We start from the raw sequence: 52500 nt of genomic DNA on the forward strand, positions 1-52500 counted from the left end.
TGTGTGTGTGTGTGTGTGTGTGTCTGTGGAGGGGGGGTCAGAGACAGAGGAAAGTTCATCATGGGAGTGCAAGAGTATTTAAAACACACCATCAGACGTGCTGTGCGTGTGTGTGTGAGTGTGACGACTCAAAAACAAGTGGAAAATTTGTTTCCACTGGTGGTTCACTCACAAGCTACTGAAGAAAAAAGCACACACACACACACACACACACACACACACACACACACACACACACACACATGCAAGAAATTCATTCCATTAGAGTCATTTGGCAGACGCTTTTATCTAAAGCGACTTACAAAAAATGCAATTCAGTCACCGAAGATCTGAAGTACCAGTGGTCGGAAGTCAGAAGTGACCAGTCTACCAAATAGCCGTCTCAGAACCGTCTCAGAACCGTCTCAGATCCATCTCAGATCCATCTCAGAACCATCTCAGAACCGTCTCAGATCCATCTCAGAACCAGAACCAGAAATTCAGTTTGTAACTTTGTAATTCTGCTCTAAACAAGCTCAGAGAGGTGGAGGGCAGGAGGGATGGGCCTCGGTGTGAGGGGGCATGATGTGCCAGAAAAGGGCTGAGGGGTTACATGAGTGTGTGTGTGTGTGTGTGTGTGTGTGTGTGCGTGTGTGTGTCTGTGTGTGTGTGTGTGTGTCGGAGCCACTGTTTAGTTGTTTCTGGCGGTGACCCCTGCTGGCAGCGCGTGCCCTCTGGGTCAGGCCAGGGCCTCGTTGGCCCAGGTAGCCACACCTGGGCCAACGAGGCCGGCTCTTATCCAGACAAAGAGCTGCCATCAGATGAGACTTGGAAATGTTTGGAGACGCCGGCGGGCAAATGGTTCTTTAATTGATTCATTGATGGATCCATTTATTTTTGAAAAGTTCACGTCAATAGTTTCATTTACTGTCTGTAAGTTTGTTGGATTTTCGGACTCTATGGAAAGACTTGAGCGTGTGGATGAAGAGACTTACTGGAAGGCACGACATGGTTTGCAAAACACACTCTGCTTTTTGAATGACGGACTTTGGATTTTGGAATTCTTGGAGCTCCTCACAGGATCGTGAAAGTGCATGTTTGAGGTCCTGGGTTCAACCCCTGTAAGTCACTTTGGAGAAAAGCGTCTGCCAAATGACCGTAATCGACTCTGGATTTACTGGCGTCGGTGGAACCGGACCGCAATTCTACGCCCAGTGAAGGACCCGCATCTTCACCCGTGGCGTGAGTAGAACCTTGACAAGCACGTGGGCCACCATGACTTTTGCGCCGCTGAGCTCAAACTTTAGTGAATGAACTTTATGTTTGTGCTGGTATTTTTTGATGTAAAAGACTTGAACTGAATATGCAAAGGAGTTTTGGGTGGAAAGATTTCAGTTAAAATTGAAAAATGACTCAGAGCCTGAAGTGCAGAATGATGAGGAAGGAAAGAAAGCATTTAAGTTAATAGCTGCTTGACGTTTTGACAGAAAAATGAAATGAACAGTCTAATAGAAGCAGGATAAGGAAACTGCTAAAACAAATGAAGTTGTTTGAAGGATTTTTACAGAATTTAAAGATTCACAAGAATCAGTTCTGAGCCTATTAGACGATGAGTTTGAGAAGGAGGCCGACAGCATCGATTGGCACCGGAAAAAATCAATTTTTCTGAGAAATTTTCTTGAAGGAGTGCATAAATGGGTCGAAGGCGAAGATGATGAACAGAGTGAAGATGATGAGGTCAAACCTGTGGATGGAAACAATCTGAGCAAAGATAAAGACCCAAGCGCTCGTAGTTCAAGCGGAAGCCGCGCAGCGTCACGAGAATCGGAGCATTTAAAGGCCGAGTCTCTAAAAAGCTCTGACCGACAAACTGGATTTGGATCAAGAGGAGGCAAAACTAAAAGCACGGAGAGCCAGAGCGGCCTTAGAATCTGAGCCGGCCGCTGCTGCAGGAGTTTACTGGGAGACAGAAGAAAAAAGCCTACCGAGCAGCTACCGATGTGACACTCGGTGGAATCTGGAATTCCTCCTGCAACTGAAAGGCCTGCAGAGCACAGAGAGAGTAGATCCACACTCTGCTCACTCTGCTGGCTCACCTGCTCGGCACTGACGGTTAAAAAGACAAAGTGCAATAACTGGATTGTTGTTCAAGCAGCAAACACTCCCTTCTTCCTGAAAGAGAAATCCCTGTTTTTGATGGCGATGCTCTACAGTGGAGAAGCTCCATGAAGGCCTTTGAGCAGCGCGTTGAAAGACACACCACTGCCATGGATGACCGTCTATATTACTTGCCACAGTGTCCAAAGGGCCGACCAGAAGCCCCCTCACTGCTCACATGGACCCGGCTGTGGGCGAGAAGGAAACTAAAAACCAACGTTTGGAAACCGCTTTAAAATAGCGTCTGCCTGCATGACAAAAGTCCTAAAGCGGCCCGTTCTAAAGTCTGAGGACGGCAGCGGCTTGAGGTCTTGCACCCTCTTTCCACGCAGCTGCGAGATGTCGATGGTCTCAAAGAGCTGGAGAACGTCACTAACCGACGACAGATTTCATCTAAACTTCTATAATGACTGTGTGACAAATGGCGTGTGAAAATGTGCGGAACACGCAAGACCAAGACAAGAGAGCGACATACGAAGATTCTGTCAAATCTATGGAGAGACGGGCCGGAGCGACGCTCGATCCGGTGTTTGGAGACCTGTGCGGTCGCAGCGCAGTTGGAGCCAGAGCTCCAACAGCAGGCAGCGAACCAGCTTTGCAACTCCGGTTGCTCATGCATCCGTGTGTGTTGGTTTCCTTCAAACCTGGATGTCCAGGCTTCTGTCCCGTCGGATGTGAACGTAACAATCTGAGAAGGGGAGTTGGTCAGCGGTGACGTCCTCCCCCGTGAGTTTGATGTGGGCGTCGATCGTGTCGAGGTGACCGGTGAACGCTTCTGCCTCGTTCCTCTTGATCTTGACCCGTGTGTCATTTACATACCTGAACCGGCGGCTCGGCGGTGTTCCCCTGGACGAAGCGAGAGCCTTGCGCTCAGCCTCCCCGTGTGTTCACCGGGTGCACGGTTATTAGGAGAGTGATTATTTTAACCTTATCACCATTTTATCAATCATATCCTGTATAAACTTTAGTGCTTATTGGATTTGATGCATACGAGGTGATGTGTATTTGTGTGACGAGGGAGATCATCACCCAACATCAAGGTGTGCATGATTGTAAGCCAGATTCTCCTCAGGATAAATGGGCCAAAAATGGATTTAAGTGACTCTGAAAAGTCAAAAATTAAAAAGCCTTTCAGAGGGGCGCAGCACTCTTGAACTATCTAAGCTATCGCGGCGTGATCGCTGAACCGTCGAACGTTTTGTTGCAAACGGTCGACGGGGTCGCGAGAGAAGTCTCGAGAAGAAAAGACGCAAATGAACCGCCAAAGATTTTAGAAGAATCTACCAGGAAGCCGTTCGCCTGCGGTGCTGCCGTGTTCCACCAACAGAACCTTCCCCGATGTCCAGAAGTGCCGGGTGTTCGGTTCTCGGTCACATGACGAGGGAAGAGAGGCCGAAAGCCGACCGCCACCGAACAACACGCAGAAGTTGAAACCTCAAGAATGGGCCAAGAAATATCTGAAGACAGATTATTTTTCAAAGGGTTTGTGTTTATATTGTGTACATATAGATATTCTCTTAAGAAAATTTTACTGCTAAAATATTTGGTTTTAGAGTTTAGCATTTTGGAATGACCAAGAGCACTGTAGTTGTACAACAGCAAAATGAACCCTCAAAAATACAACTTGCCTAATATTGTGCACGTGGTGTACCTTCACCACGATGGGGGATACAAGGGAGCCCCTGGCGCCTCCATGTCTTTGCTGCTAGAAGCCGCTTTTGGGAGCTGGAACCAGGTGTTCTGTAGACAAAGGTCAGGTAGGGTGCAGACGCCATCCGTGGAGAGTTTTGTTCTGCTTGTTACGGCGTCGTCCTTCACCAGGCGTTCGCTCACTGCCGTGATCGCATCCGATGCCGGGATCCATGTGGACAGTGAGGTGACGTCGCCGCTTTCGTCCGGCTCCGGCCTGATCTGCTTAACCTTACTGGCAAAGTCCTGCCAGTTCTGGATATGGCGCGCGGCGTTGCCGACCAAAGGTGACAGAATCTTTGCCGCTTGTTCGGCGATGTTGTACGCGACGGCGTCGATGGCGCCGACGATGGGTCGGTCTGACAGGAGCTCCCTCCTTGTGACTCTTGGGGAGTCTGTCGATGCAAGACATGGTATCTTCCAGGGACAGTGGATAATAACGTGGTTTGTCTACGGCCGCATCCTTTTCTAGATGCTGTAGACAGCTGACCACTTTCTTCTTGTATCATATTAATACCAACTTATCCTTTATTAATCCCTGTGGGGGAATTGGTTCTCTGCAATGAACCCGTCGTGGATGAACCATGAGTGGTGGGCGGCCGGGGGAGCGGTGAGGGCTTCAGTGTGCTGCTCAACAACACTTGGACACACCAGGAGGAGCCGGGAATCCGACTAGGAATATTCGCTTCCCGAGTCGACCGCTCGCCTCCTGCGTCGCCCAAATGTATGTGTTGGTCGGGTCCCGTTTCAGGGTTTGCATGCACTTTGGCTCATCGCCCATCACTAGTGAACTTGAATGACTTGTTGGTAAAACAATCAGCATGATTTCCCAGAGCTGAAAATTGAGGAAAAAACAGATGTCAATAGCAGACAAATGGTTGTTGTCAATCATGGAGGATTCTAAGGAATTGAGAAATGAGCATTATTATTTAGCGTTATATTTAGAGACAGTGATACTAAACTCAATACTAAACTGTGCATCTCGTGGGTTAAAGGCCAACGCACTTCTTCACTCCACCAATTGGCTCGATGATCCAGACTTTCTTAGACCTAAAGAATGTGAATGGCCCAAGTCTGACTTTGTCCTACAACAATGTGGTGATGATGAAGGGGAAGTGAAAGGGATCTTGTCGTCATGGCAGCAATAACAAAAAACAGGATGCTACTCGTGACTTCGTCCAGTATCATTCAAAATGGAGTAAGTTTCTCAGAGCAGTTACATGGATGCTGACGCTGGAAAACATGCCCTTGTACTGAAGTCAGACAAGAAAAGAAATGGTGCTGAACGTGGATGTGAACCATTCTGATGTCCAGTGAAAGAAGAAATGCGTTCAAGTACAGCCCATCTCTTTAAATGAGCTGATATCAGCAGAACATGCCGTTATACGATTTGCTCCAATTGAAAGCTACTCTGAAGAAAGAAAGCTTGCAAAAGGGTGACGCTCACGTCCGTCATCGGAGCACAAGTGGTCGGCCGGATCCTTTGCTACAGGATGGACGTCTCCACTCTGGAGGGAGATGAAGCAGAATGCTCTGCCAGAGGACCAAAAACACCCTGTGATTCTTCCCGAACATCGTCCCGTGTTAAAGCACCTTCATGAGCGGCCGGGTCGCTGCGGAAGAAACCAGGCGCTGTCCGAAGTGCGGCGGCGCGATGGGATCCCGGCAGCAAGCGCTCTAGCAAGAAAGATATGCTCATGGGAGCGAGTCCCACGCCAACGTTCTGACTTTGGAGAGCAAAAGATGTCAGATCTCCCTAAAGTAAGACGAACACCAGGCCGGCCACCATTCACGTTTGTTGGAGCGGATCGCTTTGGCACGATCGCGGTGAAGAAGGGTCGTCGTGAGGTCAAAGGGTACGACGTCATTTTTCCAGGTCTGACCAGGAGAGCGGAACATATAGAAACCGCTAATTCTCTGGATACAAATTCATGCATCACCGCAATTTGCAGCTTTATGAGCAGACGGTTCAAGTGAAACAAACAAGATCTGACAACGGCACAAATTTAACATCAGCTGTTGAGGAGCTGAAGAATGCCAATAAAGAATGGAACAGAAGCAGCCGCAAGTTGTGACAGAAAGGAATGAAATGAACTTACAACCCACCAGCTGCTTCACACTTTGGAGGAATACGGGAGAGGATTATAAAGCAGGTCCAACAAATCCTTGTGTCCAGAACCAGAGAACAGACGTCGGATACACTTTCACCTGTGAGGTAGAATCCATTCTCACGACACAACGGATCTCGAACCTCTTACCACAAACCGCCTTCTGCTGCTTAAAGGCCAGCCAGGATTTCCCCGGGTTGATTTCACACATCTGATCTTTACATGAGGAAAAGGCGGATGCGAGTGCAATACTTAGCAGATTTATTTTTGGAAAAGATGGCTCAGAGAATATCTGCCCACTTTGCAAGAAAGACAGAAATGGTTTAAAGAAAAGGGAAATGCTTGTCTGAGTCGCAGGCCGACTGCACCGAGGGGATCGGGGATGTTAGAAGAATGAATGACGCACACACAGATTCAAAGGGAATCGTTCGCGGTGTAACTTTTAAAAACAAAGATGAATGTTGTCGACCGTCCAATAACAAAATTTTGTTTAATGTTGGAAAATGACATGTAAATATGAATGTTTATGCAATTTGAATTGATGTACATGCACGCTAGCATCTTGTTGCATTCACATGGACTTTACACCGAACAAGGAACTGTTGTATGCAGCATACACACACGCACGCACAGACACACACACATGCACAAAATCGACTCTTGTATGAGCGGTGCCTCTGCTGGTGCGATGGACCGTCAAAGCCAACTTTATGGACTTTGGAATTAATCTTGAAAAAAAAGGGAACCTTGCACTGAATCACTGAATGTACTGTGATGTTTAACGTCTTCCTGATTTATGAATTCTGAGAGAAATCGTACGTCTCCGTGTTCTTGTGCCTCGCCGGCAGCAGTGAGGCGGGTGGAGCGTCGGAGCCATCGTTTAGATGTTTGTGGTTGTTGACGCCTGGCGGCGGCAGACTGGTGTCCCTTTGTGGCACAGCAGGGGTTCAATCAGGCGAGCCTTTCTTCAGACAAAGAGCTGGGATCAGCCAGAGCTGCAAGGGTTTGGAGATGCCAGCTGGCAAATGGGGTCTCTATTGATTGACTGATTGATCGATTTTTTTTTTTTTTTTTTTTTTTTTTTTTGTAAATACAGAGTTTTAATTTACGATCTTGTTTGGAAGAGTTTGATGAATATTTGCGTTAACTTTGAATGTACTTGAATAAAAGACCTTTCTTGGAATCTATTGAAGCCCCTGAGGCATCTCGATGAAGTGGCTTATTCGAAGGCACTGCTGTGTGTGTGTGTGTGTGTGTGTGTGTGTGTGTGTGTGTGTGTGTGTGTGTGTGTGTGTGTGTGTGTGTGTGTGTGTGTGTGTGTGTGTGTGTGTGTGTGTGTGTGTGTGTGTGTGTGTGTGTGTGTGTGTGTGTGTGTGTGTGTGTGTGTGCTGTCAATCCCAAGGAGGACTGCAGAAGACCAACATGTTTCACCGGTGCAGATGTCAAAGAAGAGAAGAAATGGAGCAGCGTGGAGAGGAAGCAAGACATGCAGGGGCTCATTCTGCACACATCAAAGATGGCTGACACAGAGACACACACACACAGTATTTGCTAATATCAATCTATGAATGGTGATGTCGTGACATGGGTTGCGCTGTCACAATATAATTCGAAGTGTCACTACATGACTCCTACACTCATGATGGGCTGAACTGTCCTCACATGGATCCGACTGTCCGACAGGGATCTGCCTGTCCTCACATGGACTGCACTGTCTCGACACGGATCCGGCTGTTTTGACATGGTTCTGGCATCTTTGACATGGATCCGGCTGTCGTGAAATGGTTACTACTGTCCTGACATGGATCCGACTGTCCTGACATGGATCCTACTGTCCTAAAAGGGACGGCACTGTCTGGACAGGGATCCTACTGTCGTGACAGGTCAGGACAGTAGTGACATGGACTGCAGTGTCCTGACATGAACCGCGCTGTCGTGTTGTGGATCAGAGGGTCGCGGTGGTTTGTCAAGCCGTGACCTGAGCGGTGATGTTGGGACATGAATTGCATGGTTGCAGCAAACACCCCAAAGTCCCATCATGGGGTGTCCTTCAGGGACCCGGCTGGTGCGGTCATGTCCTCCGTTCCACTTCATGACCTCCCAAAGGTCAGCTCCGGCCCAGGGATTCCAGGGTCAGGGAGTGACGGCTGCTAATGTGTTGGTAGCTTTGATGCAGAGCCTCCAGCGGGACCGTCGGGGCTGCATGAAGGTGCTTGGAGTAAACACAAAGTTGAGAAAGCTACTGCACATCCTGCAGACTGTCTCGCACACACACACACACACACACACACACACACACACACACACGCACGCTTCTCTGGAAGTGCGAGAACCTAATTACAGTTTGGTGAGTCATGAAAAAGCTTCCGCTCTGACATCAAATACAAAGTCACTGGAGTACAAAGACCCCCCCCCCTTTGTTTGAGATGCCAGCGCAGCTGACGGGGCAGATAACAACCACCCCATTAGAGAAGAAAGACAAAGACACCAGAGAACACATGGAAACATGAGCAGGAGGCGGGAGAGGGAGGAGGAAGATGGAGGACGTGGAAGAAGATGGAGGAGGGAAGAAGAAGAGGAGGAGGAGGAGGAGGAGGGATGGAGGGTCGGACGGAGGAGAACGATGAAGACGAGGCGATAAAAGAAACAATGACACGCAAAATCGTGAGTATGTTGTCCCAGTTTTGAAGTCCTGTGTGTGTGTGTGTGTGTGTGTGTGTGAAACCAAGGGACTTTTCCAAGTACTTTTCCTTTGTCTGTCACTTAAGGTTAACAATGGTCTATTCTGTGTTGGCCTGGACAGGACACACACACACACACACACACACACACCAAGTGTGTGTGTGTTGCAAGGACCTATTCTGATGACATGTATGACCATCGACAGTTTGTACATGCAGATCAGACAGTGACAGGGTCAGTGACATGGATCCGACTGTCCTGACATGGATTGCACTGTCCTGACCACCAGCCCCTCTGGTCTCCTGGAAAACTGATACAGATGCAAGGTCCATGCAGACCCCCCCGACACACACACACACACACACACACACACACACACACACAGTGTGTCCTCACACGGAGATCTCAGGCTGAGTTGTTGACACCAGACTCCCACCCGTCTCTTCCTCCTCCACAGCTCCATAATGACCTTCTGTGTGTGTCTGACCATCTGTGGGACTCTGGCGCCGGCTGGGACGCCGCCTCCTCCTCCTTCTTGTCTTCTTCCTCCTTTTTGTCCTCTTCCCCCCCACCTCGTCTCTGCACGCCGGTCCATCTCTGCCCGTCTTCTCCCCTCTGGTCTTCAGACGAACATATCGACCCCTTCTTCGGACATCCGCCGGCCAGCCTGAGAGAAGGTCTCCCTGAGATTCAGCCACCAGCAGAGGCAAAGTAGGACAGGAGTCTGGACTTCACTGCAGGCCCTGAACGCCTCACGCTGCAGATCCAGCTCCTCCTCCTCCTCCAAGCCGTTTCCTGCTAATTGAGCTAATGACCAATTATCAGCCGCCGGTTCAGACGCTGCTGAGCTCCGGGACGTTCCAGCTGGCGCCGCAGCTCAGGCCTTCATCTGGACCGGCACCGAGCAGGTGGACAGCGTCCTCCTGTGGCCAGGATGGGAACTCAAGTTAAAACCAACGGCAATCAGCAGATTTGAGCGCTCCACAATAATCCTCCGGGGACACCAACACCCAGGTCTGGAGACAGGTGGAACCCAGGGTGAGGAGGATTAGAGGTCGTCCAGGAGAACGTCAGATAGCTTCAACACCTGGTGTCGGTGGCAGGTTTTAGATGTTTTTATTGATTGTATCAGTTGGAACAAAATATCTAAAATTAAATTTGTGTCTGGATCCAGGAGAGGACAGGCCTGATGGAATTCCTCTGACTACACACACACACACACACACACACTGACTTTCACATCAGGGGAGAAGGAGTATGAAGAGCTTTCTGAACATCTCACAAATTCATGGCCTGTCGCCGTGAAACAGCACGACCTTGTGTCTTTGCAGGGAACAGACGTGGAAACATCCTTGGACTGTGTGTGTGTGTGTGTGTGTGTGTGTGTGTGTGTGTGTGTGTGTGTGTGTGTGTGTGTGTGTGTGTGTGTGTGTGTGTGTGTGTGTGTGTGTGTGTGTGTGTGTGTGTGTGTGTGTGTGTGTGTGTGTGTGAGAGAGTGAAAGCTGACTTCACAGCCAAAAAATTAAGATGAGGAGGGTGAAGGTGCCTGACAGAAGATGACACAGAGATGGATTATCGTCTTGAGATTCACTGTGCAGAAGACGACAAAGACAGAGGAGCAGATGTAAAGACACACACACACACACACACACACACACACACACACACACACACACACACACACACACACACACACACACACACACACACACACACAGGTCTCTGCTTGTGCCTCCTCGACATTTCCTCCATCAGCAGCAGAGGAAGAGCAGAGCTGTGGAGTAAGATGAGAAGATGTGAGGCAGAGGAGGCCAGCAGCAGGACCTCCTGGCAGGATAGTCTTTGTTTTCATGAAGAAATGATGATCACGAGTCAGTGCGGTGGGCAGAACCTGACGGAGCGGAGGAGCTCCGCCCTGAACTCTGATGAAGAGCACCGCCTCAACATCCACTGCTCCTTCATCACCGCCTTTGACCTCCAGACCTGCCTCTGGTAGGACCAGCAGCTTCGGGCGTTGGAGGGGCCCCGACCCCAAAAAGATAAATGGATCCGTTTCAGATGTAGTCGGACCTCCGGCCCGCCTTCAACGGCCGCCAGGAACGATCTTCATCTTGGGGCCGACCGTCCTCACTCTCTGCCGTGTCGTCCCAGGGCACGTCCTTCACCCGAGGGCAGGTGTTCCATCTTAAGGCAGGTGTTCCATCTTAAGGCAGGTGCTCCATCTGGCTGCTGAGGCCCTGCTGACTTTATAGAAGAAGAGAAAGCCTTAACGCGGACGACTCGTCACACTTTATTACTTCTTCAAATACAAAAGCTGAGGAAAAATGAAGATACAGAAGGTTGTGTCAGAGTCAGATGAAACATCTGGAGCTTCACTTTGAGTCCAGACACAAAGGAGGTTGTTAAGAGTTATTAAGAGTTGTTAAGAGTTCTGTATGGTTCAGAAAGACCAGAGGAACCGGGGCAACCGGGGCAGAGCTTCAGGTCCTGGAGCAGAAGAGACTGGAGGCTGATGGAGAGAGAGGGAGGCCTCTGGCTCCTCAGCAGAGGAACATACCTCACACAACCCAGAAGAAGGACCTTTCCTTCTGATGTGGAGCTGTGAGTGAGTGTGTGTGTGTGTGTTTAGGGGGGGTAGGAGGTCACATGGTGCTGCCTGAAGAGGCTTCGGCAGGTGAGAAGCTGTCAGTGTGTGTGTGTGTGTGTCAGTAACAGGTGTTTGATGGAGGTCCAACCAGAGCAGGAAGCTTCTTCTGCAGGGCAGAATGGTCCTGAAGGTGACTTCAGGTCGAGGCTCCGGATCCCAGAGAGCCAATGGGAAGAAAGAAACATCTCCAGGTTTTCATCCTGTTCAAATCCTCCTCCTCGTCTTCTTCTGACCTCGCATGTCTCGCGGCATGTTTTTCAGCAGCCACGAAGGTGGTCTCCAATTGAAGGTCGATCCTGGCTTCCCGTCTCCTCCCCCTCCAGCGTCGCCCCCTCACTGCTCCAGCAGCATCTTGGCCAGGGACTGGAGGACATCTCTCTTCTCGTACAGGTACATTTGAGTCTCCCACAGCATGTCCACCAGAACCGAGTCGCTGACTTCGTCCAGCATCACCTCCTGGGAGAGCTGGGGGCTCAGCCTGCTCAGGAGGAACCACAAAAGGCAACAAACACACACACACTCTGAGCACCACGGCAGGGTGAAGGTTCTGCTCCTGATCTAACACCTTCCCTGCAAGGTGACCCAGATGTGGTCGCTGCTAGTGCGACGCAGCAGCAGGAGAAGGTCCTGTGACAGACGCCTCTCACCTGTGGTAGATGGTGTGGACCATCTCGCACCAGGCCCTGGCTCGGTCCACGGCGCAGCCGTCCGAGTCGGTACACTGACGAGAAGGAGAGATGTTTAAGAGGCGAGCCTTCCACCTCATCGGCGGGAGCTTCTGCGAGGCCGAGGGCTGGAGGTCACTCACGCAGTCCACCAGCATCTTGCCCAGCTCCTTGGCTCCCACGAAGCTCTTGGCCAGCTCCAGGGGGTTGGAGGGCCGGAAGACGTCCACAGAGCTCACCACCACCTGGGGAGGTTTACCTGGTGGCACGCAGGAGAACCTCAAGGTGGCCTACAAGAACCACTGCTTACTCTGTCCACTTCTTGCTGTGTGTGTGTGTGTGTGTGTGTGTGTGTGTGTGTGTGTGTGTGTGTGTGTGTGTGTCAGGACTACAGTGATTGGATACGGTGCTGCAGGGAAGCCGCGTGCTGATTGGTTGCCTCTCTCCCGACTCACCTGTTCCCAGGGACACCACGATTCCCAGCCTCTTGGTCTCTGCCCCGCGGCCCTGAGGAGAAGCAGGTGGACTCCATTACCCCGCTGAGGGCCCCCCCGGCCCCCCCGGCCCCCCCGGCCCCCCCCGACCTCACCTGCGCCCCCAGGGCCTGGTTGTACTGGTGGATCTCAGACATGGCGTCCAGCGTGGGGTTGTTGGCCAGCAGCCCTCCGTCCAGGAAGCGCCCCATGGGTCTGAAGTAGGTGGGGGCGGCGCCGCTGGAGCGTGCGGCCCGCCACACCAGTTGTTCTGGTGCAAGAAGAGGGGATGAAGGTTCTAGCGGGTCCCCGAGACGCCACCCAGACGTGCCCACGAGCCCAAGCGCCCCCCCCGTGCCTCGTGGCCTCGACGTGCCAGAGGGTAGCCCTCAGAACAGTGACTCTACAGAGAAGCACCGGCCCGGTGAGCCAATCAGAGGAGCGGGAGGAGGTCCTCCTCCATGAAGACCTCAAACATCTCATTTCACCTTTGACATGCACTGTAGATCGGGTCATTTATTCTTATTGTATTCGAGCTCCTTTTGTGGACAGAGCCGGGTCTGCAGGCAGTCCTGAGGGTCTGGTGAGGGTGCCTTCAGTCCCAGGACCAATTTGACATTCATCACAAGTGGGCAAGGTTTACACACACACACACACACACCTTCTTCTGTCGCCCTTCTACGCTTACACGGTGGTTTCTCAGAGTATCCTACTATCAACACATCCTCATCCTCCCATCCTGCAACAACAACACGGCCGGCGCACACAGGTTACGTCGCAGGCGTCAGGAGAACCGTCTCCTGGGCCAAGATTACCTTGGGGGGTGGTGAGGGGCTTGAAGGTGGCGGTGGTGGCGTAGGGGGGCTCCCTGCGGGCGGAGGGAGGCTCGTAGTTCCTGAAGATGTGCAGCTCGCCGGGATGTCGGTCTGCCAGCACGCTGGTCACCATCACCCTGAGGACGCGGCCCAGAGCGGAGGTCAGCCGAAAACCGCGAGGAACCGTCCGACAAGGTCCGAACCCAGTCCCGTCTCCTGGCCTCGCCGGCTCGCTTGGAGGTCTTCTTCAGAAGGGGGCGGAAGAGGCGTGACAGCGACACTCACCTGGGGAACGTCACGTCAGCCATCTTGGTGTTCTCTCCAAACTCCTTCTTCAGGAAGTCCTCCAGCGGCGCCGACTCGTACGGCCGAGAGCCCTTGAACACATGCTCCTTCATGCGGAAGTAGAGGCAGCGGAGGTACTCCATGGACTTTCCTGCAGGCAGAAGAAGCCCGCTCAGCGCCTGCCGGCCCCGCCGGCGGCGTGAAGGACCGCGTACTGACCGTGGATGATGGCCAGGGCCAGGATGCCCCCCGTGCTGGTGCCGGCCACCCAGTCGAAGAGCTCCCGGGTGGGCCGGCCCGCCTCCCGCTCCAGGGCGATCAGCATCTGGATCAGGACCAGGCCTTTAATCCCCCCCCCGTCCAGACACAGCAGCCTGTCCGTCCTGCGGAGAAGAGAGAGGTCGGCTGACGGCCGGGGCCGAGAAGGTCGGGACATCCCTGGATGCGAGCGTGAAGAACATCAATGTATCGCATCATGTACCACGTTAACGGACCGGGTTCATGCACCGTATCGGCGTACGACCTTGATGACGTGCACGAACGCACAGCATCATTGCATGTAGGAGACCTTTCGGGTGAAACCCGAACCCCGAGCACGCGCATGTTTGTCTGAGGAGCTCAGCAGGAGCTGGAGGCTGGAGGAGCTCCCTCACCTGGGGGCCTCCTTCCCGGGGCCGTCCGCCTCGCACGGGCCTCGGCCCGCCGCCGCCGCCGCCGCCCCCACGAACATCAGCTCCTGGAAGCCTGCGGGCCAATCACACGGGTCAGGGGGCTCGCCACTGGACGGTGCCGATGGCATCGAGAGGTTCTCGCTATTGTGACGGCATCGAGGAGTTTTGAAGACCGTGGATACTGATCTGAACACACACAGTCCACGGGGGGGGGGGGTTACCTATGCCTGCAGGTTTGGCCTTGGTGGTGCTGGGGGGGGGGAGGCAGCGCTGGACCCCTACGCTACACAGCATGTCCAGCAGTATCCTTCTATTAGGACCTTCTCATGCACGGGGTTAGACACACACACACACACACACACACACACACACACACAGGACAAAGAGCGAGAGAGAGCCGGGGGGGGGGGGGGGGGGCAGTTTGTTAATGTTAGCTCGCATTTCCAAACCCAAGAAAATAACAGACTTTCACAAGGCATCGTTTTTGCGGGGGGGTCGTGGGTTGTCGTGTTCTCCGTCCGTGGACGAAGAACCCCTCCGACCCCCACGTGAAGCTCTGATGAACAGGAACCAGGAGGAACCCTGGGACCTTCAGGTGATCCCCATGCGTTGAGTTGGACATGCTTGGAGGCGATGAGGTGTTAAAGCACAACAAACTGGACAACAATCTGAGGAGACGAGCCTGGTGACTCTTCATCTCCGCCCCTGAATGACTCCCCGCCCAGCAGTCTCGGCCGCGCTGCCTGCTACCTTTGCTGGAGCGGGCAGCGATCAGCCCGGGGGTTTCTCCCAGGTCGTTGTGGATCTCCACGTCTGCCCCAAACACGATCAGCGCCTTGATCAGCTCCATGTGGTCCATCTAAGGGGGGGTGCGCACACACACACACACACACACACACACACACACACACACACACACACACACACACACACACACACACACGTGACCTTCAGGATGTTCACACAAGGCTTTTAGTGACTGACAGAACTCTGGGGTTGAGAAGATCGAGAGCAGCTCCAGGGAAACAAAAAGGGTGGCCATTTTGAAAGTCCCTCCATCATTTCACCCTCTCGCTAGCACCGTGCGACAGTCCTTGTGCCCCACCGACACACACACACACACACACACACACACACACACACACACACACACACACACACACTAACACCTGTCTCAGGAGTGGGAGTGGAAAGGCCTCACAGACCTTCATGGCGAGGTGCAGGGCCGTGTTGCCATCCTGCCCCTTCAGGTTGGCGTTTGCCCCGTGGGTGAGCAGCACCATGGCCGCCTCGAAACGCCCCCTCCTGGTCAGGATGTGCAGCGCGCTCTCGCCGGTCTTGCTGAGGTAGTTGATGGCGCAGCCCTGCTCCAGCAGCAGGCGGCACATCTGGAACAGAGGAGCATTCATCTTCACAGCCGGTCTTCCCCTCGGGGCCGACGGCCGCGGCCTCGCCGGGCGCTCCTCCGTTCTCCACCTCGGGGGTTTTGACCCAGTGCAGCGGCGTCCCTCCGTACAGCGAGTCCTCCGCCTGTAGCTGCTGGGGATCGGCCTTCAGGATCTCCTCGGCGCAGCTGGAGAAGGAGACGCAGAGGTTGACGAGCCCCGCGAAACCGACCCCCCGACCCCCCCGACCCCCCAGTCCCCCGCTCACCCCCTCTCGTTGTACTTCATGGCGCTGTGGATGGGGAAGCCTCTGCCTCCGACCACGTCGCACTTGGCGCCCCCGCCCAGCAGGGCCTTGACGGCCTCCACCCGACCCAGGCGGCAAGACACGTGGAGCGGCGTCTCGCCGTTCTTGTTGAGCTGGTTCACGCCCGCGCACAGCCGTGAGCACAGCACCTGGGGGCAAGGACGGGCGGACGCCAGAAAGCTCCAGAAAGCTCCAGAAAGCACCGAGTCCGGGGTCTCACCACCCTCCACCTTCATTCACAAGGCCAGGAAACGATGGTTTGGATGCCAGCCCCGTCCCTCACCTGAATGATGGCGGCGGAGTCCTGCTTGGCGGCCAGATGCATGGGCGTCTCTCCGTCGTGGTCCTTGATGTCGGTGCGGGCCTGGCTCTCCTCCAGAAGCTCCGTCACGCAGGCCGAGTCTCCGCGCTCACAGGCCAGGTGCAGCGGCGTCTGACCCGCGGCGTCGCGGGCGTTGATCTGACTGTGGGGGGGCGAGGGTCGGGCCGCGTCAGATCCAGAACATCTTGACGACCATCAACTACCTGCGCCCGGGCGGCGGACGCCCCTCACCTCTGGACATAGTTGTGCTTCAGACATTCCCTCAGGCCCGTGTCCACGGCGATGTGGGCGGCGCTCCAGTCCGGGTGGCTGCGGATGCAGTCCGCGATCAGCTGAGCGCTCTCCACTTTCAGCTGGAGCGTCTCGTAGAAGGGCTGCAGCTTGAGGGCGTACTGCGGGAACCAGTTCATGGCGTCCTCCTGCGACGCCACCTGAAACAGCCTTCGTCACCACAACGACGGAGCGGGCGTTAGCAAGCGCCAGAACCTCGGGACGTCCGCTCAGATGGTTTGGGATGTTCCTATACCGATCAGATTCCACCGGCCGGCCTCGTGTGCGCCGTGTGTGTGTGACATCGGTGTCCGGTGTGTGTGATGTTGGTGTCCGGTGTGTGAGAGACAGTGTCATGGCGGGTGCTTCTGCTCCGGTGGTCCCCGGATGCTTTGGAAAACGGGCAGCGCTTCTGGTGGAAACCACCTCTCCAGCCCCTAAAGACCTCAGGAGGGGACAGCGTGAAGGGTCGAAGGTGTGAAACGCAAATGACCCTCACTCTCCGGTGTGAACGAGATAATCTGGACTTTGGATCAGGGGTTAAGGAGGAGACTGAACTGAGGAGATGCCTTCTTATGTTTTACCCCTGAGGAAGTTCAAACTAGGTTTAACTTCCTCTGCTAGCTGCTCCCTCCATCCTGGTCCTGGGACAACCAACTTTTTGGACCTTTCACGATCACATCATTCCTTCTGTCTAATAGTCCACATCTCTCAACCCTTAAAGATCCCTCGATCTGGAGATGGGCCGGGTGGCTCTTCCCGAAAGGAACTGCAGACGGGGATCAGTGCGCTGCTCCACCTCAATCCCACTTCAGCTCCACCTCAATCCCACCTCAGCTCCACCGCAGCTCCATCCTGTCTGTCTGACCTGTGACAGAGCGCCTCCACAGGGATTCTTTCAGGGAACCAATAATCAGTCACAATGATCCTGGCCCGGCAGATAAAAGTTTCTCAATACCCATTAATCAGGGAACGGAAGGATCCGACGGCAGCCAGATGAGACGCGAACGGACCTTCGGGTCCATCCTGAAGGTCCCGTAGTCTTAACATGGCTGGTGGAGCGGTCCGCTCGGTGCGTCACGGCGTACATCTGCGGCTCGGGTCGAGGCGGACACTGACCTGAGGGCCACGGCCGTGGAGTCCGGAAACATCAGCAGGCAGTCCCAGGACGGGCAGGAGGTGTTGTGGTAGAGGACCATCCTGCCCTCGGTCTTCAGCGGGACTTTGCCGCCCCTGTAGTTGGCCAGGGGCACCTCCCTCACCCGGTAGGGGTTGGAGAACAGCGTGGACACCGACGACACCGTGTCCAGCAGCCGGCCCAGGAACTGCATGGTGGCCTGCGGGGGGGAGGAGCTGCTGTCACTCTTTCACAACAACATCACTTATTCATGGTGTTAAAATTCGCGCGGGAACGCATCACGTGATGGCAAAAGTACACCCAACTTTGTATTTTTCCACTAACACCCCCAATGCATTAGCGATGACGTATCCCGAAGGCCCAGTCTAAGACACAGCCTGGTAACTGGCTGCCATCTTCTAAAAATTATGAAAAACAACTCCATATTAGGAAGTAACCTTGACCATCGAGATAGTGGTATGAATCACTGCCACTCCCTAAGATCCGGGCCGAAACCTCCTCATCTGCACATCCGACTGGACGCGCCTCAGCGGACGTCTAGAGAGGGTGAACCATCCCCTCGGGGTGACATTCATTTCGGCCCGGGAATTCTCGTAAGTGTATTTCTTGACCTCTAATAAACCAGTCATTGCTTAAACAGTTCCTGACAGCTCTGATGTTTTTCTTGGATCACATCTGAACACACCGGGACAACAAAGTCCGGTCCCGTGGCGGAGGCCGCAAAAACGGACAAATCGGTGACCCCGACGTGATCATCAAACCACGTGATGGTCAACTAACGTGATCCTACTGACGTGATTCTCCAGGAGAAAAGCAGGCTTGAAGGTATTCGAGGGCGGGAAACCGTTGATTCCACACAGTGCGCATGACCAAAGGTAAGCAGTTTCCTTTTCTAAAAACTGCGATTGGATATTTCAAATCATTGGAATCAGCGGGTGACTGTAATCTGATACAGAGTAGAGCTTGAAATGAAAAAAATAAATAAATAAAAAATTAGAAAATTAATTAGACAAAGAAACGAAGAGAAGTTGGAACTGGTTGAGCAAAGTGGAGAGAGGGGAAAATTGTGTGGGATCCAGAGTTATCGAGAGAAAGAGAAGTCGAGGTTGAGAGAACCTCCGGAGGAGTCGAGGACTCCCGGAGAACGGTGATTAATCTGTAATCAGTCGAGGTTAGGGAAACCTCTGAGACACTGTGAAAGAAGACGATGGGAGTTGATAACTTCACCGAGCGGAGTATCGGACATAGTGAGACAAAGGTCCGTGCTCTCCGTTAGTGTTCAATAAACCCCCTCCGAAGAAAGGGAGGAGGTGATTTGATGTAAGATTAGTCGAGGTTAGGAGAACCTCTGAGACACTGTGAAAGAAGACGGTGGGAGTCGAGGACTCCACCTAGTGGATCAGCGGAACTGATCGCACCGTGTGGATCGCTAGTGTTCAAAATACCGTTCCCATTTTATAGTAAATGTTTGATTTTGTGTTGGTGTGAATGCTGTGCTGAATCGCTGAAGCAGCAGTGTCAGTGGAAACCTAACGGTGCAAGCGTAAACTGGCAGCCTGTTGAAGTAGGCGTGAAAGTGCAGATTGCTGTGTGAGTGAGAAAAGAAAAAGAAAAAAAAGAAAAGGAAGGTCATAAGATGGCTTCGGCGGAGGAGGGTAAAGGTGGCCCCCCCCACCTTCGCCGAGAGATGGAAGTTGATTGTTGAAACGCTCACATCCGGGGCGTATACAACCACCCCCCAGATGATGGCTCGGAGAGTCAAAACATTTGAAAAAAAGGAGAAACAACGGACCTATTGGCCAAAGCCAGATTGCGTAGGATCGCTCACAAGCGTGTTTAAATCACAGTTGTCGAGCGGGAAGGCAGAAGTGTCCTATTACAAGGCCAAGTGGGAGGGAGAATTCAGTCTGCCTAAGTGGAGACGCAGCACGCGGAAATGCGCCAAGGAAGGTGATATCGCCTCTGAGCGAGTGCGCATGTTATCGCACATCACAAATCTAGTGATGAAGACATGGGCAACGACAGAATGCAAAACCACAAATACAGAGATGCGCCGAAGCTGCAGCCCTTACAACCACCCCAGTTGTACTTTCTACAAAAAAACATACAAAAAAAAGGAAACTCCGATGAGACGCGACTCTACCCTTTCCTGCCCCCTCCTTACTCGACCCCTAGCGACTCCCCCGCAACTCCTCCAACCAGCCTCCTCCCATTGTTTCAAATTATGCCCCAAAATGACAGGCATGGTTATACGCCACATCGATTGCATACCGGGAGAGGATACGAACATCCAGCAGGGGAGGTTCCAACAGTCGCAGGGCCCCTTCCAGTGTTATCTAAAGCATACTGGACTGCACTAACAGATTCTGTAGCTTTTCTGGTTCCCGCAGGCCTGAACCAGAGAAAGAGAAACCAGACCAAGACGTCGAGGCCCTCGACTGGGTATACGTGAAGAGATTCAAGAACAGCTGGTGGACGCCCAGGTGGTTTGGCCCCCTCAGAGTGCGGCGTCAAACATCGCACAGCCTGCAAGTAGAGGGCCATAAGACGTGGTTCCACCTCAACCACTGCGCCAAGGCAGTCCCCCCTCCTCGAGACATCGTGATACCGGGAGACGACTGGCTCTCCGGTGAGAGCGAGGACGAAGAAGAAGAGCCAAAAGGGGCGGTCGGGGACCCACCTCCGGCCGTCTGAAGAAATACACTGTTAGAGAAGTCGGTGAGATAGGTGTACCTCTGCACTCACCGCGTAACACAATCCTGATGCATCACACGAAGAGGATTTCCACCAGACGATCGAACATATAGAAAGATCATCAAGAACAAAGAGAACAGTTCTTCAACTGAGAGCGCACGGTGCAAGACCGACGCTTTGGAGCATCTGTGGGGAGTGCCTCACAAAAGCATAAGTTTTATTAACACGCATGTAAAACTTTTTGTAATGAGTGTGGTGTGACAAAGTCACACCAAGAGAGGGACTGTTAAAATCCCAAACCACGATCGAATTGTATTATGCTTTTGTCATTATATATGTCTCATCTCATGTAATGGCTGCCCAGGCCAGGGAGCCGAGTGGAGAATTTCCCTGCACCATTGATCAAACAAAAACATGTAACAAGGCCAGCAGGTTTTTCGCTCCACTCAAGTTTACATTTTATATGACATGTAGTTTTTCTTATCACCTACTAAGTTTATATTTTTGTATGACATGAAGTCTTTCATTCTACATACTACGTTTATATTTTGTGTGACGTGAGGATTCTCACGTCAAGAGAGGGACTTGCAAAATTCCCTGCCTTAAGTCAGAATTCCTGTGTTACCAAGTGTACTTGCAAAAACTGTTAAAATTCGCGCGGGAACGCATCACGTGATGGCAAAAGTACACCCAACTTTGTATTTTTCCACTAACACCCCCAATGCATTAGCGATGACGTATCCCGAAGGCCCAGTCTAAGACACAGCCTGGTAACTGGCTGCCATCTTCTAAAAATTATGAAAAACAACTCCATATTAGGAAGTAACCTTGACCATCGAGATAGTGGTATGAATCACTGCCACTCCCTAAGATCCGGGCCGAAACCTCCTCATCTGCACATCCGACTGGACGCGCCTCAGCGGACGTCTAGAGAGGGTGAACCATCCCCTCGGGATGACATTCATTTCGGCCCGGGAATTCTCGTAAGTGTATTTCTTGACCTCTAATAAACCAGTCATTGCTTAAACAGTTCCTGACAGCTCTGATGTTTTTCTTGGATCACATCTGAACACACCGGGACAACAAAGTCCGGTCCCGTGGCGGAGGCTGCAAAAACGGACAATGGGGACCACAGAAGACATCTGAGGAGGCTTCTATCTGCTCATATTGATCCCTGGACAGAAAGGACTTCCCTCACTGAGCCGCCATGGTTGAACCCGAGCAGAAGCTGCAGAAGCTGTGGTCTACAGGACTGTTTCCATGACAATGACGTTCGAGCAGGACGAACAAGCGGCTCCATTCACACGCACGGCCGCCCACGTGACGCGGGAAACCGGAGCCGGGTCGGGGGGGGGGGGGGGGGCTCAGCCGAACGCCGCCGTTACTTCGTTAGTTTGTTGTATTTTTCGTGTTGCCTCCACAGAAATCGTGACGTGTCATTGTTCGCCGTCCGTCCGCGGGGTTAATCGCCTTACGGGGGGTTAATCGCCTTACCGCGGGGTTCCGCTCCGCCGCGCCCGGTGATGTCTGACTTCTGACGGCGTCTGACGGGACCGACGCTGCTCCTCAACCGACCCTGCTGCTCCGTCACTGACGCCCGCCCGGACCAATCGGCGAGCAGAGGGGGCGGGGATCTACGCTGATTGGTCCGGGCGGGCGTCAGTCACACGTCATCTAACTTCCGGGCTCCCCTCCTCGCTCTTCCCCGGGACCTCAGCGTCCTTCTCCCCAGATCTTCTCCAGCCCTCCTCTGTCCGGGTCCAGACCGTCCACCTCCACAACATCCTCCACGTGCCGTCCTTCTGACAGACTCCCTCCTGAGCATCTCCATCGTCTCCGTCTTCTACACCTTTCCTTCCGAATCAGACTCCCAGGTTCACAATTGGGAACCTTCTCGTCCTTGGACCTCATCTCTGACCAGGCTCGGAGTAAAGAAGTGAACAGCAGAAGAAGCCGGAGGCCATCACACAGACACACACCTCATCTCGACTTACATCGTGGAGATATGGAGCAGGCGATCATCTACATGGGTCTACATGACATCCATCTAGAACGTGAAGGCGAGCATCTTGTAGATCATATCAACACACACCACGTAGACAACCACCTTACACACACACACACACACAGGTATGAGACCTTGGTTTAGAAGAGTAAAAATCCTCCAAGGAGGTTAAAATCATTTCTAAAGTGATGGTCTCCTGATGATGTCCATCCTGAAGGGAGCAGCTGGAGGGGTGACAGATCCAGAAGAATGAAGCTACCATTCCTCCTCACTGCTTGTGTGTGTGTGTGAGCGTGTGTGTGGACAGCCTGATTTGTGACCCTCACCAGTGTGCACCATGATGAGATGGTGAAGGTTAGGAAAGTCCACAGCAGCAGTTGAAATGCTTCTGCTCACTTGGAAGCTTCTGAGCTGAAAGATGGAACTTTTTTGAGGAGGACATTTCTGTCCATCTCAGCCCCAGCATGAAGACCAAGACCCGCTCCACCACCTCTAATATTTCAGTCAAAGAGCTCCCGTGATGGAACATGCTGATGTTCGAGTCCTGACTCAGCCTCTCATGTCCTGCTTCAAGGGCAGTCCAGAGGTCCTGGATCCTGAGGTCTCGAGTCCAGGGTTCCTGAGGTCCAGAAATCCTCAGGTCCAGGGTCCAGTGGTCCTCAGGTCTTCAGGTCCTCAGGTCCAGGGTCCAGAGGTCCTCAGGTCTTCAGGTCCAGAGGTCTTCAGGTCTTCAGGTCTTCAGGTCCTCAGGTCCAGGGTCCAGAGGTCTTCAGGTCTTCAGGTCCAGAGGTCTTCAGGTCTTCAGGTCTAGAGGTCGGTGCAAATGGAAGATGCCCCCCCCCCCCCCGCAGCGCGCGCTTCTTCCCATCCTCGCGTGTCTTCGCGGTTGCCAGGGCGACCGGGGGCTGACCCGGCCACGTGACGCCGAGCAGGCTGCTTAGCCGTGCCGCTGCGTCCGTGCGTGTGCTTGCGTGCGTGAAGTAGAGAAAGAGAGAATGAGACGGTGTGTGCGTGCACGTGAGGGGAGAGAGATAGAGTGAGAGAGAGGGAGTGTGCGAGACAGTGTGTGTGTGCGTGAGTGAGTGAGTGAGAGAGAGAGAGAGAGAGAGAGTGTGTGTGTGTGTGTGTGTGTGTGTGTGTGAGAAAGCGTGTCTGCTGTGTTTCAGCCCCGCACACACAGACCCGCCTGCCGGCCGGAACCCGCACGCTTCTCCCGGGCTTGGAGATGGAGCTCTCGGCGGCGGGAGACCGAATCTTCGCCGCGGAAGCCATTCTGAAGCGCCGCGTCCGGAAGGTGAGCCCGGCTCGGGGCGCCGACGGCGGCGGGGCTGCGGGGGTCCGCGGGGGTCCGGGCCCCCGCCGAGCATCCGCGGCGCCACCGAGGCCTGGCGGCGGCGGCGGCGGCGGCGGCGCTCCGACCGGCGGAGCTAGCTAGAGGCTAACTAGCGCTAAGTCGGCCGGCGCTAACTCGATGCTAACTCGGGTTAGCAGCCGTGGCTCCTGCAGGGACGGCGATAAAAACAGCGACACAAAGGGGGTGGGGGGGTTGGGGGGGCTAATCGCTGCTAAAGCTAGCAGTCCCAGCTGCGGTCCGGGGTTCCCGGGTTCTTGGGTTCCACTTTAGTCCGGACCTCCGGCTCACAGGCTGCAGGACGACTTGTAGCTTCAAAGCTGCCCTCAGCAAAATTCGGGTTCCTCCTGGACCTTCTGACTGTTTTACACTCCAGAACATGGCCTGCATTCCAGAGAAGACCCTGACCAGCCGTCCGTCCACATCGCAGAAGAAACCCTGGCCTCCTCTTGACCTTACATCTGGTCCAAATCCTCCACCTGTGGAGGGGGGGGGGGCAACCCAGTGTCAGGAGGTCATTAAAAATAGACTGGTTTATTTTTCTAAGGCGGGGACATCATGTAGCGGCTCGTGTTTCTGTGTGAAAGGTAGAACAGGGAAGCCCCGGGTCTCCAGGAGATCCAGGTGTCCGTCCATCCGCTCCTCGGAGTCGTATCGCCGCGATGTTTCCGCGTTCTCAGAGATAACCGTGCCGGATGACCGGCAGACTCGGATCTCCTCGATCCTCGAGGGGACCTTTGGTTCGCCGTTGTGAATCCGAGGGAGCCTCGAGTTCTCTGAGAAGCTGCGGCACCGTGTTTCCACATGATGAAATGCAGAGTTTCGGTCGGAATCGAACGCCGAGGATCTCGGAGAGCCGAGTCCAGTGAACCGTCCCTGGGCCGGGACCTTCTTGGACCTTTAGATAGAAACCCTCCCGGAGATTCTGTGTGTGACGAGAGGACGGTCTTTGAGAAGCGCCGATGCCTCTGAAATGTTGGGCGGGTAAAGCCTGCGGACCGATAACACTCCAGATCTTCATCCCCCTCATTTCTGTTTCCATGACAGGGGAGGATCGAGTACCTGGTGAAGTGGAAAGGTTGGGCCATGAAGTGAGTCGAGGCCTTCCGGTGATTCTCACTGTAGAATTTGAACACAGATGTGAACGGGATCCTGGATGAGATGTCTCTGTGTCGTTCCTCAGGCACAGCACTTGGGAGCCGGAGGAGAACATCCTGGATGACCGGCTGATCCTTGGCTTCGAGCAGAAGTGAGTGACCGTGTCGAAGGTGTGTGTTGTTCCTCTCCAGCCCGTGGTAAGCGCTCCTCTGGCTTCCAGGAGGCTCCAGGTACAGGCTCTCCTTCCAGCCTGGACCTCCTCCTCCGCCTCCAGACTGGTTGGTCCTTCTTACCCTGAGGTCCACGCTGACCTCCCCTCTTTTCCCCCACAGGGAGCGCGACAGAGAAATGCACGGGCCCAAGAAACGAGGACCCAAACCCAAGAACTTAGTCATCAAGGTAGTAATCTGCATTTTACATCTGTCTCCATGGAAACCACAGGCTGCTAGCACCATTAGCCTACTGCCGCAGCTTCTGCTTCTTCTTCTCTGCTTCTTTTCCTGTCATCTTCTCCCTTCAGGGGTGTCCACAGTGAATCCCATCTCTGTGTCCTCTCAATGCATCTGTTACTGCAAACACAATGCGTGTGTGTGTGTGTGTGTTTGTGTGTGTGTATGTGTGTGAGACCTGTCTGTTTGTACTGGTCGAGCCATCAGAGCAGTTACACAGTAGTTGAGTGTGTATTCCGAGGTTTTGTTCCTCGGTTCTCGGAATCCGACCCGCCTCCAGAGGTGTGTCTGAGCTCAGGTTCTCACACAGGTCTGTTAGAGTGGGTCGGGTGTGTGTGTGTTCGTGAAGGGATGCCGCCAGGACGCCTGGGCTGATGCGTGGGTCCAGTTCCGACCTGGTCCAGACCGCCGTTGTGAGACCTGTTGTTCTCTCTCAGCAGGCCCGTGCGCTGAAGGGAGAGGCGAGCGGCCGGGCGTCCAAGCCTCGGGCGAGCGCGCCGCGGTCCTCGGCCTCCACCCGGGCGTCCTCCACGACCTCCTCGTCCCCTCACCCCTCGGCGCTTTCCTCCTCGTCCTCCTCGTCGGCCGCGGCCCCCTCCCCGAAGCTGAATTCTCTGGCCGCCACCCATAAGCTGAAGAAAGACATTCACCGCTGTCATCGGATGTCCCGCCGCCCGCTTCCCCGCTCCGACCCGCTGGCCGCCACCTTCCCTGGGGGCGGCGGCGCCCCCCCCCCGCCTGCACGTGTCCCCGTTCTCTGAGACCGTCCGCATCCTGAACCGCAGGGTCAAACCCCGGGAGGTAAAGAGGGGCCGGATCATCCTAAACCTCAAGGTCATTGACAAGCCGGGACGCGGGGGCTCCGCGGGGGCGGGGCGGAGCGTCCCGGGGGGGCGCAACAACATCCCCTCCCGCAACCGCATCATCGGGAAGAAGGGCGAGGCCCCCTACAAGCCCTTCCAGCCCCCGCTGAAGATGCTGGGCTTCCCTATGTACGGGAAGCCCTTTGGGCTGCAGTGCGGCGGCCCCCTGTCCTTCCAGGCCCCCCCGGGGTCCTGCTCCGGCGCCGGGCCCCGCGCCGCCCGCTCCGCCCCCCCCCCGGTACCAGGCGCCTCCCTCCCCATCCAGCTCCAGCGGGTCTGAAGGGAAATCTCCCGCCGCGACGCAGCCCCCGCCCCCCGGGGCCGCTCCTCCCGGCGAGGGCCGGCGCCCCGGTTCCCGGCCGTCGCCCCCCCCGGGCCCCGACGCCCGAGCCTCGCCGTCCCCCTCCCTGCCCTGCTCGCCCTCCTCCTCCTTGGAGGACGAAGACCGGGCGCCCGCGGACGGCGCCGCTGCCCCCCCGCCCGCCGAGCAGAGCTCCGCCCCCCCCGCGCCCCAGAGGGTTCCCGCCGAGGGCGACCCCGACTGGCACCCGGAAATGGCGCCGAGCTGCAAGGACGTGGTGGTCACCGACGTCACCACCAACCTGGTCACCGTCACCATCAAGGAGTTCCCCTCGCCCGCCTCCCCTTCCGCCGCCATCCCCGAACCCGCCGCCTCCCCTCCCCCCGACGACCCCTCCCAGCCGTAGGAGATCCCGCGTCCGCCGCTCCGGCCCCATCCTGCTTTTCAGAAGGTCCAGAGCCTCGGTCTGCCAACGAACGCCCGCCCCGAAGAGATATTTTTGAATGCCAGAGGGGCAGCTCACCCCCTTGAATTGCCATAGATTGACCACTTGCACAGCGCCGCCCCCTCCCGGCAGCCAATCAGACGCCTCCGCCGCTCGCCCGCTCCGGAAGCTCCTCCGCCGTGCGCGGTTCCCGCTGAGGAGGCCACGGTGTCCTTCCTGCCCCGACCTCCCCCAAGAGTCCTCACGGCTTTAGACACGGCTGGACTCTCATTGCTTCGACGACACGCATCTCCACCCCACGCTCTGCGCCGGCGTCCCACGCCCCGACTCGCCCCCCTGACCCCCCGACTCGCCCCCCCGACCCTCCCGCCTCGACCCCCCCCGACACACAGGCATATCCGTCCCCTCGGAGGGAGGACGCGTATGCACGCACAACCTGATAAGCTGAAGATAGACTTTAAGTTATTGCTGTCCTGGCCCAGACCCGGGACGGGTCCTGGTTGACGGTTGAGCTCCACCTCCACGCCTGCCTGGTCCTGGTGTTGTGTTTTAGCCACAACAGAAGAAAGAGAAAGACCTGAGGTCTACAGGCTCTGTCTGGACACATCTATACCTGTGTGTGTGTGTGTATGTGTGTGTGTGTGTTACAGCTGGTTACCAGGTTACCTTCTCTATCAGGATCGTAGACATTCCAGGTGGCTCCTGGAGGTGGTCTTCAAACAGGACCGGTCCTCTGCAGACCCCTCCCCCCCCCAGCCCTTTGGAGCCCATTGTAGGTGGGTCAGCGTTCTGGGTGGGTTCCTCTGTGGAGGCGGGGTTTTCCTGACGCCGTGGACAACGAGCAGCAGCTGTCCCCTCTGGAGGACCCCGACCTTTGGCCCTCGTAAAGTCTCGCTGGCCTGGGAATGTTCAGGAGAACCGTGGGGGCTCTTAGGATTGGTCTCCAGGGTCCCGGCTGATCTCCTTAAAGGTTCCACTGTGGTGGTGTGGAGACGTGACACCGTCTGGGTCTTCGGACGGCCGCGCTGGCGACGGCAGCAACCGTTGCCACGGTTACACTTTGCCCGCAACATTTTTCCCGATCGTTGCGCTCGACCGGGTTCCCGGTCGACGACGTCAGAACCGTCTCAGCTGCCAGACCAACAGGTGAGATGTGAGGTCCTCTGGCAGAAGGATGGAGCAACCGTGTTACAAACACGCCGTCTCCATGAAGGACTGATGGTGGAGCCACCTTGGTCCTCCTCATACCATCTGACTGCGGTGTCCTCCTGAGGTCACGCTTCTTTGTTCTCCGCGCCGGCGGCCGGCCGTGTCACTGTATCACGACGTGGTTGGGACTGTAGGTCAGGAGGTTACCAGCTGTGCCGTGGAGATAACCCCTCACAGGTGGGAGCCTGTCCTCCACCCTTGTCCATCTGACATCCCGTGGTCAAGAGAAGGTGGTGCCGGATGGATGGCGGCTCCTCCAGACACGAGGGGAGTTCTGCTCCGGCGTCGCCACGTCTGTCGCAAAGTTTTCCCATAACATCCCTGTTCCCTGAAGACCCCCTTCTATCTGGGGACGCCCCCCCTCCCTGAAGACCCCCTTCTATCTGAGGACGCCCCCCCTCCCTGAAGACCCCCTTCTATCTGGGGACGCCCCCCCTCCCTGAAGACCCCCTTCTATCTGAGGACGTCCCCCCTCCCTGAAGACCCCCCAGAGCTCGCTTTATACTCCGTTGTTACCAGTGTTCCAGTGTTTAGATCCTCCAGATGTGCTGCCTTATGCCCCCCGTCCTTGCCGCGGTTGATGTTCCTCCTTCCACATGGAGGTTCTGTTCCAAAGGTCCTATCCCTTGCAGGAAGAGGACCCGCCCACCTCCACTCCTTTAGATGTTTGGCCGACGTCCTTCCATCCTTCACCCCTCTGGTTTTCTTCTGCGTGGAAACCGGAGCGGTGGAGGTCCCCTCCATCTGGGATGGAGAGACTGGACGAGGACCCGTGGTCGGTCGACGTCTCCTCCGTCTGAACCCCAGACCCGGGTCTTCTCCTGCGGGCTCAGATGGAGCTTCGTGTTCCCCGACCGAACACGCCTGGTCTCATCTGACGACCGAGCTTTTTTTCCCCTCTTCTTCCTCGTTGCCTCACGGCGAGCGCGATACCCGGCGCTGCTTTTGAAGAAGGATGAAGAAGGAGGAGGAGGTGTGGACTTTCCTATTTTAAATATGCAGAATGATCTTCTCTGTTTCAATGCAATGGTTGTTTGAAGTCCAATGTGGGTGCAGTTGGGAGGCGGACGGACTCCTGGCTCTCGTCATCGATGAAGACTTTGCCGAGGAGAAGGAGGACGCGTGGTGTATCTGAAGCATGCGTTGCAGACCCCGACTGTACAGACCTCAGTGTTGGATGTTCCCGTTCCTGTCGTTGCTTCCTGTGTTGTTCTGGGCTTTTAATTAAAGCTTTCAAAGACATCCGCTCTGGCTTCTGGATTCTTCCGAGGCCAGCTCACCTTCGACCTCTGGAACGTTCTTCATATTCATCGGCTCACGAGTTACGTAAGTCGCGCTTCTCGGGTCGTTCGTCTGGCCTCGGAGCCCCGGAGAAACAACCGCGTTCTTAGTTTAAAGGGAGGAAGACCATTTCCGGGCTCTTCGGTGGACGTGCCGCCGCAGGCCTGGAGGGACCACAGGGGGGCGCTCGTGCACCGCCTCCAGCTCAGGAACATGCATGGCCTTCAGAGGAGGAGAAGCATCAGGAGGACGTTTACTCATGAAGCCTTGGTGTACAGACGCTCGGTGTCATGGCCGCCACTCCTGTTGACTCACTGCACATTGTCCAACCCAGAGCCCCTACACACACACACACGCACCCACACACACTCACACACGCACAGCGGTGGCATTCATCTCCCAGGGTGACGGCTCCTCGGCCGGCCCTGACTCTATGACCCCCTGTGTGAGCGTTGAAGAGCTTTCTGACCTCTGACCTCTGACCTCAGCCCTGCGACCAGCGCTCACCTCAAGTCTTTGCTTTGTCATCTGAACGGATGCTTTGTCTAAAACCAGACCCTCCCAGCACGACACACACACACACACACACACTCACACACACAGACATCGATCCACCGCCGCCTTGTTTGTTCCCGCCGCCGGTTGGAAGCTCTCTTGCGGCTGACGCAGACCCGCAGGCTCGCTCCTCCTCTCTCGCTGGTCACCATGGCAACGCGGGGAGGAGAGGCAGCCTAGCAACCCGGGAGAGGAGCATCTCGGCTCCAGACAGCGCGGAGCCGTCGATCTCGCTCGCACGCACGCACACACACACACGCGCACGCGGAGTCAGGCGGAGCCGCGGGTCTCCGGCGAGCGAACGTCCGACCGACGACAGTCCGGTTCCCGCCGCGGCCGCGATGAAGTTCGTGGTGGTCCTGGTGGGCGCGGGGAGCCTCGCCTTCCTCGGCGCGGTCATCTGCATCATCGCTAGCGTTTACCCGCGGAGACGCGCCGCGTCTCCCGGAGAGAACGGCACTCTGAGCCCGGGGACGCCGCCCCTGGAGCCCCTGGGGCCCCTGGATCCCCTGCAGCCCGGGGCGGTGGCCCACGCCGGCCCGCTGGGCGCCCTGCACGGCGCCGACTCCTTCGACGGCGGGCTCGGCCTGGACGTGCCCGCGCTCAACGAGCTGCGCCTCGGCGGGGAGCCCGGCGGCGGCGCGCCGGCCAAGCAGCTCGGCTTCAGCCGCCTCATCTGCACGCCGGTGCCCGCCGGCGACTGCAAGAGCGGCGACCGGCGGCAGCGGCGGGAGCGGCCGCCGCCGTACGGAGCCGCGGACGAGGACTGGACCTACCTCCGCGCCACCGCCGAGGAGCTCCGGCAGACGGTCCTGCAGCAGAACGACCAGATCCTCATGGACCAGAGGACCATCCGGGAGCTCAACGGCAAGCTCAGCGAGTGCGAGAGCGGCCTGGAGGACGACAAGGGGGACAACCACCGGGCCGCCGCGGACAACCAGAGGGGCGGCCCGGAGCGCAGCGTCGGCGTTTGGAGCGGCAACCGCCGCGTCATGGCCGGGGACGAGGTGAGCTCCTCGGCCGCGGCGCAGCTGCAGACGGCGCGGGCCGTGGAGGAGCTGGCCCGGGCCATCATGGAGCTGAAGGACCGCATCGAGAAGCTGGAGGTAAGGTGTGTGTGTGTGTGTGTGTGTGTGTGTGCTTGGGGGTGCCTGTTGTCCACACTTCCGGTTTGGGGTGGTGCTGGTGGCCTCAGACCTACACCGTGACATTTTTATTGACCGTCATTGATCTGCTCCGCTGAGTGACAGAGGACATGAAGGTAGTTGGTGTGAGAGACAAGGATACAGAGAACAGGGTTTGATGGAGAGGCTGGATTCACCGTGGAGACCCTGAAGGGAAAAGACCAAAGTACCAAAGGAGAAGAAGAAGATCCGTTCCATCCATTGATTTATGGCCAGTGTCTGCAACCCCACCTTCACCTCTTCTCTTTCCCGACAAGCACCCGGTGACACACACCCAAGGGAAATATCTCCACCAGATATTGATGCCCACCCCCTAAACACACACATACACACACACACACTCCACCCCTGCATCCAGCACTGAGAGCATGAAGACATAAATAAAAGATGAAACTTGGGGGGGGGGGCAGGTTCTTATCCATTATGCGTGTGGTGTGTGTGTGTGTGTGTGTGTGTGTGTGTGTGTGTGTGTGTGTGTGTGTGTGCTGAGATTGAGACAGAACTACACACACACGCACACACACACACACAGTGCTGCATCACTGCCATCCTCTTCAGGCAGTCACTTGCAAGGTCTTCTGAGTTGCTGTGAATTTATGTCCTGGACATCCAGTCCTTCTTCAGCACCTCATCCTTTTATGACCACCTCGACAGACCCACACACACACACACACACACAAAGCATCTTCCCTCTCTTTTGCAGCCTCCCCTGCTCAGAGGCTGGTCTGGTGTCTGATACCCCACTGGGTCCATTCAAACCTCCAGGACCACAACATGGGAATCTCTGCAGATGAAGTGTTTGGGCCGGGGGTGTCAGGGTGGGGCGGTGGTGTTTCCCACTGAGTGCTGATGAGTCTTCACACATGTCCATCTCGGAGCCTGTGTTTATTTCCAACCGTCCGCTGCTTCTCCCCCCCCCCCTCGCAGGCGGAGATCGGACCGGCCGCCCTGAACCTCACCGACCCCGGGGCGGGCGTCGGCGGCGGTCCGTCCGGCAGCGCCGCCAAGGCCTCCTCCCCGTCCTCCTCCTTCCCCTCGGCCGCCCCCCCTGGCTCCGGAAGCCGGCGCCCCGCCGCTCCCGCGCCCAGACCCCCACCCAAGGGGGCTCCCGGGCGTGGCAAGAGCACCTGGAGGGTGGAAGACCTGGAGGGGGAGCTGGAGAGGAAGATCAAAATGTTAGAGAAGGAGCGGCAGGCCATGAGGAAGGAGACGCAGGGCCAGCAGGAGAAGATAAACCAGGGCATGGACAGCGTCGACCACCGCATCGCCGAGCTGGAGCACAGTGAGTCCCTCAGCGGGGGGGTCCTGTCCTCGGACCTTCATCCGCCCGCTCTGGTGTTCCTCTCGAGCCTGGAGCATGTGAATGTAACGGCACGCCGCAGCCAAAAACCAAAGAGAGCAGAAACACCGAGGGGGGGCTGGACAGGCTCGTTACCGCGGCGATGAGCGAGCCTGAGATTAGCAGGCCGGCTAATAAGAGCTGAAGGTCAGTCTGAGTTGACAAGCTGGAATAAACCCGACGGGACCAAGAAGTGAGGCGCAGGAGAACCAGGCGGGGTAACGTAGCTTACCCCTTACCCTAACCTGGACCCTGGACAGATAAATGAAGACAGTGAGATGGTTTATGGGACCCTTTTCAAACCCTCTCGTATGTTGATAGGGTCCCTGAATAGGGTTGAGGTCATGGCAAAGGTTAGGTATGTGCTGTGGGTAAAGGTTAGGGTTAGGTGCGGGTGAGGACTGGGTCACATGTAGCCCAGTGGGTAAAGGTTAGAGTTAGGTATGGGTGAGGATTGGGTCACATGTAGCTCAGTGGGTAAAGGTTAGGGTTAGGTGCGGGTGAGGACTGGGTCACATGCAGCTTAGTGGTAGAGCACATCCTTGGCATGTTTGAGGTCCTGGGTCCCGACATCTCCATTGTAAGTCGCTTTGGTTAAGAGCGTCTGCCAAATGACTGTAATATAATGTAATGGATTAGTTACAGGGTTAAGGTTTGGTATGGGTTAGAGTTAGTTATGGGTTAGGCTTAGTTATGGTTAGGGTTAGGTATGGGGTCAGGCTAACAGCGACAGGAGGCCCATCAGTTTGGGCTCTGGCTCTGTGCAGAACTAGGAATCAGAGAAAAGGAACAAAATGTCCTTGAAAAAGCTGCTAACGGTGTGTGTGTGTGTGTGTGTGTGTGTGTGTGTGTGTGTGTGTGTGTGTGTGTGTGTGTGTGTGTCTTCAAAGCGCTGACAGAGCCGCCCTTCCCGGATGGTTTCGTGCTCTCCTTCCCAATGAGGACCAACTACATGTACGGTCTGGTGAGGCGGGAGATGACGGAGATGTACGCCTTCACCGCCTGCCTGTGGCTGAAGGCCAAAGAGGGCGGCATCGGGACGCCCTTCTCCTACTCGGTGCCGGGGCAGCCCAACGAGCTGGTGCTGCTGCAGGGAGTCCACAACCCGGTGGAGCTGCTCATCAACGACAAGGTGCGCGTGTTCTCAAACCGGATGAGTGTTTGGGCGGCGCCGGGAGATCGCGCCGATATCGTGCCCCCCTTCGTCACAGTGATGCTGCTAGCATCTCTGCTAACAGCGTCTCCGTGACAAGCAAATGGTGTCAGCTCGAGGCGCTCGTGTCTGAGACCTCCACCTATCTCCTCGTTCGCCTCTGGATTCTCGGCCGTCCGCCGCAGTTCATTTAGGAGGCGCAGAAGCTTCCACCGGATTTGACCGAACCCCAATGACCAAATCTTCCTCTCTGAGCCGTGGCACTCGTCCTCGTGGAGGTTCTGGCGGACCGGATGCCCGGACCGAGTCCCGAGGGCGGACCTGTGCAAACACCTCCGTTTGCGCTGTAGACCCCGGATCTGATGGTTTTCACTGGCCCTGTGTCCGAGACAAATGGCACCCAGAGCTGACTCCAGGAGACTCCAGGGGACTCCAGGGGACTCCAGGGGACTTCAGGGGACTCCAGGGGACTCCAGGGGCCTTCAGGGGCCTTCAGGGGACTCCAGGAGACTCCAGGGGACTTCAGGAGATTTCAGGGGACTTCAGGAGATTTCAGGGGACTTCAGGGGACTTCAGGGGACTCCAGGGGCCTTCAGGGGCCTTCAGGGGACTTCAGGAGATTTCAGGGGACTTTTGGGACTTCAGGGACTTCGGGGGACTTTGGGGAACTTCAGGTGACTTGAAGTGGTTTGAGATGACTTATGATGAATTCAAGTCAATCTTGGAGGCTTCATGTGGCTTCAGTCACAGAAACATTGCTAGTTTATACCCGCTGACCCCCCCCCCCCCCCCACCTGCAGGTGGCGCAGTTGCCGTTGTCGCTCCCGCAGGACGAGTGGCAGCACATCTGCGTGAGCTGGACGCTGAGGGACGGCGTGTGGAAGGCCTACCAGGGGGGGAAGATGAAGGGCCGGGGGGAAGGGCTGGCCGCCTGGCACCCCATCAAACCGGGGGGAGTCCTCATCCTGGGCCAGGAACAGGTGAGACCCACGGATGTGGATGGATGAATGATGGCGTGGAAGGGCGGGGCGCCGATCCAAAGACCGACGCCCCGCCGGTCGGTCGGTCCGCCAAAGCGCCGGACGCCACCTACTGAAATACTCTGGCCGGACCGACACGAAAAAACGATGACATCCCTTATTTCTGGGCCTCCGTGCACGGAGCTTCGTGCGCAGAGCGGATGGAGTAGGAAGGGGAAGCAGAGGAGGGGGTGGTCTGGATGGATGGACGGACCTTCAGCTCTCAGCTCCGGAGCAGCTTGAAAGCTGTCGATCGCTTTGTCATCACACACTCCTCTTCACGCTGTTACACATCCCTGATGAAATCTGACATCTATACACGCCCCCATCACTGGTGTGAAAACACACACACACACACACACACACACACACACATACACCCATAGGATGCTTCAGTGTCTTGCCAGAGGGAGAGAACCATCAAACCATCAGCTCCTTTCAGCATGAATGATGAATCGCTGCCGTGGTTTCACGGTTATTCTAGAAACCGACCCTTTCTCCATCACAAATGTGTTTTCACATTCAGTTCACCGCACCGTGCGTGTGTGTGTGCGCTAGCGGAGGCGTCCTCCGGTGTGAGCGCGCCCTGGTTTCGACTAACGGGTGTGTTGATGTGTTCGGCAGGACACGCTGGGCGGGCGCTTCGACGCCTCCCAGGCTCTGGTCGGAGAGCTCTCCCAGTTCAACCTGTGGGACCGGGTGCTGAAGCCGGCCGAGGTGGCCGCCCTGGCCGAGTGCGGCTCCCCGGCGCTCGGCAACATCGCCCCCTGGACCGACCACGACGTGGACGTCTACGGCGGCGCCACCAAGGAGTCCCTGGACCCCTGCCACGCCGCCCAGAGATCCAACCCCCCCGGCCCCAAGCAGTGAGGGGGCGGAGTCAGATGGGGGGTGTCAAAGGTCACTCGGGTTGAACGGGAGCTAAACTGAGTGGAGCGTCGGCGGGCGGCGGCGAGGAGAGCGGCGCCACGGGTCTGCTTTTCTTTGTGTTCATGTCCGTGTTTGTGCTCACGCCTTTTCTTCTGCAGCCAGACGTCACCCACGGGAACGGCCGAGCCGGGGCCGGAGGTCCCCCCTGCACGTGGACCTCTCGAGGTCTGGCCGGGGGCCGCCCCCAGAACCGTCCCGGGGTTTTTTAGTTTAGTTTTGAGGGGGGGGGGTGTTTCCTCTTTTGACATTCAGTTTTCAAATCCGCCGCTCGTCACCCTGCCGTAGAACCCTGTTCTGGAGACGCTGCTACGGAACAACTTTCTGAAGGAGAACCAGAATGACTTTTCTTCATTTGGATCTGCAGTCCGTGTACCCGCTCGTCAGATCTTCCGGAAACCGGACTTAGTTTCTCTCCTCGGAGACGAGACGCCTCTTCAGTTCCGAAGAAGGAGAAGAAGGAGAGAAAGCCAGTCCAGTTTCCCAGAGAAGATCTGACCACGCCGTCCGACCTGGAGGACACGTGCGTGTCCATGAATCGCTCTGTGTTTGACGTCCCAGGATTCAGTGAAACCGGTCTTCTCAAAGTGTATTACTTTGTAATGACACACACCTCCACCTGATGGGGTGGAAACGTATCTGCATGTCACACTTCTTGTGTCCACGTGTGTGAAAAGCCCCGCTCCCTCGGAGCAACTGGAAGTCAGATTGACTGCGAGGGAAATGTAAATATAGCTATGATAAGTCTAAGTAAAGATATTATATAAATGTATGTGGAAACATACAGAATGTGTAACTATTATAAACAGGATAGAATTTATCGATCCCAGAGGAAGGAGTCGGGCTCGAGGTTGAAATTGATTATTCTGATTATTGATTATTTATATTACGGAGGCTTTTCAGGGGCCGATCGGTTTCTTAGATTTTTTTTGGAGGAATTACAAAAAAGCAACTGGCTGTAAAAAGTCGATTAAAGCGGCGAATGATTGGAAGATGGATGACGCGGGCGCCACAATCCAATCGAAATGAAACGTTACAGAAGTGTATTTGGCCGTCCGAGCCCCCGCAGACCTGATCGCCGGAGCCAAAGGTCCTCCTCCCTGAGGTGGCAGAGCTCATCTCCTTCAACTGTCAGCCTGAAGGTTGCAAATTTAGTCCGCGCACAAACACACTTCCTGCTTGAGCCGTCTTTCTGGAGAGAGTTTGAAGAAAAGGTTGCCGTCCGCAGGCCCGGAGCGACGGGATGGCGGTCGGCACGAGGCTCTTCTCAAGACCCCGAGACCTGAACTGCACGTGTGTTTTCTTCTCTGTTGCTGTTGTGAAGTGCCTGTCTGGGGATTTCCTTTCCCTCCTCCATCTCTGGCCTCCTCCTTCCTGTTTCTTCCTTCTAAAGCCTGTGAATGTGTTGCTCTTGTCCTCTTTCTGCATCCTCATGGATTCTCTATGATGTTGTGAAAATCGATGATCGATAATAAAAACAGTATTGGCAAAGGCCCGTCCGGAACTCAGGGTGAAACCGGGTCATTTATCGGGTCGGCAGGCGGTCCTGAACGGGAACGGCAACAGAATACGACCCCGACCCGATCGCGAGGAGCCGCAAAGAAATACGCCAATCAATACAAACAACCTCTGACGCGCAGATGCTAATCCGCCTCTGAAACACGCAGGCGGTGCGTCTGCCGTGCTTCCTCCCGTTTTCGTTAACAAAGACGTATCGGTCGATGAGACGGTCGTCATGGTGATGAGAAACCTCCGCCATTGCGGAGACCCGGGCAGAGCTTTGAACACAGCGAACATGGAGGGCGAGACACACCGCTCACACACTGTTCATACACCGCTCACACAAACCGTTCACGCACACACTGCTTGCACACTGTTCACACACCGCTCACACACCGTTCACACATCGCTCACACACACACCGTTCACACACACACTGCTCACACACAGCTCACACACCGTTCACACATTGCTCACACACCATTCACACACTGCTCACACACACCATCCACCCACCATTCACACACCGCTCACACACTTTTCACACCTCATTCCACCCATTCAAGTCTCTGAATCCCATCAGGAAGCCCCTGCAGACATGCTGGATGCCTCTGAAGTGGATCACACACACACTGGACAAGATTTGGACAAGAATTCACCATGATCTGGATGACCACTCACTGACAGGCATGTTGCATGCATGAGCGTGTGTGTGTGTGTGTGTGTGTGTGTGTGTGTCTGTGTCTGTGTGTGTGTGGTGTTGCGTACATGGGTAGCAGGTCACGTGCACTCCTACAGAGGGCTGACATGTGACCCCTGACCGTCCTCTGGTCAGGTTTGGGTCTCAGGGGAAGGCGTTCGCCCAGAATCCAAATTAGCATTTAGCTTAGCTATGGACAAGGCTAGCGTCTTTCGGGTCAGGAAAAGAAAACCTGCGGACTCTCCAGGCTGACCTTCTTGGCCAGCAGACCAGAGCAGGAGGCCTCAGCATACAGCTCTTTCTGTTCGAGAGGACTTTCTGTTCTTGAAACCAAACATCTTTGCGTCCTGATGTCCGTCCGGGTGTCTCAGCCCCCCCTCGGGGCCGGGGTCGGTCCAAGGCGCGTGTCGCCGACTGGCTGGAATTCACAGTTAGATATGGATTGGACAGTCGGTCACCTGGTAGGTTTCCCATCGGAGGCCGAACGTCTTTGACCGACGTGCGTTGGGAGGTTTTATCGGGTGTTTGTGATCCAACCAAAATTAAGGAAAGTCTATATTTTGTGGAATTTCTCCCTTAAGTAATTTTTATTTTCCGCTAAAGGTTCTGGCAGCACATTTGGGCTTTTCGTTATTTTACCCTCGACCCCTATTACCGTGCACAGGATTCGTCAACCGTTAACGACAATCAATTCGCCCGGACGCAACTAAACTGACGGGTGCACAAGTTTCCCCGGCGGATGATCGAATTTACCCCCCGGGGCTTCCATCCCGCCAGTCATTGTTTACTTGTTTTTGTTTTGTTGTTGTTGTTTTGTTGCGAGACCGCCTCAGGAATCGGGCCGTCAATCAAACGTCGGCGGGTCACGGTCCAAGCTGTCTTCGTCTTCTTCCACGGGGCGTTCCTCTTTGTCAGCGCAGTCTCCCCCCCCCCCCGTGCTGCTGACCTATAGATCCAGCTTAATGAGCCCACCTGGAGGCCGCCACGCCACGGAGGTCCCTGCCTGACCTTCTCGCCACCGCCAACGCCTCCCTCTCCGTCAGCCTCCACGCAGCCAGGCCAGTGTTATCATTTTAATAATACAAGCTTACGCTAGTGTGATTATTATTTTCGGATGTATTTTACAGAAGATCCACATCTGCGTTCTGCTCAGGTTCTCTCCGCTCCAGCAGCCTCCCCCGGTCGCTCTGAAAGCCTTCCTCTACCTCGGCTCCGGGCTTTGCGGGCCACCTCGCTTTCTGACAGATCCGCAGGTCCTCCTCTCATCTTCTGCTGACCTCCTTCCACCGCATCTTCTGTCCAAACACCCTCTCCCCGGGCTTCTCTGCACCCTTTTGGACTTTTCCTTTTATTTCCAGCCCGCCGTCCGATCCCCCACTGCTGTTCTTCTGCATTTCCTGCCGGGGATGTTGAGCGCCTGCTCTCCATCACCATCATCCACGGCGGAGGACTGACCGCCGAAATACTTCGGACGAATAGGAAACACTCACTTATAGACTCTTTCAGGGGGAAAAAGTTCAGTTGGCTCAAACAAAAAATCCCCATCCAGGCCCCCTAGAGAAGGACATTAACTTCTAATTGCTCTGGGGTGATGACCCTTCTTGGCGGCCTTCACCATAGGAGTGTGTGTGTGTGTTTTCCTTCTTATTTTCAGGTGACTTCTCAGCCAGCTCTGCGTGAAAGAAAGCATCCACTGAATGAAGTATGAACCTGCAAAACGTCTAGACTTAAAGAGAGCAAAGCTAAAGCCCGTAGAAGTTGCCCGGCAACCGGGCGGAGACGGACGGGGCCGGACGGGGCCTTTGTCCCCTCGGTTCAGCCGACCGTGGGGGGGGAATCCGCTTACGTCACCTGTGGCTCCGCGATGAAGATGAGCCGCCGCCTCTCGGAGGACCCACTCTTCTGTTGACGGGGACGAAGCAAGTCCCGGCCACCTGCCTCTGTTGTGACGGGACAGATGAATATTACTATGTGATCTGTTTGCCTGCTCCACCAGGGATTGATAATCCCCTCTAATCCAGCAGCGGGCCCTTGTTGTAGATTGCAAACGAATCAAGATATTGTTTGTAATTCAGCAAGCTTGCGAAACTAAATGCACAACACGCAACGTAATGTTCAGAGATTTTTTTTTGCCCTGACAATTCTGGGTCAAAACAGCCAACCTGGGGATTCCGCCCAGATGTTGCGCCCGAAAGTCGGTCAGAGTCAGTAAGAAGGCTGATTAGAGGGATGGCGAAAGGTCTGCCCGACTCGATGTCAGTCTGAAAACAGGAGGATAAACACACACACAGGACAGCGACAAATAGAACGGCTATCTTAAACTTTATCCCCTTTTCCTCAATGAAGAATATTCTACTTCTTGCATGGCCGAAGCACTGAAGATTCTTGTTCTTGATGGTGCTCTGATGATTGAACTGCATTTCAGTTGCCACCGGTCGGGTCCGGCCCTTTTGTCGCCGGCGCTGAGCTTCTTCTCCGGGATGAACGTCATGCCTCCGCCGCCCGTCCAGCTGTGAACCAGGGGAATGTTGTGTTCAAGTGACGTCGGTTAAAGAGCAGGAACGAAATCCAGTCCCCTCTCTCGTATGAAGCCGGAGTTCCCGAAGGTTCTCGAGCGGTGACGTTAAACCGTGCAAAAAAACCCAAACGTTTCCCGGTCCGGGATCTTTCTTTCACGGTGTCGTTTTAATTGCAATGACTTCTGAATGTTCTTGTACCGAATGCAATGTTTGTATTTACGAGCTTATGTGCTCCTTTGAAGGCAGCGGGAGTAAAGCTCGATTGATTGGGTGCTGAAAATGATTGACAGGAGTCTAGACCAATAGAATTACAGTAAGGCTCCAGTGGGCTGGATTTCCTGCCGTCGTGCAGCTCTGATTTAAAATGTCTCCTTAACAACCACTATAGAGTCCAACTGTTTGCTGTTGCTTGGAAACAGCTCACCCCCGTCGAAGGTTTAAAGCCGACCGTTGCCGGGAAACTGGAATTGTTTTATTTTTAAGTCGTTTTGAAGTTCTGCTCAACATTTCGAACTCCACGCCGTGCCAGTTGGCGAACCGGTTGCTTGCTAACCGTCAACAAACAGCAGAGGAGGAGAGCCGCAGAAGTTTCCGCGGAAGAAACGTAACGTCACGCAACGTAACGTAACTCCGACTGCCGCCGCCCTCCGGTCGTCGGTCCCCGGTCCACGATTCCCGGTCCCCGATCTCCGGTCGTTGGTCTCCGTCTCATGCAAAGCTCTGCCAGCAGTCGCACCGGGACGGAGGAGAAAAGCATCAAACATGCTAAGCTAACTTGGCCGCTCGTAAACCCGCTTTCCACGGGTTCCCACGGCCTGCAACGGCTGGCTGTGTGGGTTCGCGGTTTCGGGGGTTCGGGGGTTTCGGGGTTCGGGAGAGCTTTGCGCTACAGAGAAGAGCGTTATATCGATAGCTGTGGTTCCTCTGAAGGACTGTTAGCTAACAGCGCCGCTGCTGCCACCGATGCAGGTCTGACCCGGTCTATATGTTACCGGGTCCGGGTCCGGGTCTGGGTCTGACCCGGTCTACACACTACCGGGTCAGGGTCTGATCAGGTCTACACGCTACCTTGTCGGGTCTGACCAGGTCGATATGTTACCGGGTCTGGGTCTGACCTGGTTTACATGCTACTGGGTCCAGGTCTGACCTGGACCATGTCTGACCAGGTCTACATTTAATCTGGTCCACATCTAATCTTGGCCCCATCTGGTCCTGGTCCCGGTCTGTCGTGGTCCCGGTCTGTCCTGACCCCACGTAGAGGATTTCTCACACCTTTGGATCCGTCTCCAGGGTGGGATGGCGGCGACCGGCGAGGGAAAGAAGGAGGAGGCCGACTACAAGAGACTGCACAGCTTCCCTCTCATCAGGGTAAGGACACGGGCCGGGTCTGGAGCAGCGCCCTGGACATGACCTTCATCATCTCTGTAGGGTCCACACCTCAGGGTCGTCTGAACGCAGCCGGTCCACGGACCCCGGACGCCGTCTCTGAGGGACCCGCTTCCGAGAGCCGACTTACCGCACTGACGACAATGTATTTTTCCAACATCTTCTCGTCCGTCTGTCTGCAGCATACGGACATGCCGGAGGAGATGAGGGTGGAGACCATGGAGCTGTGTGTGACGGCCTGTGAGAAGTTCGCCACCAACAATGAGGTGTGTGTGTGTGTGTGTGTGTGTGTGTGTGTGTGTGTGTGTGTGTGTGTGTGTGTGTGTGTGTGTGTGTGTGTGTGTGTGTGTGTGTGGCGGGGCAACTTGTCTCAGTTTTCCTCCCAGCCTGTCATGGATAACCTCTGTGACGATGTGGAAATGGCTAAAATGTGTTTCCATACCAGACTTGTCTTGTTTTCTCCCAGTGTTTGTTGTCATTGGAGATACAATGGTTTCCATTCCTTTATTGGATAGGGAGTGTGTGATCTCTCTCTCTCTCTCTCACACACACACACACACACACACAGAGTCCAGGTGTGGTTGTTAAATGGACCGATCGATGTCAGACTCGTTTGATACGACTGACTGAAAGTTGTGGTGCGTCTAGCGTGCAGACCTAGAAGAACCAGAAGAACCCTGGAGGTTCTTCCTCACGCCTGTTTTCTGAAAGTACGATTGATCCCTGGGCGTTTGTCCTTCTCAGCTGAGTCACGGCTCTCCCTGTCCGACCCCCCAGAGCGCAGCCAAGATGATCAAGGAGTCCATGGACAAGAAGTTCGGCAGCTCCTGGCACGTGGTCATCGGCGAGGGCTTCGGCTTTGAGGTGACGCACGAGGTCAAGAACCTGCTCTACATGTTCTTTGGCGGCAGCCTGGCGGTTTGCGTGTGGAAGTGCTCCTAGCGCCTCCGGGTCCTCCTCCTCGGCTCCGACACCAGCCGCCGGCCTCTAACTGGTCACCCATGATGCCGCAGGTCCGCCGACGCCTCCGGCCGCCGTGGCCGATAACAACCTGTGCTCAGGAGAAGGTGTCCAGCTCAGAAATGTAGGTGGCAGGAGATGACAGATGGAGAGCTACAGCTCCGGGATGGAGACCTCAAATAGCTTCCTGCCTTATCTGTCACTTCCTTTTCTTTGTTTCAACCCTGCACCGTGGCTGAAGCTGCCTCCATGGGCTCTCTCTCACACACACACACACACACACACACACACACACACACACACACACACACACACACACACACACATACACTCATGTGCACGCCAGTCTTAGGCTGGTGTGCACCTCTGTGTGGAATCACACACCGCAGCCCCACTTGCACCACGCGCAGACACGTCCACCTTGACCTGCTGACGCCGACGACCCGTCTCAACCGTGATGTTGAAAAACGGCGGTTCAAAGTTCCACCTTCAGTGAAACCCTTTCCCATCTGAGCCGCACTGAACCTTTGTCTGAATGGAGCAAACATCTACCCTTGAACCTGCACGTCTGCTGGGCGTCTGCTGGGCTTCTTTTGGAATTTAAACTCCTCTCCGTATACAAATTAAATCAGTCTAAATCTGTGACGATCCACCTTGACGTTGATACATGTTACAGTTTGAGTCGAGAAGTGCACCGGTCGTCATGACAACAGCCCCTGAGCCTGTGGGCCTCCCGCCGGCGGTCTCAGTTCCGGGTGGATCCGTCCGTCCGTCCGTCTTTGAGAGGCCCTCATCAGCCGCCACGTTTCTCCGCCTGATTTGCGTCCGGCGCAGAGCGACGGTCCTGTGGCTCGGCCTCCGTCCTCCAGCCACTGCGAGCTGCAGTCTTGCTTTTACTACCAACACCTTTGGCCAGGGTCTCCAGAGTCCTTCCTCCTCCTTTCTCTGCAGGGAGTGTGCGTGTGTGTGCGTGTGTGCGTGTGTGCGTGTGTGCGTGCGTGCGTGCATGTGTGTGCGTGCGTGTGTGTGCTGGACACACACTTGTTCTTTTGTTTTTGAAAGCAAACAGTGCGTGGCTGCCCTCCTCAGCAGAATAATGGGACTTTGTCCGATGGAAGCCGCGTCCAGGTCCCTGCAGGCCCTCAGACTGGGGCCCCCGGCCCCCCCGGCCCCCGGGCCGCCTGCACTCGTCTGCCCAGACACTTTTCCATGTTTTTTACTGTGTATATATTTTGATGCCACTTGCAAAGAATCCTTTTTTTAAGACTTGTCTCCTTCCTGCCAGTGGGAGCTTTTCTTCTGTGAGACACTAAAGCTGATGGACCTTGTTCAGATGTTTGATATGATGTGAGCCTCCACCCCCTGTGCAGGGGACACAACACTTGCAATGTGATTGTTTTCATCTTGATACCAGTTTGAATGAGCCCGTGAAACGGACCTGTGTGTGTGTGTGTGTGTGTGTGTGTGTGTGTGTGTGTGTGTGTGTGTGTGTGTGTGTGTGTGTGTGTGTGTGTGTGTGTGTGTGTGTGTGTGTGTGTGTGTGTGTGTGTGTGTGTGTGTGTGTGTGTGTGTGTGTGTGTGAGTGCGCGAGTGAGACTGAACTGCGAGTGAGACTGAACTGACCAGATTGTATAATAAACTGATGTGATGGCGGAAGTGCAGACTGTGTTGCTGGTGATGTCCGAAGCTGTGTGTGTGTGGGGGGACAGTGTGTTTCCACAGGACGGACTCGGGGAGTGTTGTTTGTCGTGGAGGCTGAGCTGAGGAGACCAAGGTTTATTCTTTATTTCCAGTAGAGTTGAGGGAATCTACCACAAACTCCTAATCCAGGCTAATCTGGGCGGTCCTTAGAGTTAAGGGACCGACTGGAGACTAGAGGCGGAGTGTGTGTTTCTGTCCTTGGAACCAGCCCCGTGGGCTTTCTGCTGTGAATGGGCTCCAACCGCCGGGCCGTTAGTACCTGGATTAGATGTGCACTCCAAAGCTCTGCTGTTTGGCTGGGCGGGGGTCAGCCCGGTGGTGTAGGACGGTTCCTTGGGTCTTCCATGTTCACAGGTTCCAGTGCTGAGTAGAAGTGTTTGTGTGGGCCGGCGGTGAGCGGGGACCGTGAGGTCAACGGCCGCCGAGGGCTGGACGTGCTGCACTGAACCCTGGCCTTGTTTACCGGAGCGCCGTGACCTTTGGGAGGCGCTGACCGGATGGATCTCCTCAGCCTGGATCACCTGGATCGGCCAGCCGGTGCGGGATCCACCCCGACAGCTGTGGTGGATATCTGACGCGCCACGGAGCAGATGTTCAGCAGCAGCAGCGCCACCTTCTTCCCTGGGGAGGTTTTGCAGAAGCCCTTAGGCGGCGTGTCTGACTACTGACCCAGCAACCCTGGATCTGACGCAGGCCGGCTCTGACGGCAACACTTCAAATGCTCATTGGCCCGGACCCCCCATCCATCACCCGCCCGGACCTGCCCTTAGATATTCATGGCCGGGCCGGGGGGGTTCTGGGCAGGATGCTCTGGGGGGGGCAGGGGTAATCGTGTTAGCCGTCTGTCATTAACGCCTCACTCTTTCCACACAGCCGCTTCAGGGTGGAGGAGTAAATGTGTTCGGTGAATACAAGCAAGGTGGAGAAGAGCGCCAGGCGTGGGTCTGCAGGAAGTCACCCGGTTTCTTCTCTTGGGGTGTCTGACCCGCAGAAAATGAAAAAATAACTTCTAGGTTCTGCTTTGAATTTCACTTTTGACTGAGCTCCCAGCCTGCACCGCACCCTCCGCCCACGGGACGTATCCTAGCAACAGAGGACACAGACACCAACAGTGCCTGGGATGTAGACAGACAGGCAGACGGAGTCTGACAGGGTGAAAAAGAATTTAAAAGTTGCCTCTTGAAAGAATTGATGGAGAGACACAGAGTCCAACATCAGTCAAGGACATGGAGCTGCAGAGGAGGACGAGGACGAGGGCCAGATGAATTTTTCATATTGCTTTCTTTTCATATAAATGAGACATGGAGAAAAATAGAATCGAGTATTAACATTGCTAAAAGTTATATTAATACTGGATACACTGAGTGTGTGTGTGCTCCCTCAAACTAATATCAGTTGATGTGAGCGAATCAGAGCCGGCGGGGAGACTTGTGATTGACAGGTATCTGTCCAGGTTAAGCCCCGCCTCTCAGCCTGAACGTGCACCAGGATTGGCACGTGTCCCACCTTCATCCCCGATGTTGAGAAAGACAGAAAGAGTGAGCGAATGGTGCTGAAGACCCTCAGAAACTCCTCTTGCTCAGGCTGCTTCTCCCTGAGGGGCCGAGGCGTGGAAAGGGTTAAGAAGAAGAAGAGCTCTGCTCGCTGCTCCTCAGGCCGCTGGCAGAGGAGGGTGCAGGCACTCTGTTAAACGCTCAGATCTTTCATCAGGATTCACACACACACACACACACACACATGAAAGAGTCCTAGTTCACAGAGTGTGTCCTGTGGGGATCTCCATGAGGTCCAGGAGGGCGGGGGGGTTCCTCAATCCAACACGCACAAAAAGAATATGGAATATGCCTGTGAGCCGCCGCCTGCCGAAAGACCTCAGGATGCAGATGTTTGGTCTTCGTCGAAGAGTCGGGCTGGAAGAGGGGGGTGACCTGGTCAGTAAACTTACTGCTGATTGGTCCGTCTGAGGAGAAGGCTCTCCTGCCAGATGCTGGGACAGACTAGAAGGTGCCTCTTCCGCTGAGGAGGCTTGTGTCTTCGTGTGCAGCCGGGACCCTCGTTGGTTTCCTGTCCAGTGAAGAAGAGGAGGTCCGGCCTGTCCCGCCCTGCTCAGGTCTTGGTGATGAGAATGACCGGCTCACACCACGAGGTGTTCTGCTGACCTCTGAGCTTCTCTCAGCCAAGGAGCTGCCAGGCTGACGTGAAGGTGCTTCTGGTATTTTCTCCTTCCAGTCTGAGGAGACATGTTGTTTACTCTACTGCTGCTATACATTAATAACATTCTCCTTACCGTTCATTTGTGTGTGTGTGTGTCCTGTATTTGTCAGGTTAATGTTCTTTGCCCCCTGCACAGAAGATGCAGTCACAGGACAGGTGTCTCCTGGTGTCAGCTCTGGAAGCGCACACAGAACCTGGTCCTCATTGGTCGGACAGGTGGACCCGGCTCCTCTGCTCCTCCCTGATCTTCACTCTGACAAACATCAGCCCCGCTTGTGAATCCAGAGCAAACACGGTGGCTCGGGCATGTCGCCGTGACCTGGCAGCCGCCACGTTTGCCCGCGGTGGGCGGAGGTTCTGCAGGACGTGGACGGAGTCCGCCTCCCGCTGCAGGACGTGGACGGCCGCATGAGTCTCTGCCTCCTACCTCCCGTGTCCGTGGACCTCTGCCGGAGTCTCTTCTCAGTTCTTCTGCTTCCCGTCCCCCAGGTTGTCTCTTTGAGGCCGCGGTTCCGGTTTGACTCCATCTTCTCCTCACGACCATGAGGATCACGTGCCGTCGCACCAGGACGACCTGCCTGTCGTTGGTCCTGGCCTCGCTGTTCCTCCACGTCCTCCTCATCTTCACCTCTCGTCGGCCCCGTGGATCCCGTTCCTCCCCCGGTTCCCATGGCCTGAGGGCCCCGGCCGCCTCCAATCGCAGCTCCGGGTGGACGGCCAGTCCGGTCGCCCCGCCGTCTCAAGCCGTGCAAAGACCATCCGCGCGTTTGGACGGCGGCGAAGAAGCTCCCCGTCTCCCCGAGCAGCTGGAGTCCTGCCTGTCCAAGCTGGAAGCCTTGTTCCTCCACCCGCTGTACCACCTGCCCGACCCGCCCGCCACCGATGACGCCTTTCTGCTCAAAGTGAAACCCGAGGTCCGGGCCAGCGAGAAGAGCTCCCAGATCTGGTCAGTGGTCCTCGCCGAGCCTCCGGGGCGTCGGGCCGAGCGCCGGGGAGGAGCACCAAGACCGGGCCTTTCATTGAACACCCTTAAGTCGGTTCCTACTCCCCTTAATTCTGTTCTTCTCACCCCTAAGTAACTTTTCTGAGCCACCCTTAGGTCCGTTCCGAACCCCCTTGAGTCCGTATTCCGAATCCTGCACCTTCTCTCTGCCGGGCCCGCAGCACGCCACGCCTCACGCACCCCTTTCTCTTCATTTGACCACAAACCTGGAGGAGCGTCCGCTGTCCAGCGCAGCCTCAGCGGAGGAACGCCGTTCCTCATTTAGATCAGGAAGATGTGGGGAAGATGTGGCTTAGGGTTAGATACAGATGCTCCGATGCCCGGAGACGTGAGGGAAGCCTCCCCGCGCCGAAGATGAGAAGAAAAGAAGTATCCTTTCAGTTAAGTGACAGCGTTGGTCCACATGAAGGAGTCAGACCTCAGCTTGTTTTTTTTTCAGGCTGCGTTTGAGTTCTTCCTGCTGCTTGTTCTAAGTCTACGTCCAGATAGAAGGACAGAACTTACTACAACCTGCTTTTCATTTCATGAACGTAGCATGAGGGACTTTCATCTCCACCGGGGCAGGACGTGGACGAGAGCCGTGACGCAGGCGGGACTCCATCAGGGATCAGATCTGGAGAAGAGATGTGAAGAAACGTGTGCAAGCGGGTCGGAACGGGGGAGAGAAGTGTCAGGGGGATAAAAGAACATCAGACAGATTGAAAGGATGGAGGTGGAACCAGCCCAGGTGTCTGGTTTGGAGACACTGTGGAGAAGACAGGCGGCAGAGAGGAGGATGTGAAGGTTCTCTTTGACAGTGAGGAGGATGGAGAGGATCGGGAAGGAGGACATCAGAGGGATGTTAGATATTCTGGAGATGAAGTGACACTGAGATGATTTGAACATGGAGAGAGGAGGGATGGAGAAGAGCTGGGTGGAAGGAGGTCGGAGGAGGCCTAGAGGAGCAGCAGAGAGGAGGTTTATGGATGGATGGAGAGAGAACAGAAGGCAGATGGGTCAGATGGAGGCAGATGATTGGCGGAAGGTCAGATGCGGGCAGGTGATCGGCCGCGGGCCCCGAAGGAAAAGAATAATAAAATGGGAAACGTGTCCGACTGAACCGCAACCGCAATCTCAGGAGAGAATGAAGCTTCGCGGCTCCAGACCCTCAGCCGGCCTGTGCCGGAGTGGACGGTGAGTTTGTCCTTCTGTCTGCTCTTTCCAGGGTGAGCGCCAGCCAGGAGAGCTACGAGGGCGTCCAGTGGAACAGCAGCAGCGAGAGCCACCCCCCGTGGCTGCGCTTTCACCTGGGAATCTCCCGCCGGCAGCTCTACCCCCACCGGGACGCCAACATGGAGGCCCTGAAGCAGCAGCTGGCCGACCACCGCATCGTTAGCGCAGGTCCGCCACGTCCGCTTTGTCTTTTTCACCCGTCTTTGGAAAATGCGGGATTAGAGTCGATAGCCCCGGGCGATGTGGCGGGGACCCGGATACTTCCGGTCCCGCAGGAAGTCATCCCAAATATTGGGTTCCGTAACAACCTCAGATGGACCGGGGGACCTCTGAGGGACAGGAGGGCTCCGGTCCGCAGGTCCAAGAGAACCACAAAGAGAGGCGCCCTTCTTCCCGGCCCGCGGCGGTTCGGGACTCCCGGCGAGGCGAGGGGGGGCCCGTCGCCACGACCGGGGGTGGAAGAAGAAAATCTCCGAGTGGCTGGACGAAACACTCTGCATCTTTGACCGGTGGGGAACAATGTGCCTCTTCATGCTCCTGACATTACCTGATGGTGATGCTGATGCATTTGAAGTGCTCCTTTGAAAGGAGCCTTTGCAGGCAGCAGCCCACGCTGGGCCCTCCATCAAAACACTGTCCTCCACAGCCTGCCAATTGGCTTTTTCATTTCTCTCCCCGGCCGCCACCCTCTCGCCAGTACTTCCTCATTAGCAACGTAGCAGAACGTTATCGTTGTTGACGCAGGATGACCCACGATAACCGTAAACAGACGAGGGGTCTATTTGTGTCCTAAGTCTCCTCACCAAGGACAGGCACTGATATTATTTGTGTGCGTGCATGTATGTGTGTGTGTGTGTGTGTGTGTGTGTGTGTGTGTGTGTGTGTGTGTGTTTGTGTGTGTGTGTGTGTGTGTGTGTGTGTGTGTGTGTCTGTGTCTCAGATGCTCGCGGTGTATATCCGGATGTTATGTCAGGGTGATGACGCACATATGCTCTCGCTCCCTGTGTGTGCCTCATGCTCACAGCACGATGCTAGTGTCCTGTCGTGTTTGTTGCCATGGTGACGGCCGGAGCCCTGTTTTTCAGTGCAGAAGTCTGGGGGGACACAACTGAAGCTGGTGATGTCATTTCCAAACTACGGCCAGGCCTTGTTCAAACCCATGAAGTGAGTGACGGCGGTGTGTGTGTGTGTGTGTGTGTGTGTGTGTGTGTGTGTTTTGGGGTGGGGGTATTCTCTGGTTGATATCAGCCGGTACACCCGACCTCACCTGGCAGCTTCATTCAACCCTGCCGGTGAAGCCGTGAATCCCGTCCTCATGTGTGATCTTGCCTGTTGCTGACGGACGAGGAGACCATTCCCCGGACTCAGCAGATCCTGGAGATGTCCTCCAGCGAACTTATTGTCTGCTGCCTCCTCCCCTGCAGGCAGGAAAGGACCGAAGAAACCAACTTCAACCTGTACTACTTCTCTGACTTTGAGAGACACAACGCGGAAATAGCAGCTTTCCACCTGGACAGGTAACAAGGCCACGTGTAAACAATTGCCTTCACCAAGACGAAAGCAGCCGCTGAAGCATCTCCTCTTCCTTTTCATCCTCCTCCTTCCTCCGCAGGATCCTGGGATACCGGAGGGTCCCTCCTGTGGTCGGGAGGCAGGTGGACGTGGTCAAAGAGATCAGAGACCTCACCACTGACCGCAAGCTGGCCCGTACCTTCTTCACCTCCGCCGGTACCTCCCTGCGCCTGCACCTCCATTCATCTTCACTCCTTTACATGTTCACTATTTCTGGGTCTCTTTGAAGCTTTTCCTCCTCAGCCGTCACAACCGTCCTCAGCCTCTTTTATCCCGCTTGTAGTTTTCACCTCCCCCGCCCCTGGTCCTGTCTGTGCTCTCCTTGCTCCCCCCAGTGGGCAACACCTGTTTCTACGGCCGCTGCTCGTACTACTGCTCCACGGAGCACGCCGTGTGCGGCCGTCCCCGTCTCCTGGAGGGCTCCCTGGCCGTCATGCTGCCCGATCTGTCGCTGGCGTCCCGGAGAAGCTGGAGGTCCCCGTGGAGGCGCTCCTACAGCCGCAGCAAGCTGGCAAAGTGAGCGTCCACATTTAGGCCCGCATAAATATGTAGCGGTCCATCTATGGATCCGCCCGTCCGTCCTCGTCACGAGAGGACGAGCGGACGGCCGGGGCCGGGTGGGCCGGGAGGTCTTTGTCAATCACGTTTCCCCAAACCGATGAAAAAACAGGTGGGTGTTGAAGTCAGACGATGAGTAAATGGTGCTATCTCCCGATTGTACGTTGACCGTCCATCACGTTCAGATTGGGCTCGGACTTGGAAGCAGTCACAGAGTGGACCGCTTCCACACTTCACCCTTCCATCATGGAAGGGTTATCTATAAATAGCTGAGGTCCCATCAGTCAGGTAATGTAATAATCACTTATTCGGTGAGAAGGACATCATTCCTTTGGGTTTCTTGTCAGAGTTCTGAATGTAATCAAAATTTACCAGGTGGACGGTCAGTGTTGGTGTATAACACTCACTAAAAGTCTGGAAACCAAAGGCACAAAAAAAAAAGTTCTAAACTTTGCAGACTCCACAGTTCTTCACACTCCTGACTTTTATCGTAACAGTCAATGCCGCCGCTGTCGTAGCGTTAACGTGACGGGAACCTGACCCTCCTTTCAGATGGGAGACGGATCCAAATTACTGCCAGGCCATAAAAAAGACCCCGCCGTACGACCGAGGGACCCGCCTGGTGGACTTCATCGATATGGTCATCCTGGACTTCCTGATGAGTAGGTATAGATGAGACGATGGATATAATTCTCACCATCGTTATTGGTATTTCCACCGATGTTATTATCGCGACGATTGAAATGTTCATTTATTATTATTATTCATATGATCGGAATAATTAGTGCTTCGGCCTCACGGCACGAAGGACCCTGGTTGGATTGCGACAAGGGGGCCTTTCTGTGCGGAGGTTTGCAGGTTCTCCCCGTGTCTGCGTGGGGTTCCTCCGGGTTCTCCGCCCTCCTCCCGCGGTCCAGAAACATGCAGCGGGCTCATTTGGAAAAAAATGTTTCGAAAATTGCCCCGAATGAGTGAGTGTGTGAGTGAGTGAGAGAACGTTGTCTGGCTGTGTCCGTGGCCCTGCCATGGACCGAGACCGGTCAGGGTGAACCTGCCTCTCGCACCATGACAGCTTGGATGGACTCCAGCATCCCCTGCAACCCTGACTGCAGGATAGGCAGCAGAAGATGCATGGATGGATTATCATAGTTATTTTCACTATCACCATTATTATCCCTCTATTTCTTTGGTCTTCTCCCCTCAGAGGTCTCCACAGCGAATCCACCTTCTTCATCTAAACTTTTTCTTCTGATCCTCCTCTCTCACACCAACTAACTTCATATTCTGTCTCATGACGTCCATCAATCTTCTCTTTGGTCTTCCTCTAGACCCTCAATTCCACCATCCGCCTACCAATATTTTCACTATCCCTCCTCTGTTCATGACCCATCCATCTCAGCCTTCTCAGACCTTCTGTCCAAAACAGCTAATACATCCACACTCTCCGCTGCTCTGGACTGTTGACCCCAAGTACCTGAAATCCTCCAACGTCTTGATCTCCGCTCCCTGTAGCTTCACCGTTCCACTGGGCTTCCTCTCATTCACACTCACATATACTCTGTTTTGCTGTGACAAACCTACATTCCGCTCCTTTCCAGCACATACCTCAACCTCTCTAGGTTTTTCTCAACCTGTCCCCTGCTCTCACTACAGAATAGAATACAATCATTTGGCAGACGCTTTTATCCAAAGCGACGTACAGTGGTGAT

The 52500-nt window shown here is 55.2% G+C and overlaps 5 protein-coding genes across 7 annotated transcripts; 4 read left to right on the forward strand and 1 right to left on the reverse strand.

The window, feature by feature from the left end:
* Nucleotides 1-10894: 10894 nt before the first annotated feature.
* Nucleotides 10895-21867, reverse strand: pla2g6 (phospholipase A2, group VI (cytosolic, calcium-independent)). Of its 2 annotated transcripts, XM_086157651.1 has the most exons (18): nt 21782-21867; nt 17575-17792; nt 16417-16626; nt 16147-16327; nt 15825-16012; nt 15648-15744; nt 15377-15559; nt 14922-15030; nt 14393-14491; nt 14154-14244; nt 13720-13883; nt 13501-13651; nt 13216-13352; nt 12517-12671; nt 12383-12434; nt 12071-12186; nt 11910-11983; nt 10895-11740 (listed from the first exon to the last, which is right to left on the reverse strand). In XM_086157651.1, exons 2-18 carry the CDS (start codon nt 17784-17786, stop codon nt 11596-11598), a joined length of 2364 nt encoding a protein of 787 aa, XP_086013777.1. In that variant the 5' UTR covers nt 17787-17792; nt 21782-21867; the 3' UTR covers nt 10895-11595. The 2 variants fall into 2 exon arrangements, with proteins under 2 accessions (XP_086013777.1, XP_086013779.1); XM_086157653.1 differs by lacking the exon at nt 14393-14491.
* On the forward strand, nt 21643-28492 carry cbx6a (chromobox homolog 6a). Its single transcript, XM_086157655.1, is given in 7 exon segments — nt 21643-23586; nt 24691-24734; nt 24827-24892; nt 25074-25140; nt 25631-25891; nt 25893-26287; nt 26289-28492. Coding segments are annotated over 7 exon segments (1374 nt in total). The 5' UTR covers nt 21643-23517; the 3' UTR covers nt 26761-28492.
* A 1550-nt stretch (nt 28493-30042) lies between these two features.
* Nucleotides 30043-36967, forward strand: nptxrb (neuronal pentraxin receptor b). Its single transcript, XM_086157654.1, has 5 exons — nt 30043-30950; nt 31956-32310; nt 33258-33499; nt 34321-34500; nt 35164-36967. Exons 1-5 carry the CDS (start codon nt 30186-30188, stop codon nt 35407-35409), a joined length of 1788 nt encoding a protein of 595 aa, XP_086013780.1. The 5' UTR covers nt 30043-30185; the 3' UTR covers nt 35410-36967.
* Nucleotides 36968-39888: 2921 nt separating this feature from the next.
* On the forward strand, nt 39889-43367 carry LOC147229143 (dynein axonemal light chain 4). 2 transcript variants are annotated; one of them, XM_086157656.1, is made up of 4 exons: nt 39889-40804; nt 41476-41553; nt 41754-41837; nt 42349-43367. In XM_086157656.1, the coding sequence occupies exons 2-4, from the start codon at nt 41482-41484 to the stop codon at nt 42511-42513; spliced, it is 321 nt and encodes a 106-aa protein (XP_086013782.1). In that variant the 5' UTR covers nt 39889-40804; nt 41476-41481; the 3' UTR covers nt 42514-43367. The 2 variants fall into 2 exon arrangements, with proteins under 2 accessions (XP_086013782.1, XP_086013783.1); XM_086157657.1 differs by having other exon boundaries at nt 39889-40789.
* Nucleotides 43368-46988: 3621 nt separating this feature from the next.
* Nucleotides 46989-51467, forward strand: LOC147229144 (extracellular serine/threonine protein kinase FAM20C-like). The gene is made up of 7 exons (XM_086156196.1): nt 46989-47392; nt 48654-48829; nt 49747-49825; nt 50086-50178; nt 50274-50389; nt 50569-50749; nt 51344-51467. The coding sequence occupies exons 1-7, from the start codon at nt 46989-46991 to the stop codon at nt 51465-51467; spliced, it is 1173 nt and encodes a 390-aa protein (XP_086012322.1).
* The last annotated feature ends 1033 nt before the right edge of the window (nt 51468-52500 follow it).

The sequence above is a fragment of the Fistularia commersonii genome, chromosome 12 (genome assembly GCF_037954325.1).
Source record: "Fistularia commersonii isolate RoL2024-O1a breed Wild chromosome 12, RoL_Fcom_v1.0, whole genome shotgun sequence".
Lineage (NCBI taxonomy): Eukaryota > Metazoa > Chordata > Actinopteri > Syngnathiformes > Fistulariidae > Fistularia > Fistularia commersonii.

Coding starts and splice junctions, on each gene's coding strand:
- LOC147229144 (XM_086156196.1), top strand. CDS start 46,989: ATGAGGATCACGTGCCGTCGCACCAGGACGACCTGCCTGTCGTTGGTC. Junction 50,390..50,568: donor TACCTTCTTCACCTCCGCCG/GTACCTCCCTGC, acceptor TGCTCCCCCCAG/TGGGCAACACCTGTTTCTAC. Junction 50,750..51,343: donor AGCCGCAGCAAGCTGGCAAA/GTGAGCGTCCAC, acceptor CCCTCCTTTCAG/ATGGGAGACGGATCCAAATT.
- nptxrb (XM_086157654.1), top strand. CDS start 30,186: ATGAAGTTCGTGGTGGTCCTGGTGGGCGCGGGGAGCCTCGCCTTCCTC. Junction 30,951..31,955: donor ACCGCATCGAGAAGCTGGAG/GTAAGGTGTGTG, acceptor CCCCCCTCGCAG/GCGGAGATCGGACCGGCCGC. Junction 33,500..34,320: donor AGCTGCTCATCAACGACAAG/GTGCGCGTGTTC, acceptor CCCCACCTGCAG/GTGGCGCAGTTGCCGTTGTC.
- LOC147229143 (XM_086157656.1), top strand. CDS start 41,482: ATGGCGGCGACCGGCGAGGGAAAGAAGGAGGAGGCCGACTACAAGAGA. Junction 41,554..41,753: donor ACAGCTTCCCTCTCATCAGG/GTAAGGACACGG, acceptor GTCTGTCTGCAG/CATACGGACATGCCGGAGGA. Junction 41,838..42,348: donor AGTTCGCCACCAACAATGAG/GTGTGTGTGTGT, acceptor CCGACCCCCCAG/AGCGCAGCCAAGATGATCAA.
- pla2g6 (XM_086157651.1), bottom strand. CDS start 17,786: ATGCAGTTCCTGGGCCGGCTGCTGGACACGGTGTCGTCGGTGTCCACG. Junction 16,013..16,146: donor ACTCCGCCGCCATCATTCAG/GTGAGGGACGGG, acceptor CCTTGCCCCCAG/GTGCTGTGCTCACGGCTGTG. Junction 11,741..11,909: donor GTCCACACCATCTACCACAG/GTGAGAGGCGTC, acceptor CCTCCTGAGCAG/GCTGAGCCCCCAGCTCTCCC.